The following is a 72,089-nucleotide window of genomic DNA, read 5'->3' on the forward strand; positions in this document are numbered from 1 at the left end:
TTCTCCTTCGCAACGGAACATTCTTTCTAACTCCGTCCGGTCAACCACATCTCTCACAACCTTCAAAAAATACTTAAAACCCATCTCTTCTGTGAATACTTGACAGACAAATGAGAGAGAAAAAAAACTAACTTCTCTCAACAGGTAGTGGTCTGGCTTTTGTTAAAACTAGTAACATATCGTATTATTGCTTTTTTATGACATATCGCTTATTGCTCCCCGAACTCTTTGTAATTCGTGTTGTGGAATTTTCTTATTCCTTAAAGTATTATAAGTATTTTATTGTCGTTTAATCTGCATCATAAGCAATGAGCATGGTGCAGAGAAAAGGCGCTCTTTCCTCCTGCACACAGAGTTTATATATGATTAAAACGTGACACCCCCCCACCTTTCCCCTCGAGCAAGAACCCTTCTGTGGTCCACACAATACACTAGGACCCCTTATCTTAAACAGAATGTCTTACATTTACATTTATTCATTTGGCAGACGCTTTTATCCAAAGCAACGTACAAGTAGTTTTTTTACAGTGTCACATTACTGCAGAGCAATCAGTGGTAAGGTGCCTTGCTCAAGGGCACTTCAGTCATGACCTGCTGGCACTGAGATTTGAACCTGCAACCTTGTGCTTTGCTCGAGGACAACGGCAGAGTGCAATGACGCGTATAGAGAAAAACATGATAACATTCCGAAAACATAGAACATAGACATATCAGGAAGCACATATCAATGGAACATTTCCGTTACAATCCCCCCTTTTATCATATATGATAACCAAAATCTTTATACTTTGACCTGTAAGATGAGCAACGCTCTTTCTCTTACAGGTTTCATTCTTCTATCTAAACAGTTCTTAAAACTGTGAATTAAACATGGTAACATAACATAATCATATCCAACAACAACCCTACAAGAATCTGCAACACCACCTGCTTGAGCCCCACTCCCCAACTTTGGCAATTCCACCACTTCAACAGGCTGTTTAGTCATATCATCCGGCTTCCTGAATGTAGAAACAACAACTGACCCGAGCATTTTGCACACACCGCTTTTCTCTGCGGTGAGCATATCTAAAACTAACCTACTCTGCAATCCTAATTCCCTACTTCCAAACCGTTCAAGTCTGTACTTTACTTACCACCTGGTTCTCTGCACTCTGTCTTTTCTTCGGCCTTGTTGGTGCTGTTTGCAACTGTCAACAGGGTTGTGACTTTGTCGGGTAATTGACCCTTCAGCCTCTTCCGGTCCTCTAATCTCAGAGGACTGACTGTCCATGCCTGCTCGAGTCGTAAAACCCCCAACAACTGTCATTCACTCCAACCTATTTCTTTTGCATCAGTGCCAATGCACATGCCTTATTGCCTTTGCATTGGTAAATTGACTTTGTCTACGTTTGTCTCTCCTGGGTCTATCCACGTTCTAGCCTCTTTTTCTGCCTACATTTTGGCCAGAAAATTCCTTGGCTGCCTTAATCACCACATCACCTGAGGTACACGTACATCTACATAAATACATATTTGTTCCCCAGTACCTAGCAGAATTACCATTTTATAAAACCTCGGAATACAGGGTTGCACAGAAACAAAATTCTATAATCTCTAATTTCTCGGGCTTCGATGCGTCCCGACTCGAACAGTTGATTCCCTTCGCGAGCTCCAGCAGCGCCCCTCCTGTCGCTTGCACAACCATTGCAAAGAGCCATGTGGATGCCATTGTGATGGACCTCTGGTTGGAGTTGCCACTCCTTGGATACCCCTTTTTGCAGTGGGAGGCGTGTCTTTTCCATGACTTGAAATCTTTGACTACATTTACATTTAGTCATTTAGCAGACGCTTTTATCCAAAGCGACTTACAGATGAGGAAATCTCATCTGACTACCACGAAGTCTCCTGGCTGGAAGCTGTGTAATGATTTGTCAGCTCCGTTTGCTACTCTCTTTTGACCTGCACAAATATTTTGAGAGCAAAAATACAAAAACACATTGCCTGTAACATCCCCCCTTTTGATGCGTGGTCTAGGCCTAAAAAATGTTTTGGCAAACAGGTGAGGCCATTTGGGCAAATTGTTTGCATCTCTGCAAGAGAAAGAGTTTTGTTAGTGATTTCTGGAGAAAATCTGTCTGAGTCTCTGATGTTGCTTGCTTTGCTGCAAGGTCAGCTCGTCGGTTTCCTGCAAAAAAATACAAAAGTGTGTGTACAGCACAGTCACACACAACAATGGCTGATGGGAGAAGAATAGCAGAGAGCATATCAGCAACCTGTGTGTGATTAAGAATGTTTTTACCATCAACTTTTAAAAAGTTTCTGTGTTTCCACAGTGTGCCAAAATCATGAGTTACACCAAATGCATTTCTACTGTCTGTGTGAATGTCTACCCTTTGCGAATTCGCATGCGCGTTTGAGTGCAATGAGCTCAGAGAAATGGTCCCTAAAAATGATATCAATTGCTGCTTTGCTTTTAGACGTGCGATGTCTGTAATTGCAGACACGCTTTGCGGACAGCTGTCTGCTGTGGTCAGTCATTTCGTGACCCAAAAATGAACAAATCGTTTTGCCAGCTGGACTTTGGAGACACTTACGTTGGTTCTTTTCTCTTATCTTTTTAACTGGAAACAAAGGCCTGCGCACTGGTAAATTTGGGCATGGCACAGCTATGCCTTTTTTGATGCCATTGAGGGCTTCTAGTTTGAGGGGGTATTACTGTTTGCATGGACGAAAATTACCCTTGGGCATTATCACAACAGGCTCACAGTTCCTATTCAACCCAACATCATATTTTCCTGTTACCCACAGTTGTACGGGCACCTTCCCAAAATTTCTGGTATGTCAATACTCATCAAAATCTGTTGATTGTCGAGTGCCAAATAAACAGAGATGGACAAGAAATGGTCCAAAAAAAAGGATTTGTGCCATTGAGAAATATAATTTTCTCTTTCACTTATGTTGTTATAAAAAAATATGACAGTTTCTCATAATTTTAATTGTGTGTTTTATTTTTATTTATAAATTTTTCGGGGGGGGGGGGATGCGCTCAAAGGCGGTCTCGCCCGGGGTGCATTTCAATGTAGAACCGCCACTGATAATGGTAGTTGCCAATGGCATAATTTATATAATGGAGATTCATATAGGTTTATTTCTTTAAGTTTTTTCTCAGTATTTCAAATTGAGCAATGAATCTTAAAAAATACTTTTTTTAACTCTTTATGTTAATGTGCTCCATAATTAAACAAAGAAAATCTGTATAAATGGAATAATGGCACTCCGTTAGACCTTAACAGGCATTTTTACAGTAATATACATTCTCAACATAGACAGATTGAAGTTATGTAGATTTTTCTATCCTGCTTTCTCTTATAGATCTCATGGAAATGGCCAGTGATGAGATTTAATCCCCCCAGTCCTAAAGCTGCGCACCTAAATGCATCATCCAGAATATCAGCGTCTGACATGGGAATCAGTCAGGAGGAGTGGGATAGACTACAGAAGGCTCTTGACTGGCCTGGTCCAGTTCACGAAATCACTCAACTGAATCTCAGCACAAGTCCAGTCTACACAACATTCTCTATTGTGAGAGTCAATGACACTTACAAAGTGGGAGATAAGATCCGTGTTATCATCACAGCCAGAGATCACATCAAGAACTTGAAAACATATGGAGGGGATTTTTTCCAAGCAAAGCTTTCCAATTCCGAATTTAAGGTGTACAAGTACACTTGAGTTTTAATACATTAATGATAGACTAGCGTATATCTTTTGAAGGTTATGTTGTTAATGTATTGACAAACTGAGGGAACTTTCATTTTAGTATGTTGGCTTCTGGCTCTTGCTTACAGAGTAGATGCATATGCAATTATAATTTACATTATTAACTCTATCTTTGTATTGAAGGCAAGCGTTTATGGGAAAGTTATAGATCATCGTAATGGGACGTACACTGTTGATCTTCTGTTACCATGGGAAGGACAAGCACAGGTGTTTGTGCGTCTAGTACACTCCAGTGAAGTTGTGTGGATTCTTAAAAAATACTGGGCATCTTCATTCGCACGCAGCCACTATTATGGATACTTTGTAGGACCAGGACCCGAAGGAACCAGGATAACTGAAAAAGTGGAATGTAATCTTAAATGGGGCTCTCGTGGAAGTTGGAGTAAAGGAAACTGCTGCTGCGAGTATAAGGATGTGAAAACAGAGACGATGTGGCAGTGTGACAGACCAAAACAACTTTCCTGTGACAACTGGGTGTATCATGAAATGGGAGCTTTGGAAAGCCCATTAAATGCATTTGAAAATACGGTTTTTACAAAGTAAGTTGAAAAGGATTCATAACAAATATCTTTCTAGAATTTCTTTTCTTTTATTGATTGCATTCCTTCATTCTCCATAGGGAATTAACAAATATTAATATACCAGGAGACAAAACAATCATAAATGTCTTTTCTAACACTGCAGGCATTGGTATGTCCATATGTGATAGCAAACACATCATGTAAATAAAGTATAGTTATAAATAATTTGTAAACATCCTGCACACGTAGGATTAATATGTTGTTTCTTTGCCTTAGTTAAAACGGAGAGATGCAGATCAGGTTTGATCACACCAGTTCCCGCAGGATTCTATTTTAAAGATGTCTGGAAGTCTTTAATCTGTAACAATCAGTTGCTCAATGCTTCACAAATGGTAAATTGTCTTAAAAACAAGATTGTTTACCTGTTTGGAGATTCTACCACAAGACAGTGGTTTGAGTATTTTGAAAGAAACGTACCAGGCAAGTCATTTTTATGGCAATTATGATTTGATAAACACCATTATTTGAAATCATTGTCATTTATTTGAAAACATGGTAGAATTAATGCAAACACCCATATCAACATGAGGGACAATACTCAATAGCCAATTAAACAAAAAATGGGTTAGAAAGATTAAATGGATTTTGAGTAAGGCCCAGCATATTTCTTTACAGATGCCTTATTCTACTTTCTTTTTTTCCATGCAATGCAGTACAATTCATACATTTAGGTGCTGTTACGTTTTTTTCAGGGATTAAAAGAATGAATCTGCACACTCCTAGCACTGGTGGACCTCTGATGGCTGTAGAATTAAACAATAATATCATCATTCATTGGAGCCCACACAGTGTTCCTTTACGATTTACTAAAATGCTGAAAACTGATCTGCATCATATCAGCAATGACATCGATGAAATAGCTGGTGGTTCTCATGCAGTCGTCGTCTTCACGTATTTTGCCCACCTGGTTTTTCATCCACTAACATTTTATGTCCATGAAGTGGCCAAAATACGACAGGCTGTTATCAGACTATTAAGCCGAGCACCAGACACTACTGTCATCATCAAGTCTGGAAACACTGCAGGTGTAAAGGTAAACTTGATCCATTGTATTCTATTTTATTTCTATAGCATTTCTTACTATGTGAGTTGCTGCAGAGCAGCTTTGCAGAAAACACATCAGGACATAGAAGTAAATACTTGGTTCAAGTGGGTTTCTGTAAAGAATTACATATTTTATAGACTTTTACAGAAAGAAAAGCATCTCGAAGATTTGGCTCAAAACTAAATTATTGGCTCAAAACTACCAATTGAAAAATATGTTATCAAAAAGGTTTTTCTATGAAAAGAGCTGTTAAAGAACCACTGGTTAGTGTCCATGTTTGTGCACATGCATGTGTATGTGAACATGGACCAGACCAGAGCTTTGCAATTTAGGTTACATTTCAGTAAAAAGAGTAAATTTTAATATTTTCATATATGATTTAAATATTCCTATATTATTGCTGTATCTCAAGCTAATTATTCTTCACTGATTCTTGTTGTTCCAGGACATTTTTCAAAGCGACTGGTTTGTGCTGCAGTTAAATACAGTATTGAGGGAGATGTTCAGTGATATTGATGGAGTGATGTACATGGATGTCTGGCAGATGACTTCATGTCACTATCTAAATGAAAACCTTCATCCAGAACCTGTTATTATTGCTAATGAAATGAACATGCTGCTCTCACATATCTGCCAGCCCTGATACATGTATGTTGAAAAAATAATTTAGGAGAACTTTTGATAGTTAAACTCTAAATAGCTCCAAATCTGTTTCATGTTGGGGTTCTGATTTATTTTAATTTATATTCCAATTCTGTCTCGGTAATTTTTCTATTACACATTAAGTTTTTGAGAAGTTTAAAGCAGTTTAAATATATAAAATAGTTCACTATAGTGGACTCAATTGAATTGGTTTCCCAAATGGAATAAGCTTCCTCTGAATTATGGTGACTATTTTTCTTAAAAAAAGAATGTTGTCTATTATAGGGATAGTTAACTGCACAATAAAATTATGTCATTAAATACTCAACACAAATTAAGACTTTTTGACCCTTGTAGACAGTAACACGTTGTACACTTAATAGTAATTTGTTACATTTATAAAGCGCTTTCCTGGGCACTCAAATGCTTTACATGAGGAATGAGGAAGCGCAATACGCTAGCACCACACACCACCCCTGGCGTCCCTCAAGGGGACAGACAAGGCAAAATTCCAACATGACAAGTTAGTACCTTGCCATGTTGGGTGTATTAAGCACAACGAAACAGCACAGGGCTGCATTTCCTGATAAAGTTTTCTCTTAGCACGCTAATGACTGTTACAGTGGTGCTGAATAGGTTGATATTGATACCTCGAGAATCGATTGTTTGCTCTACCTGGTGTTATAGAGTGGGTAAAGTATTGCAATAAAATGTTTATTATAAAGAAACGCTTTAGAAATAGTAGAAATTTAATTTATCAGGGCTCACTTTAATAGTAAAAACAAATAAAAAAATATATGTGTGTTTACGTATTTATAATTTTGCAAGTGTGCAATCCCACACCCTCAGGGCAATAAGTCTTCTGTGTTAACCAGCTATTAACTATCTGTTGGGTCTTGCTCGATAGCTTTTGTTAGCTCTCATAATTTTCCATAGTGTGTTAATGTTCTCCAACATCTGTGTTGATTAACCACCAGCTATATCACATATCATTTGTGTGATTGGATGACTTACCCAATAAATCTGCAAACATGTGAGACATACCAACAACCACTATGGCAGGGGTAAAGGATCCCCCAGTTTTACTTCTGCAGAAATGGCCATACTGCTGGATGAGGTGGGACACCGAAAAGTTTGACTTTTTCTAGTTTCAGGACAACTGTGTCAAACAAATACAAAACAGAAATCTCGAAAGGCATAGCCACTTTCCTGCCCACTGAGACAGTAGGACGTTGTAAAAAATGGCACTATTTTGCCAGCGCTGCCAAAGCGAGAGGCACTGCATTCCGGACAGACCGGAAAAGAACAGGCACAGGACCAAGCTCTGTCCCGGCACTGAGTCCAGACGAAGAAAAGGCCATGGTAATCCTTGAAGCAGCCTCATAGGGTATCTCAGGGGGGGATTGATCTGAAAGCATGTGTAGACACATGCTCTCAGAGCATGCCATCGTTACCCCCTCGCACCAACCTCTTACCCCGCCAGCAGCGACGACAATGCTTCTCCAGCACCGGCATCACCACACCTGTCCGCACCTTCACTAGCCTTGATTGAGGTCGCCCATCACCAGCAATCCAGTAAGAGCTCCAGAAGGCGTCCTTCTATCCGATGTGACTGCAGTGAAGAGCTGGTGAACCTTGAAAAAGAGAAGCTTGTAGTTCTGCGTAGAACGAGCAAGAGCAACAAGAGCCAAACAACCTCTCTCGGGACACACTGGAGGTGAAAAGGGCAAAACTTTAGACTATGGAGAAGCAGTATGCTTTGTCCGAAGCACAGTTCCAAAGGCCTTCAATTTCCATTCTAATAATACTGCCAGGTCAAAATTTCAGTGGTTTCTTCTCAAATAAAAAAACGATTAATCGCAAACCTGTTGTCAACAATATTGGCTCTGCACAGTGGTGGACAGTAAAGAAGTAAATGTAATTCGTTATTGTACTTAAGTAGTTTTTTTATGTATCTGTACTTCACTCAAGTATTTCAATTTTGGGAGACTTTTACTTTAACTCCACTACATTTTCAAAATCAGTCAAAATTTATTTTCAAAATTAAAAATAAATTTTCAAAATTTATTTGAGTCAATAAAAACTTAAGGGGTAAAATGCGCCACCAATCACAGTACATTGCGCGCTTTGTTTTGAACTTGTTTTGCCCCTGTTGTCGCCTTGGTAACGTTATCTGGTAAGCACAAATGGACTCGTGTGGTATGGTTAGTTTCATGTCTAACGGCTACGCCAACTCACCAATGTATAACTTGCGTTATCATAATCAGTAAACCTACTTAGATTTACCAAAACATAGCGTTAACATTACCTTTAACGTGCAACGGACGAAAACGCAGTATAACAACATAGCATGGCAACAGCAGACAACATGAAGTGTACATCATAAAGCAGACTAGACAACATTTGAAATTAAGAGAGCTTACCAAGTGGCTGCACTATTTGAATGAAACACGCCTCCTTTTATCGTAGTAAACAAAGGTCACATGTTCACAGCGCACACCCCCCTCTTAAAGAGGCACTACACTATTCGGCCACCGAACCTCAAATGCCTCTCCACAAGTTACATTTTGTTTTACTTACATTTCTAGCTCTAGTAAACATTCGATCAAACATGTAAATGGCAAAAAACCTTTACAAATGAAAGATATCTACAGAAACCACAACAATAACATTTTGACTGCCAATGTCTTTATGAGTTAAATCATGGAAGAAACGACCAAATCTAACTTGCCACAACACCCATGGCCTTTACGCGATTTTTTTTAATTGTTGAAAAGAAGAATGAGTCTTTTATTTTTAAGTGCCTTCTCTGAGTGAAAAGAATGAGAGAGGAGGAATAGACCTGTCTCATTTATCAGGAATGAAGATGGGCTAGATACTTACATAACCAACAGTCTGCTTTCAAGAATTCAAGTTGGAGAAATGTCTAATTACTTAGCAAGAATGTGCTGTAATACGATGCAGAGAATCCACTTAGATTAGTACATGTTTGTTTTTACAATCCTTTTGTTCCATTGCAAGTTTAAGTTTAAATAAAAACTTGGATTACTGTTACAAATAAATGTTTAACCTAAACTGCTCTAAAGTCCTGTTATTTAATTTTGTTCTAAAGGAAATTGTTTGGCTTCAAGGTTTTGGGCTTATGAAAATTTAAATAGACATCAGTGTCTGTCTGACTAATTCATTGGTGTGCAAAGAGTGACTTAAAGAGTCTTCACATAGACTGAGTTAAGCAAGAGACTTGTGACAAAAATGATAATAGGACATTATAGTAATCATAGTACTTGGATACTTGAGTACATTTGAAGGCAAATACTTTTGTACTTTTACTCAAGTGAAAGTTTAAAGGCTGCACTTATACTCAAGTACATGGTTTGTGTACTTCGTCCACCACTGGCTCTGCAGAACATCTTAATTAAAAAAAAAAAACTTTTGCAAGCCCGATGTCATGAAAGTGTGTGTCAGTGGAAAATTTTTGCATTGTTTTCATTTGGGGTATTTGCACGCAAAAGGCAATTTCTGAGTTTGACATATTTTTTCACATTCATATAATACGCCCTTACTCACATCATCAATTTTGACCAAGAGATTAACGCTGAGTATCATATATGCATGCAAAAAGTAACTTCTGAGTACAAATATCATGTCACACATACCATAGATCGGGTAGGTATTCAGAAAATACCTAAAAAACTTGAAAAATAAGGAAATGACTGGGGGGTGCCTCCATAACTTCGTGCCTGGCGAAAGGCATAGGTATATAATTTGTGGCCTGACGGAGCAGGCTGTTTGTTACTGCGTGAACGCACCACCACACCGAGGTCTTACTAAGCCTGTATACATCCCAAACCACCTCCAGAAAACTCCTCACGTCATAAAAAAAACGAAGAGCGGCGAGCAGCTGAATTTCGGGGCTGAGGGGGTAGCTTCGTTGAGTTTGTCTTGATGAAGTTGGACCAACAAGATCTAAGAGCTGCCGAATTTGCTCCCATTGCAGGCAAAATATTTCTGACATGGTAGCCAACCTTGGGATATAATCAGAAAGCTAACAAGGAAAAGTGTGTGGCAATTCACTTTAAAACACTTTAATAGCCTACACTGAGTGTACGTTAAATAGAAATGTAAATTAAATAATAAATAACATTTTATATTAGATTATTATAATACATTTTATATGTGAAATGAAACGTTTTAAGGTATAGCTAAATGGGCTCCAGACAAACCTTACGAAAGTATGACTTACAGCAGGTATACTTAACTAAGAAGGTTTCGGGAAACACGTATTAACGATAAGGTGCAGCCTAAGGTATGTATTTAGTGATGCCTTGGACAATTCATTTACATTACATTTACATTTATGCGTTTGTCAAATGCTATTATCCAAAATGACTTACATTGCATTATCCTATACACTTTGTTTCTAAGTATGTGCAGTCCCCTGGGATCGAACCCACGACCTTGGCATTGTTAATGTCATGCTCTTAAGCTATCTTAAGGGCACTTTTAGGGCAGATGTAAAATACAGATGAACAAATAATTGACTTAGATAATTCATTCGGAAAAACTTTTGAGTAAATATGATGCTCGTAGAGTTTTTTTACCTGACCAATCACAGTGCTTGTGGATCTGTGTAGAATCCACGTTGAGTTGACACGTTGTTACATTTTTGGAGAGGTGCAAAACAGCATACGCCATAGCTACGGCATAGGTCCTACGCACGACTATAAATTGGGCTTTCGTATTAGATTCTTAATATCAAGATTTCACTTTAGTGTATTATCAGTTCACAAGTTCAGACATCACAACATATGTATAGCACTGCTATTTCTTTTGACATCTTCCTGTATGGCAAGTTCAAGCATCAAAGATGAATTAAAAATGAATAATTATTTGGATAAAATTATGAGTGTTTATAGTATCATATGAGGTATAATTCCGTATGACACATTGTTCAATGTGTGTATTGCATTGTTGGCAAAGAAAATGGAGCCTTGTTAATGTTTAGTATTGAATTATGTTGGTGTTTGAATGAGTTTTAGATATGTTTGAGGTGTTAAGAGGTTTGACCAAATTTGAGCAGAAGAGCATTTGCTTAGGCTGTGAAAAAACTCTATGTCCATGGTGATGAAAAAATATATTATGGTCAGTTCTTCCAGTCCTACAGATGGCAGTTAAAGTTAGGTAGTTAATTTGAAAATGTATTAATTGTTATCTGGACATTTATTTAGCATGATTGTAACTGACTGGAGTCTTTGTGTTAATCCATGTGAAGGAAGTTTATTAACCAGGGCAAACAAATCCAATACAAAATCCAATACAAGGGTACTCAAAAAATACAGGCAAAATACAGAGCAACAGTCCAACCAGACAAAAGTGTAATCCAACAAACAATAAACAAACTGCAGACACAATCGTCAAATCAGTAGGCAATCAGTAGACAATTGAAACGTGAGGGGAGGGGATAACAATGTTCTGGGGGAAAGGAGTCCACCGATCCAGGCCAGGGGGAGAAAACGTCTGGGAGAGTGTAGGACGAGGGCGGGCAGTCTGAATTGGCCTGCCTGTGGGGACCTTGAACAGGTTATTAACGATTTCCGATCGTAAGATCGCCCACCCCAGTTCAGATTTTCACTTTTTTGTGTGCATATTAACAGTCCTTCTCCAGCCATCACAATTTACGGCCTCAGACTAGCAGCAAAAGGAAGGAGAGTTAGAGAATGAGTCCGATGTTCATAAGTTTGTAGAAAGGAACCTCTATGTTAAAGACGGCCTGAAGTCAGTGCCAACTGTATCAACTGCCTTCGATCTCCTCAAAAGGATGCGTAAGGTGCATGCTTACTCCAATCTGAAACTGCACAAAATTGCATCCAATTGTAAGGAGGTAATGAGTGCATTCCCACCAGAAGACCTGGACAGCAACTTGAGAAACATGGATCAGGACAAAGACCTGCCTTACTGTAGATCCAGCACAACCTAGGAGTTTGTTGGAATATCAAATCTGACGCTTTTACATTCTGACTGTCTAGTGACAGGAAACCCTTGACAAGTTACAGGCATTGCCGCAGTGGCCTATCTCAGGATCTCGGACTTTAGAGGGAATTGTGAGACTATTTTCTTCTGAGGCAAGGGCAAACTATCCCCTCGTCATGAGTTGACAATCCCACGTCTCAGGCTTTGCATTGCTGTGCTAGATGTTGAGGTGGCCAATCTTATAATGTCTGAAATGGATATGGAGTTTGATAGAGTTACCTTCAAGTAGCTCAACCAGTGTTACCTTCCGTAACAAGTCCAAAACCTGGCATTCTCCTTCTGGGACAGTTGGTGAAAACAATATCTCTTCACGCCGCAACCTAGGAAGAAGTGGCAACATGAGAGTCAAGACGTCACACAGGGCTGTATTGTGCCCTTGAAGGAAGGAATCAGTCCAAAAGGAATCAATGGCCTTAAGGGCGCATCACGGAAGTGTTTCCGAGTGGAGATGGCAAGGTACAAAAGCTTACGGTCAAGAATGAGAAAGAACCAAAGATCTATTTCTGAAGTGGTTGTGCTAATCTCTTCGAATTCATTCAGTGACTGTTTTTCCCTTTCCTGCTCGATTGTAGGTGGTGGTATCCATTGATACCAGATGGGGAGTGTGTTGCTATGCAATGTATTTAATGTGAAGTGGCTCCTTTTAAGAGTTTCGCTTGCAGATGACGTCATCAGCTATGGATTGAGTTTCCGGTAGTTGTTTATGTAAGCCTCTAGGCCCGCATGGTGGTGACTGCTATCTGAATCCATCTGCTACATTTCTTGTGTTGTAAGAGGATTGTTGGTATGTTCATGTGTATTTACATGTTTTCTGACGATATTTGAGAGTATTTCCTATCTTTGATAAGATTGCGCTATATTGTGTTCTGATCATGCCCAGTCATCGACTTGAAACAGTGTATCTTAATTTACCATTGTGTGTAACCCGTTTGGGAAAGCTGAATTAGGGTTTATTTACACTGTGGAAGCAGAGATGTTCAGATATTCACTTTTGGGTGTGAATATTTAACCCATATAAATATACAATCGATTTTATACGTCTACAGGCAAATGTCATCAAATGCTTACAGTTGTTGTATATTATTATTTTAGTTTTACCCTACTGGTCATCCATTAAACGACGTGATTTGGATATCTGCTTCAGCATGGTAATTGGTTGAGGAGTTATCTGTCTGTCAACGTATGCGTATGCAAGGTGCAGCGGGAACAGAACAAGGAACGTAATGGTGTTTATACAGTTTACTTTGTTAACAATACTAACAACAGGATTTAAATCAACTGCACCTATGAAAACACTGTTTTATATAAAACCCATAACAGTGAAGAGCTCGTGAAGTACAATACAAACTAAATAAATGTAGGTAAATATAAATATATACTTTTTTAAAGACATTACACTACTTATATAAAATAACATCAATCTGCGCAAAAAAAACAAATTTAGTACTTGTAAACCAAAACTAAACTTTGTGGCTTTTCTCAAGCAGTGTGTGATGTATTATACTGAAGTTGTCTAGTACAGCACAACTTTTTTTTAAAATACAAAGTAAACAATCAACAAATATACCAATAAAATTGCAGTACCTGGGCAAGAATAATATCTAAAGAAAATTTTGCAAAGTCACTGTGTGTAATCATGCTCCATCAGTGGAAGCTGCACATCAACAGGAGCAGAAACCTGTGCAAGCCAGTCTGTCCCTGAAGACCGCTCCATCAGGTGATGGTGTGTGGGGTCCAGCATGCCCAGCATCCTCCGGCTCAAGCGTATCACCATTGGTAAAACAGACATTATGTAGGAATGCACATGCTATTGTCATGATGGATGAACGGAATGAGACCCAAGTGCAGTGGTAAAGATATTTTTATTAGAATCCACAAAAAACCCAGAAGGGAGAGTTCACAGATAACCCCGAAGGGAGAAACTGCCGATGACCCCGATGGGAGAAACTGCCGATGACCCCGAAGGGAAACAGCTTTGACTCTGTAAGACTAGCAGGTAAATAAAAATAAGTACAAATCTTTTCCCCATCTGTGGTCATGCGGCTTTCATGTCCAGAAGAATCTGAATTAGATGGTTGACTGATTTTCTGGTCCGGGCGCATATTTCTTTTAGCATCAAAATAAATTTTTACCACAGGCATGGACTGATTTAATCCTGTGTACCGAAACAGTCGGCTGCACTTGCCTTGATGCACTTGTGACTTCAGACAAAGTAAATGTAGTACATATTTAAGTTAAGGTACCTCTTGCTCTGTGTATAGTATCAGCATTTGAATGAATGAAAAAAAAACTGCTGTATTTTGCGACGTCGGAGCACCAGATGACGATGATTTACAAGCACAAGGGTAAAAACAACTAACGATACAGGCAACATTTTTACTCCACTACAAATGCAAGACCTGTCTAAAACAACAACAAAATTACAACGACTCCACACCTCTTCCTATTTCCGGCATGACAATCAAGTCTGTCCCAAAATATGACTCCAGTGCGCCCTCGTGAATTCGTGCTTAGTGCCCTATAGTTCTCCACTCCCAGAAGTCACCAAGTTTGGACTCTTGTGTGCTTTTTGGTACAGGGCCAGAAAAGCATTGGTATTTATAAAGGAAGTGAACAATGAAGAAGTCCGTTTTAGTATTCGGGAGAGGGCTCCCTCTGACCATCGGATGAATTAGTGTTACAATGATAGATGACAGGTGTCAAACAACTTCCCATCAATGGTATAACCGGTTCCCTTTCTGTCTATCTCTCGATGTTGTGTCGAACCGAAAGATAGGGTTTGACTTGAGAACCTTTCATCTTCTGACTAGTTTTGAAAAGGCCAATGACATTGGCGAATTAAATTAGCAATTTGCTGCATTCATTCACCTTTTGTTCTTCAGAGCCTTGCGCATCTGATGACAACTGACAAATTGCTGATTATAGATGGGTAATATGGGGATTACCGTGAGCATTAATCCGTCAGCCACCGGCTCAGGGACCGTTCACGCCCCGTCTCGCTCGTCTGGCCGTTCCCCAAAAGGCGGTCCTATGCCGTCTTGCTCCTCAGCCAAGCATTTGGACACGATGCGTGATGATGAGATGTCTCATGAAGCATCGGCGGGCGACCTGCTGGCATCAGACCCTGACGATTCCTAGGAGCCCCCCCACCAAGGAAAACTGAGATTGATTCTTGAACCTGAATTCATGTTGTTAAACTGGATCCTCTGTGTATCTGTTTTCTAGAAATTAATGCAGCGCATCCAAAACCCAGAGTACTCCACCACTATGGATGTTGCTCCTGTCATTCTCGCTGCCCACAGGAACAATTATGAGATTCTGACCATGCTGTTAAAGCAAGACATCTCACTTCCCCGACCTCACGCTGTGGGCTGCGAGTGCACACTCTGTAATGCCAAGAACAAAAAGGACAGCCTTCGCCACTCAAGGCAACTACTTTTTAAACAAATCCTTTAGTGAATATTCGGTTTATTGCCTTATTATGACATTTTAAAAGTCGTATTTGAGAGTGGTTTGCACATAGATTTGTGGATTTGTATATTTAAAACTATAACTGTCAAGGCAGTTTTCGAATTTGGCAAAATTCATTAATCATGCCCCCTGAACTTAAATAAATCCTGCAGTAAGGATTTTTCGTACCATCTGAGCAATTAAATAACATATTTTCTACAAAGTATTTATAGTTATGTTTTTCATCCGTGTCTCCTGCAGGTTTCGTCTAGATATCTACCGATGCCTTGCCAGCCCATCTTTGCATGCTTACAGAGGAAGACCCCATACTCCGAGCATTTGAGCTCAGTGCTGACCTGAAAGAGCTTAGCCTGGTGGAAGTGGAGTTTCGGTAATGACAATGTGATGGTGATGAGAGTGATAGCAGAGATCTTTTTGTCTTTTATATTCCTGCATCGGAATGATGCTTTATCCACAGCATGCTTACAGTGTATTTTTATTGATTATAATAAATAAATAAAGTGAAGATACATTTATACACGTTATATAATAGATTTGTTTATTAGTATATAGCTTTTCGTATAATATATAAGTAGACTACATATCTAGATCCGAATTAAAGTTTTGTGCTGATCAAAAAAGTGTTTTCACGTAATGCTTCAACTTTAATCTCTACATTATTCTAACGTTGTACAATTTACCCAAAACATTGCAAAAGGTAAATATTACTCATTTTAATAGGACTATACTTTAAAAAAGTCCAGCAGTGTCATATAGACCAAGTTAAAAATTCTGGCTTCAATTAAAATTATTAAAAGAAAAGAAAAAGTTTAAGATACATTTTTGCTTTGGAAGATGGTAAGAGGCGTAGCATTTCTGTCACGCGATTGCAGTTTTCGACCAATCACTACGCACTGGTAAACTGGCCAAACACACCTAGCTTTTCGGAGTGATGAGCTACAGTATGTAAAGAATCCTTGCGTTTCAGAGAGGTGGGGCAAGCATGCATGGTATGTGGCCTATGCCTTAAATCGTCATACACGTTACATTACATCTAAAACAAACGATAATATTAGTTTAGCCGTGTCCTATGACTCCTTTAACGCTACACAAACGTGCAAACAAAATGCAACCCAAAAAAATATATCTTATTTGATTTAATTATAAATGTTGAAGAAAAAAAAACTGAATCTGGAGGTGCTGCTGGACCAGTGTTTACATTTTGTGAAGTGGTCTGTACTGTAGGCCTACATACTGTACAGGACTAGGGGTGCTCCGATCAGGATTTTTGGGGCCGATCACCGATCCCCGATTACTGGAAGCTGTATCACCCGATACCGATCACCGATTACAGGGTCTATTTGAAGCCTTCTATTTATTATATAGCATTATTTATTAAACGATATGTACATTACGTATTACAATTAAGAGAAGACAATTTATCATGGATTGACAACTGTGTATTTATTTACAAGAAACATGTTCAGCATATTAACTTAGCAGCCTGTGCTTGGTTATTGGGAACAGCTTAGGGCTTGACAAATACAACTTTCCTGTAGAATATAAAATAAAATAAAGACATCTAAGCATCTTTAAATTTAGCTTAAGACTTTAAACTAAAAACTATTGTTTTGAGTCAGTCAGCCATCAGTTTTTTCTAATACACTTGAAGGACCACAGGTGCACAGCAACAAAAAATACAAATAAGTAACAACTACGATATCTGTATCTATAACTTTGCTTTTTTTGTGGGCATTTATAGAGGGAATTTATGTCCGCCATTTCGCAATTAGACGGGACCCGCCTGGCAGAAGCCACTCCCATGACGCGAATTTCACGCACGAATGAAGCGAATTTCACACGCGAATGAAGCGAGTAAAATCCAAATGTTCAAGCGCCCAACTACTCACGAATAGCGCGTTTTATTCCCGCAAGTCGCGCTTGATGTGAACACACAGTTACTGTCCCAGCTGTAAGATTGCCGTCTTTGAAATGTCTCTGTTACCGACATTGCATGAGTTGCTGAACTGTTCCTTTACGTGACTAACCTTCAAATGTCTGATGAGGTTGGTGGTGTTGAAATGTTTTGCTGTCTTTCCGCCTCGTGGAATTTGCTTGGTACACAAATTGCAGATTGCTAATGTATTGTCTTTTCACACACCTTGTACAATTGCCAGACCGGTGAAGCCATTTTTAGCAGCGCGTAAAAAATTGTCTCGCGAGTTTTGCGTCATCTGATCGGCTTTTCTGGATCGGCCTTTATAGAGACCGCCGATCAATCATCCCAAAGCAATTATCGGTCGATTATGATCGGGGACCGATCAATCGGAGCACCCTTATACAGGACATTTGCTTTTAGTGCTCAAACTGGGTTTCGTTCTGTCTGTATTAAAGAAATGATTATGAAGAACTTGCCAAGCAGTGCAAGATGTTTGCCAAGGACCTGCTGACTCAGGCCTGAAACTCTCGTGAACTGGAGGTTATACTGAACCACACATCCAGCGAAGACCACATAAATAAGAGAGGCCTGATGGAGGAACGCATGAACCTCAGTCGACTCAAACTGGCCATCAAATACAACCAGAAGGAGGTTAGAGGTTTACCGTTTTTTCAATGCATGCAACACACAGGAGGATTAACTTGATCAACCTGCTTAACAAACACAGTTTTAATGTGAAACTGCATGACAGAAAGAGCAACACTGACTAATGCACCTTTGTGTAATGTTTGATGAGGTTTTCATCTGGGTAGAGTCTAATTTGTTGATTTTATTTGTAGCAATTATAGTCAACATATTCAAACAATCAATGAAATAAATGTTTGTTGATTTGATATAGGATCAATACCCAGTGCTCATTTTCAATAGTTAAAATAAAATAGATGACGGAAGAAGTTAGTCTTATGTTTTGTAATTTGTTTGTTATTATGTTCCATCCCGCACAGTTCGTGGCCCAGTCCAACTGCCAGCAGTTCCTGAACACAGTGTGGTTTGGAGAGATGGCAAGCTACCGTCGTAAGCACACATGCTTAAAGATCCTGTCTGTTTTGAGCGTGGCTCTACTGTGGCCGCTGCTGTCCTTCTTTTACCTGCTGGGACCTCAATCCCGTGTGGGTCAGGTCATCCACACACCCTTCGTGAAATTCATCATTCACAGTGCCTCTTACTTCACCTTTCACTGGTCTACAATGAGGACAAGAAGAATGCCATGGGTCCTGCTTTAGAACTGATTGACTTCCTTCTTATCCTCTGGATTTTTGGTGAGTATAGAATATTTTCTCCTGCTAGCAAGAAGAGACATACTCTTTAAAAAAGTTTGTTTTTAATCAGCATTATTGTGTTTTAAAATATCTAAGTAATCTAAAAAAAAAGAAAGAGATGAAGTCAAATAGTGGTTTTAAACCATTGCTATTCTAAAGCAAGGACTCAAGAGTCAATGGGGTTTAAAGAAAAAATAAATGAAAAAGCTAAGTTTGAAATAACACTTATAAACATAATAATTAAACATTGTTAATAACAACACATATAAATGTAAAATAATGTGTATATGCTGAGAAAACCTTTAAAATCCCTACAGATTTACTGTGTAAATATTAGGGCTGGGCAAGTTAATGCATTATTGATGCTTTAATGCATTCATTAATTAACGGCGACAACAATTTTATTTTGAAAGTCTGTTGCTCACTGGCTCTGAAACGTACGAACAAACCGTCACAGAAGGGGTGGGTTGTTGACCGGTACTGGCTTTTGGTGTTGGCCTAAGGCATTTAGAGTATTTTCCGCAAGCATATCCATCATTTTTATTTTATTTATTGAAATATAACAAAAGATACAGATTTACACAACGAACTGGCATACAATGTAAATCGAACAATTTCAGTTTATTTTTTAAGGTGTCCTGGTTCTGCCACGTCTTGTCAGGTGTTTCTAGTCTTGGGGCAGGATCATGACAGTACCATGTGTTTTGTGTGGAGAGAATATACTGTACTTGTCGGTCTCGACATACTGTACCTTCTCTCTGGTCTCGTCTTTGGCCCCGCCCCTCTCGTTCTCTCGTTAGCTTCCCTTTAATGTGTTGTGTGGAATTTTCTTATTGCTTAAACTAGTTGAGTCTGCCCAGACAAACGCAACGCACAGAGAGGCACGACAATATTTTATTGTCGTTTAATCTGCATCATAAGAAATGAGCATGGTGCAGAAAAAAGGCGCTATTTCCTCCTGCACACAGAGTTTATATATAATTTTCTGGTCTATGCCTTTGCCCCCAGCAAGAATGCCGAGCTGGTTTAAGATAAGTGATGCCTATTATTCCAAACAGAACATCTTGGCCCTTGCTCGAGGCCAAAGGCAGAGTGGTATGACGCGTATAGAGAATGAAGCAAGACTAGAAAATTTCAATTACAGTGTTATTCCCCACACCTGTCTTGTAAATTATCCTTTGTTAGTCTCCTATATATTGCTCTTGTGTTTGCTGTCCTGTGTGGAATTGTTTTGTATTACTTGCCTGTTTTCCTGTTGCATTGCGGGGTTATTTGAAGAGAGAAAGGGATGCGGCTCGCGTTTTCCGCAAAAGATTATCACAATGAATGGATCTAGCTAATCCGCCTCACAGTATATTAGATCCGTATATCTGTATAAAGTGCTCTTAAAGGGGCAGCAGCATAATAAAGATCTCTGTATATGATGCTCATCAAACAATTAAGAACGGGCCCAAAACACTCACTCATATTAAAGGAATTGTGTCCTCCTTATATGAATTGTTAAGATAAAGAAAAGAGTAGCATGCAATTATTTAGTCATTAAAGCTGTACTTTAAATACAGTACACTTTACATTTGTGTTGAAAAAGTGTTGAAAGAGAGTTTATGTAAAAGCAATAAAGTCAATATCAAAATAGACATAACTTTAATGCCCTGGCAGTGGCAGATAGCTTTGGTTTTATTTTTAATTTGGTTGAAGTTGAGGTTTACAAGAAATTTTTTAAGTTAAAATTGTTAATGCTACTGTTTAAAGGAAATACTGTTGTAAAAAAGGTACATGACTTGTTTAAAAGCCAAATCTTATTGCACATTTGTTCATATAGCAGTACATTTAAAATAAAAGTGCATAATGGTCTACTTTTAATTAATCACAGATAAGTCTTGCAAATATTGAGGCATGCATTAACATCTGTTCTTTTGGTTTGCTGTGCATACCGGGAACCTGTAAAACAGGTTGTAGTGAATGAAATATATAATTGTTTTAAGTAGTAAATATGATACACCGAATGTCAAAAGATGATTTATTACCCATAATTTTTGACACCCTGCCAGGTGTACGATTGTGACCCTTTTGATCGTGCATTCTGTGTACATTTGTGACCTCTTTGTTGTTCTTCATGAAAAATGCTTATCATTTCCAGACCTTTTGTAAAAGAGAGGGATTTTCTGTCAGAATGCTTAGTCTTTGACCATAATGTCTGTGAATGAAACGAGACAAAATGAGTTAAAGAAATAAGCAGCAGTAATGATAAATAAAATAGATAAATAGTAATTAAATGAAATAAGATAAAATTGTCAGGTTCAGTTTTTAAGATTTTAAAAGAACGTTCCTGGGTTGGTTTCAGAATCCTTGGTCTTTGACCATGATGTCTGTGAATGAAACGGTACATAATGAGTTCAAGAAAATAAGATGTACGGATGTAAAAAATGTATAAAAAGCGATAAAATAAGATAAAATAATCAGGTTCAGTTTTTACGTTTTTAAAGGAACTTTCCTGTGTTGAAGGGTGATGCATGCAGTCAGTTGTTGAAATGTAAAAGAAAGTTCCAGCTATGGGGGTGTCTGCCAGGCATGTAGCGCAAGTATATTACCGATTCACATTCTTAACAAAGGTCATCAATATGCTTTTGATTTAAGGCACATGCCCAACACGTCTCTCTGCCTGTGCGATGAAGGCAATCCAAATGTGTTTACACCTCTAAACTGTCAGTTTAGCACAATTTAAGGAGTTAAGTCAAGGATTCGAACATTTAACAATGTTACGGGTTCCATCCTGTCTGACTGGGAGGATGCCAGTGTGCCTACAAACCACGAGGTGTAAGAAATTCTAGCAACTTAAGGTTAAAATACACTATAAGACTTTTGCACAGGTTTTGGCCAGATTTTCGGTCGGAACTGTTGCAGAAAGTCTGTGCCAGTCTGCAGATTTGGTCATTTAGTGTCTTTCTATCTGAAACTTTCAAAAAGTCTGCAAGTTTTTTCTGCCCTTTTTACACAGAGATCCTGGAAAATACACAGAAAATGTGTCCAGGAAATTGTCCTGGGATTTTGTTCATTAACATTGCCAGTGATCCCATTAAGATCCTGTAAAGACACGTGGCATAATATACAGCAACGTAATGTCATGTGCTTTTTTGTTTTTGTTGTGAAAATCGGCCTAAATAATCTATCTTTTTTGTTTATTATTCTGTATGATATATTGTTGCCTTTTGCAAATGACTTGAACGTCAATTTTAAAACAATTTTAAAATAAAAATAAATTTTTATTTATATTTTTTATTGGTAAATGCAGAACAACGAAGAGGCACAAGAATGTAAGGTAGGCTATAGCCCAATGAGATTATGCTTAATATAAGATCAATATAAAATGTGATATGAAAACAAATAAAAACTATTTGTTCAGGCTTGTTCAGTGGTAATTTACACAAACTTAATGAAAAATATAACGGAATGCTGTGAAATACTGGTAAAATTAACCATTATTTTTGCAACATAGCCTAATGCAATTCAAAATGCACAGTATAATAATTATTTCATTAATATGATGTACAGAAATGTGAGTTTAAAAATTTGATTATCATTTTCTTAATACAAAGATTGAGAAAAGTCTATTAGCATGTAGATTCTGTGACAATTTCGGAATAAGATCACGCAGATCAAATGAAAATCCTGTTAATAGAGCCTAAAGCATATTGCACATGATGCTATAAAAACTAAGGTCGTAGGATTATCATGTATATATTTACAGTGTTTTTGTTGAGAAAAACAAGCACATAAATGTTGGGGTGAAAGTTTGGAGTTAGTCTGTTAATAGTATGCAGGTTTCCATCACTCTGGTTTTATCCATCAGTCTCTAATGAAATGATAATAAGGTTTGAATATGCAAAACAGACACAGATTTAACCAACCTGGTCTCATGGGTAAGACGTACCTCTGCACACTTTTTGCAGCGCCACTAATTACGTTCCAGCAGGTACATATTTCTACAGTTTTCAGACACGAAAGTCCACTTGGGGCACTAAAGGTTGACAGGGGTTCCGTCCAATCAGCCGTAACTACCCCGGTCACACAAAAGACCTACCTTTTCCGGTTTGACCAATTTGGCGTTGTGTTTTCTGACTTGTTATTTTGTTTCCGGAATTGTTGTTGTGCTTTATGGTTTGTTAATGTGTTTTCTGACTTGTTATTTTGTTTCCGGAATTGTTGTTGTGCTTTATGGTTTGTTAATGCGTTTTCAGATTTGTAATTGTGATTCAGGATTAGTTTTTTGGCTTTTAGTTTTGTTATTTGTTTTGCGATTTGTTGTTTTGTTTGGCACTTTACGGCTTCCGTACTTTTTTGACTCCTCCCCTTACTGCAGCCGCCTACTCTCGCCTACATTACAGGCGAGGCAAGGCGCATCTCAAACGAGCCTAATGATTCAAATGAGCCGTTCAGAGCGAGTCTTCATTGAACTGAATTCACGAGCGTGACAGGCGATCATGTGAGAGCGCGCGCGCGCAAAGTAAATTACTAATGTCCAGTTTTAGGATAATCTTTGTAACTGAAAATCACACTTAGGTCACAGCTCTCAGTTGTTGATGAAGTCTTAATTAGATTTTATTTACTAGAATAATTGGATTTATTATATAAAACACAATGTAGCGTGTTTTACCCTTTCTTGGGTTTTTGTTTTTCCCCTGTAAAGCTGCTTTGGAACAATGCAAATTGTGAAAAGCGCTATATAAATAAAATTGAATTGAATTGAATTGAATCTGCTGACATGCTTGAATGCGGTCACATCAAAGTAATGTGAAATGTTTGGGTGAAAAGACGAAACATTATAGTAACACAAGTTAAAAAGTAATTAAAACGCATGCATCATTCATCGTTCCCGTTGATGTAGCATTATAATGTTATGCATTTAGCCCTGCGTGACACTTGTTTTTAACTTGTTTGTCAACACATTACATGCCGAAATAACTTATTTATTTACTTATTTATAAACATTTATCTAACCTGAGAGACTACATGATGGAATAAGAAAGGACGTGATGTACATGCCTACTATCAGTGATGCCTGCTGGGGTCGTTTTACCCCTCAGACTAGGTTTTAATAAGTAATTATGGAAATATATTTTCCATAAAATGTACTCCCTAAATACAGTTTGTATTATTATGTCAAATGTAACTCAGATTTTCTGCAAAACATCAAGCTTCAAAACACTTTTCCATTAACCAATGAAAATGAGATAACTTATATTAAACGTTGACTTATCAGGTTAGTCTTTCCATGTAGCACCAACTTGTGCCAAAGCCATGCTTGCATATGAGTGCGTATTACTACATTTATTTATGTATTGTACATGCATTTTATGTAGCAGCCATACCTGCCACAGAATGAGTGGAGTTTGAGGCATTGATACCTGCCCATATGGCTAGTCTTTTTAAACTAGGTTGTTACTATAAAAAGTATATTTATGTTACGTTACAATTTGACCGATTTTTACTGGATCATATGGTACAAAACATGTTGTATTGCTTTTTTTCTTCTGTTTAGAGATGCCGGGAAACACAAATAAATTGTGCCCAGGCTGCAACACCCTGATAAGTGTTGCATTCAAGACATGCCCACTCTGCAAACAACTCCAGCCGTACAAAACAAAAGTTGCAATGAGGAGATGCATCTTTCAAAATAAGAAAGCTGAGTGCAACAACAGGACAGTTGTTCTTAATAGCTGCCATGTGATGGTAAGTTTAGGTCAGGGATAAGGATACAAATAGGGGGGGATTCATGAGTTCAACTCAGTAAGCGTAGTAAAGTTAAACGGTCAATTGTCATGTTTCCATGCAATTGTCAAGTGAACTTTTGATGTGTTTCCATCAACTGGTTTTGAGTGAATAAATTCCCGCAAAGGGAACCTCCCGCCATAAGGCCATCCCGTTCCTAAACTCTTTTAAACCTCGGTATACCTTGAAACCGGTATTCAGCCTATGCCTACATATAAGTGGCACCTTTTAAGAGGTTTTTTTCAATAAATATGACCATTAAACTGAAATGAAATGAGATGAAATGTATATTTAAGTCAAATTATTGTATTCTGTGCACGTTTTTAATATAAAGTTTTTATTTCAGCTTGACAAACTTGCTGCCCTTGATTTCTTTCCCATACTACTTTTGGGAGAAATTCAAGGGAAACTTGGTGGCCGATGCCATCCTTGGAGGGGATTACGCTTTGGATCCCGATTTGTTTCAGAGGGTTAAAATGATGTATGAAGCAGTGCTAAAGAGTACGTTTTTTTGTACTAATATTAAGGTCTGTAATCTGGAAACACTGATAACCCACATGTTTCATTCTCTTTATTTTTCATATAGATGCAAAGGGTGAGCATTACATTTAGCCATAATAGGATAAAGCAGCATGTGGTGGCTCTATTGCAAAATAATACTATTGCCTGAAGTCAACAAAATAGATAAACAGTATTTAGGCAGAATGTTTTGTGACATTAATTACAACTGATGGGAGAAGACATGTTTTAGGTCTTTGAATTGCCCCTGATTAATGTTAAAGTAAAAAATTATCTACCTATTCCTGACAGGGGCAGTATACTGTACATGTAGTTTATGCTTTCTGGCTCATAGCGTTTGGTATGAATTGAGCTTCCTGTGGAAACAATGTTTTGAAGCTAGCATTCTTTCAATTCTGACCATGGGACAGATCTTTGATAGCTCTATGGTCCTGGATGTAATGTCGTTATTGTTTCATTTATGTATCCATTTAATCACAGATTTTGCTCCATTTCCTTAAAACAATCAGTTTGAGACAGAAATGATACGAGGAACTTTTACCGTAGATGAAAAGAAAGATCTACTACATTTCCCTCTCCAAAACAGCTTTGAACAGTCTTCTTCTCATAAGTTGGTTAGGAAAACTTGAGCCTCCTTCACAAACACCAATGTTGTGTTGTGGGAGAAACAGAGAAAGTAATATTAATTTTAGTAAAAACTCTGGTTGACTATTTATCCTGTTGAGACCTCACCTTAAACATATTTGGAGAAATTTGGAACTAAAAAGTCATAGAAGCAGGAGAAAACATTTAATATTTTGGGGTGGATACCCCCTTTTTGTATACAACTAGTTGCAGCTTCTTTAGCATTATCCGCCTGTCATAATCATGAAAATATAGAACGCTCTGATCAAATGGTAAGATGCAGTATTGCCTTGATGACTAGATCTGTCAACATATCATCTTTGGGTTTTCAATAATTAGTCGTAGGCAAAGTGGGTTTAATTCTTCTTGATTTTGATCTTTGTCTTGTCTGCAAGTTCATTGTCAAAGACAGAAGAAGGTCACAAGTGAAACAGAAACTGCTGACCCTCCAGAAGCTACTACCACCAGTCCCCCAGAAGCTTCTGCCACCAGCCCTCCAGAAGCTTCTGCCACCAGCCCTCCAGAAGCTTCTGCCACCAGCCCTCCAGAAGCTACTGCCACCATCCCCAGAGAACCTACTGCCACCATCCCCCGACAAGCTTCTACCACCAGTCCCCCAGAAGCTTCTGCCACCAGCCCTCCAGAAGCTTCTGCCACCAGCCCTCCAGAAGCTACTGCCACCATCCCCCGAGAAGCTACTGCCTCCATCCCCCGACAAGCTACTACCACCAGTCCCCCAGAAGCTTCTTCCACCAGCCCTCCAGAAGCTTCTGCCACCAGCCCTCCAGAAGCTACTGCCACCATCCCCCGAGAAGCTACTGCCACCACCCCTCCAGAAGCCACTGCCACCAGCCCCCCAGAAGCTACTGCCACCAGCCCTCCAGAAGCTAATGCCACCATCCCCCGAGAAGCTAAGGCCACCAGCCCCCCAGAAACTACACTCACCAGCCCCCCAGAAGCTACTGCCACCAGCCCTCCAGAAGCCACTGCCACCAGCCCCCCAGAAGCTACTGCCACCAGCCCTCCAGAAGCCACTGCCACCAGCCCCCCAGAAGCTACTGCCACCAGCCCTCCAGAAGCCACTGCCACCAGCCCCCCAGAAGCTACTGCCACCACCCCTCCAGAAGCCACTGCCACCAGCCCCCCAGAAGCTACTGCCACCAGCCCTCCAGAAGCTAATGCCACCATCCCCCGAGAAGCTAAGGCCACCAGCCCCCCAGAAACTACACTCACCAGCCCCCCAGAAGCTACTGCCACCAGCCCTCCAGAAGCTACTGCCACCAGCCCTCCAGAAGCCCCTGCCACCAGCCCCCCAGAAGCCACTGCCACCAGCCCTCCAGAAGCCACTGCCACCAGCCCCCCAGAAGCCACTGCCACCAGCCCCCCAGAAGCCACTGCCACCAGCCCCACAGAAGCCACTGCCACCAGCCCCCCCAAAGCTACTGGCATTGATATCACATGCTCATCAGAAGCCATAAGACCCCATGGCCAGAAGGCCAAAAAAAGACCAAGAAGTGAAGTATACTGTATGTCCTTAATACTCATTAAGAATGTCAAGGGTTCAGACACACTTTACTAAGTAATAACTTACTGTATAATAAAGTGTGATATCTTGATACAGATCCAGTCCAACAGATGGAAGCCAGCAAGAAAAAAAAGTGTTAAGTACATTTTCTGTATTTACATTTACAACTGTAGCTTTCCTGTAGCTCAGTGGTAAGAGCATTGCATTGACAGCTTTGGATAAATCCATCTGCCAAATGCATAAATGTAAATGTACAATAATATGATTTATTAACTACACTGATTCTGCAGTCACTGTTTGGTTTTTATTTTTATTTAGCAATATACTTATTTCAAAATAATATTGCCTATCTTTCAGATGAGTCTCCTGAATGTTGTAGGAGAGTGAGCCAAAACAACTTTGACTACTCCAAGGTTTTGAAAAAAAGAGTGAGAGAGGTTTGTCTTTCTAAAGCCTTTTCACACAGTCTTGGTTTATATCGATGTACTTGCAGTCGTATACTTAAAAAATCAGCTTAAAATCCGTCCAAACATTGCTTAGCTTCAAATTGTAAAATGATGTAAAAATGATAACCAGATTAAAACAATTTCAGATTTCAGTATTTTTAGATTGGATTAACTTCAGGTTTTTTCTTTTGCTATAACAATTGTGATTCATAAACCAACAATGACAACTAGCAAAGAAAAACTATTATGTAAAAGTTAAGGGTGAATAGTCCAGTTAAAGCAAACACTGATCACCATAATGGTGACTAAATAAAATAAATTCACATGGAGCTTACATATTACTAACGTAATAACATAGTGACATAACTATAATCATCCCAGACCTTCATAGCCTTTATACCTTTTGCATGTATTAACATGAACCTTTAATACATTTTTACATTTAATTAATAATGGTCTTAAAATTGTCTCAAATATCTTACATTTTACTTGTTGAAACTTGCAGAAGCCCTGAAAACGTTACCACATAGATAAAAAAGTGTAACACTCTGAATATGCTGAATGTGAAGTTAACATGAATTGAAACTGAATCACTTTGAATTCTTTGTATTTAAATACTGAATTTAATTAAGCTGGACATTGCCACCCGTTTTTTAGAGCTGCTACCCAATTTGCATTGTAAAAAAGCACTATTTAAATAACGGTGACATGATGTTTTATGTCTTGACTTCATGTACTTTAACGCTTTGAAACACCATCTTGTAACAGTCTTACTTATTTATCTCGATAATCTGTGGTGCATTCATGACATGAAAACTGTACATATTACCATCATAATTGCAAGATTTTCTGCCAAGACACACGTGGCTGGATTTTGTGTTGTGGAAACTTGTGTTGTGATCATGTTTGTTTTGTGTTTGTTCTATAGGGAACAGAGGAGGTCCTCATTTGTTGGGTTCCATGCAAGACCTGGTACGCCTACTAATCTACAGTTTATTATATACACACCATATATACAACAGTTTAAATATTTGGGTAACTATAACAATGTCAATAGTTCACTGAAATGTTACAATATTTTTAATTGTTATATTCCATAAAGTGATATAACAATTTGCTTGCCAGACAGAGTTACTCAGCAAATGTAAATTTTTACTCAAAACGTTGTCTCTTACAGTGGGACCAAATGGAAGGACTCATGGGAGCCTTCTTCTTTTCTTGAAGAATGAATTAATATTTTTTTAATGAATTAAAAAAATGCTGCTTGTTGTTCATTGCCTAAAATGTATATACCTTCAGGAATAACCTAATAAAAATCAGTTGTCAGTTTTGTATGCATCATTATTAGACATGGTATGTCACTTACAGTATGTCTTGCAAATTTAATGTTGCATGTGTTGCCTTTAAAACTTCCAAAATGTTGCTGTTCAATATGAAATTGAGTCCATCTGCAAGAGCAATTTAGCTGTCCTGTCTGCACCCCAGCAATGCTTACAGTTTGGTTGAAGGAAACTGCAAAAATTACTGATAAAAGTGTATTGCAAGGTATTCAAGTGTACACATTCACACGTGAATGGCAAAATACACAACTATGTATTGTACACCAAGTTACCTTTATCCGTGTCAAATCTTAAATGTTAGTTCAATTTGTTCTTCACCTGCCCCTTAGTAATTATCCTGTGTTTGTTCCCCTATTTAATGCCCTCTTGTGCTCGTTCGTTGTACTTGTATGCCGTTCTTGTGCCTTGTACCCTTAAACCTTCAAAAGTCTAGTCTTAGTGTTTTGTATTAGTTAGTCTTTGTGAGTGTTAGTTCTAGTCTGTTTTAGTTAAGTCCTCCTTCGGTTCTTGTGTACTGTCTTTTTACCCCCTCGTGGGTTTTTGTTTTCTGTTCTGTATTTATTAAAGTCTTGTTAACCCCTTCAACCCCGTTTTGCTGCCTGCACTTGGGTTCTCCTTCGGTTTCATGACAGTTTTTCTTTACAATTCCTCTACAGGTTTGGGTGACTTGACAAAGGATGCTACATATGCAGTCAACTGTCTTCTCAATCGGTGGTCAACACCAACAGGCTGTAAATGCAAACAGCAGTATAGCCATTATGGAGGACATTAAGGACAACTATCAGGCGCTGAAGATGTGCACAAACTAGACTTTCCTTTATTTTAAACAGCCCTTTTTTTGAGGGGTTTTACAGTATATATGGCTCATTACAAACCCAACTCTTTGAAAATAGTGCAATTTTAAACTAAATCTACTAAGTGTTGTCACCCATAGCTTACAGATAATCAAGGCCAAAATATCTACAGGAATGTAATGACAGTATACATACTGGCCCTTTGCTAGATTGTTCAGATGATCTATTTATTGTTTTTCCGTGCCCAGCACATATAGAATGGCAATTCTAAGCTATTATTAAGATAAACTCAAAAATTTAAGAAGGAATTTGCAAATACTAAAATTTGACTATTCTTTTTAGCTTGGTTCTCCTTTTTTTGTGACAACAAAGCCTTCTCCAGAATGGCGTCACTAAATAGCAAGTTAATCATACTAATTTCTTAAGTAATTTAGCATTTTATTACAATGCATTATTTGTTTTTCACACACTTAAATTGTACAGATTTTAAGGGAAATTATTTTGTGTATTATTGTGTGTGTATGTATGTAGGCTATGCACTCAAAAAAATAAAACGTTGGATTTACTTAAAAAAACTTTGTCAAGTGGGTTCCACAGAGCTTTGTCAAGTAATCTCAACAAACAAAATGTAAGTTGTATTTACTAAAAAAGTTTGTGTAAAGTTGACAACATAATGTTATGTCGTATGAACTAAAGAAATCCTAGTAAAGTCACTATTACATATACATAATGTTAAGTTGTATGAACTATAGAAATCCTAGTAAAGTCACTATTACATATACATAATGTTAAGTTGTATGAACTAAAGAAATCCTAGTAAAGTCACTAGTACATATACATAATGTTATGTTGTATGAACTATAGAAATCCTAGTAAAGTCACTATTACATATACATAATGTTATGTTGTATGAACTATAGAAATCCTAGTAAAGTCACTATTACATATACATAATGTTAAGTTGTATGAACTAAAGAAATCCTAGTAAAGTCACTAGTACATATACATAATGTTATGTTGTATGAACTATAGAAATCCTAGTAAAGTCACTATTACATATACATAATGTTAAGTTGTATGAACTAAAGAAATCCTAGTAAAGTCACTAGTACATATACATAATGTTATGTTGTATGAACTATAGAAATCCTAGTAAAGTCACTATTACATATACATAATGTTAAGTTGTATGAACTAAAGAAATCCTAGTAAAGTCACTAGTACATATACATAATGTTATGTTGTATGAACTAAAGAAATCCTAGTAAAGTCACTAGTACATATACATAATGTTATGTTGTATGAACTAAAGAAATCCTAGTAAAGTCACTATTACATATACATAATGTTATGTTGTATGAACTAAACAAATCCTAGTAAAGTCACTATTACATATACATAATGTTATGTTGTATGAACTACAGAAATCCTAGTAAAGTCACTATTACATATACATAATGTTATGTTGTATGAACTAAAGAAATCCTAGTAAAGTCACTATTACATATACATAATGTTATGTTGTATGAACTAAAGAAATCCTAGTAAAGTCACTATTACATATACATAATGTTATGTTGTATGAACTAAAGAAATCCTAGTAAAGTCACTATTACATATACATAATGTTATGTTGTATGAACTAAAGAAATCCTAGTAAAGTCACTATTAAATATACATAATGTTAAGTTGTATGAACTAAAGAAATCCTAGTAAAGTCACTATTAAATATACTTAAAATTATGCTAAACATTTAGTGTGCAATAAACATTTAAGGATTTCAGTTGCTTTGTAAATAGAAGCCATACAAGTGTTCAAGAAAACCATTAAATAATCAGACTTACTATTTTTCAGAAACAAATAGCTTTTTATTTGCAATACAAAGAGGTCTTGCACTTCTTTTTTTCTTCAATAAATTATACAAGCATGACAATTCGTGTCTAACGCACCCCAAAGTGCTAAAGAACTTGACCCTCATAGAAAGGAATGAGGCATGTTTTTTTATACAAAAAAAAATAAACACAAAAACAATATTGTCTTTCAAACAGCAGTATTGTACTGGAATTAAACTAAACATCAGTTACTTATTCCATAAGTTTATTTTTAAGTACCTGCATTTTGTGTGAAAGTTTGCTTGCATCAAGTTCCAGTAACACCTTTTGAAGAAACTCAAAGGTGTACTTGAGATCACATGGATAGCTAAGATTCAAGGTATATATTACTCCCAAGAGGAGAGCACAAGCCTTGGTGACATCTCATAGATCCTGAAGCACTTTCACTCCTTCAACAATGATCCCAACATCCAATGGTGGTTGTTCAGGTCCTGCACCTTCAGCTCGGACAATGAAAATTCCAATGACTGTATTAGCCATGTCTCTCTCAGCTTTCTCCAAGTCATTGTCCTAAAACAAATAACAAAAGTTAATTAGTTTAAAAACATGAAACTTACTTTGACAACAACACGTCCTATATTAATATCATAATGAATAGAATAGGTTTAAAAATATGACTTCTTACACTGTATATGTGGCAAGCGTAATTTTTTTTATATGCGTTTTAGATCACATATATGCTCCCTCTTTTCTGTTGATTCTAACTACAGGAAACATGCGGAATATGCATGCACCCATACTGAATGGGTCCTTAATTTTACCTTGAACTAATTTAAGTGTGTAATTTAATGTTTTATTTTAATATTACTTTAAATAAAAATACAACTTAAAGTTTAGAATCAAACTGCCTTATGTTGTGTATGCAATTGTGCACTGAAAATTACCAAATAGCCCCACCTATTAACCCATAGAGTCCAACCAGCACCAATACAAGTATTACCGGTTTGAACTAAGGATAGCATTAGGGGTGTGCGATATCACTATTTTTGATCATGGGCGATTAAATTGTCTCCACGATGTGCTTTTGAATAAATATCGTAGTTTCATGCAACCATAAGTACATTTGTTCATTTAATAATCATTTGTAAATCTAATTTCTTTTTTGAATGCCATCTTCTTCAGACTGATGTTGGCACCCCCCACTCAATTAGCATACAGGCGCAGGGAAAAATAAATGTAGAAATGTGGAAATACAGAAATAAATAAATGTAGAAATGTGGAAATACAGAAATAAATAAATGTAGAAATGTGGAAATACAGAAATAAATAAATGTAGAAATGTGGAAATACAGAAATTAATAAATGTAGAAATGTGGAAATACAGAAATAAATAAATGTAGAAATAAAAAATGTAGAAATAAAAAATGTAGAAATAAATAAATGCATAAATACATAAATATAGAAATAAATGTAGAAATACATATAGAAATGCATAAATAAATTAATAAATACATGCAAAAATACAGAAATAGCCATTTATATTACCAAAATGTATTTATTTTCACTATTATTTATGCATTTATTTATTTATTTCTACTTTTATTTATTTATTTATTTATTTATTTTTCCTTCTGTCATTTTTAGTCCTCCATAATATGGATCCGATTGAGCTCAATCCGAGTGAACTTTCATTCGGATTGTAGCTAGGTGGTAGTGAAAAATGTTGTAAACCAATCGTTTTAAGAAAGTTTAAGCCATGTAAAATCACGTGATCGCTTGCTTTCTGAAACTGTAATGTTCTGCACGTTGCTTGTGTCAGGGTATGTGGAGGAAGAACCCAAGCGCAGGCAGCAGTGCATAAACGGAAACTTTAATAATAAAATAAAGCCCGCGATGGGGTAAAGCAGTAACAAAACTAACTATGAACAAGAACAAAAGACTTCCCACAATAGGGCTAAAACGAGAACACAGGATACACGATGGTGAGACCAAATAATAGTTTGCAAGGTATTACTACGACAAGGCAGAGCAACAGGATAACAAGACACGAATGTAATACAAAAACAATTCAGCACATGACAGCAAACACAAGGGCAATATATATGGAGACTAACAAGGATAATTAATACAAGGCAGGTGTGGAGACTGAAACACTAAAGGGAAGCTAATGAGAGAACGAGAGGGGCGGGGCAAAAGACGAGACCGAAGAGACGCACATTATGTCGCGACCGACATTAATGTGCTTCTCTTCACACAAAAGACGTGGTACTGTCAAGATCCTGCCCTAAGACTAGAAAAACCTGACACTCAATGGCAGAACCCTGGCAGCTTGCTTCTGACGGAGTAATGGTTTGTGCGGCCTATACGCACGTGAAAATATGAAAATATACATTTCAGTGTCATAAGCAACATAAACGCGCCCATCAATCTGATTAACTTAACGTTATTTTGCGTTCATGCAAACAGAAAATCATCTATCGGAATGAATTCATTTCGTTTAACCGCAGCTTATGACATAAACTGACATATTAAAGTAATACAATTACATAGTGTTTTATTGGGTATTATTTTTCAGGATGGCAAATGATTTAAACAAAATATTCATACCTCACAAAGTCGCCACTGTTGTCAGCTCCTCAAAGTTCGTCTGTCTTTGGCGCTGCTGCATTTACATACGGTGTGTGCAAAGGGACATCCTGTTTTTTTTTGTGCGTGTTTGTGCGTTTCACTGAACAATGATTTGTTGACTGAACAAAAACACCTAAAGTTAAAATGACAAGACACGGCCAATTATTTTTTTAAATATAAATAACTAGTTAAACATATTTTATCCACTGAAAGAAATGACAAAACAGTGTTTTTTTATAATTAAGTTAATTTTATGCACTGAAAGAAAAAGAAAACTCAACCTGCATTTCAAGACTCCGACAAAAACCCATAACGTAAAGTGCAAATACTATTTGGTCTTCTACATCAGTTAATTATTTTTGACAGCATTTTTCGAGATGTCAACTGATTTCAAAATATTAATACCTTACAAAGTTCCCAAAACATTCGATCTGGTTCGTCTGCCTTTCACAGCTCAGCTCATCTCATCTAAAATGAAAAACACGTATATTCTCTGACATAAACTGACATCTCGACGTAATAAAACTTTTATTGCCAGTATTTTTCAGGATGGAAAATGATTTAAGCAAAATATTCATACCTCACAAATTAAGTCGCCAATGTCGTCACCCCCTCTCAACGACAACGTTCGTCTGTCTTTGGCGCTGCTGCATTTGCATACGGTGTGTGCAAAGGGACATACCGTTTTGGTTTTGTTGTATTTGTGCGTTTCACTGAACAATGATTTGTTGACTGAACAAAAATGTCGAAAGTAAATATGACAAGACACGGTCTTTTGTTGAACTTACTAAGTTAAATTAATTCTATGCAGTTACTTGTGTTTTTTAAGTAAAGTGAACAATAAATTATTTAGTAAAACTGACACCAAGCAATTTCATTTTTTTGAGTGTGCATGCAATATTATGTGGAAATGTCTTCATTTGTCTTGATGCATACATGCTGTTTGTTGTTTAAGCATACTTGTTGATGAACACCATCAAATGGAATTTAAATCATAGAAGTTTTTCTGTAATGCTTTCCATATCGCATCATCTACGTGTACATCAATATAGACATAAATCAAATCCACATTCACTGACATCCTGTAAAACTGTACAGAGAAATGTATTCATTTGTCTTTATGCATATGTTCATTGCTGTAATAAACACAATAATAATGGCATTAATGTCTGTTGTGTGAACTTCCTATGAAAATACCATACCATTTGTTTGACTGTTTAGTCTACTGCAGATGCTCACAAGTTCATGACTCATGCATAAACACTTAAATTGTCTTGGGTGTGGTACATACATATGTTCACTACTTTAATAAACACATTGTTGATGGCATTGCCTATGAAGGGTGAGGTCGGGCCTCCAAAGGCTCCACTAAAACAATGCCTGGGACAGGGCAGTGTCCATAATTTATTTATATGACAGCTTATAATAAGACCAAACAAAATACATTGTCGTAAAGGTCTCGACCTGGAGAGTAACATGTCAGTATGATGATTGTAAATGGCTCCTGCTATGTACCTCATTGCATGTTGAAAGCCTTATCATTCATGAACAGAAGAAGCTACAGACATGGGATATTTAAATATTATCACACAGATGTGATTGCCAACCCCTTAAGTGTATACTTAATTCATTATTTATACCTTCCAATTTTAAGTAATATTTATTTAAAAGTGCGATTCCTTCTAGCAGTGCCATGTGGCTTGATACAAAGTGGCATCATTTTTGTAGTTCTTCTGGTTAGCAACGAATGGCTGTGAATACTCTGCAAAGATGTCCCTGTGAAGCCAATGTTGGCCTTTTGCGGGCACAGTGGGCTAGGGCCAGCCTACACCAAACCTAAACAGGCCCAGTGTTGGTTTCCGCAGGCGGGGCCCACAACCTTGGGCTCACTACACTAGCAGACCACCCACATAAATCCAATGATGGCCCAGTATGGGCCAAGGTGTTCAGGCCCAGGGCAACTTTTGTATGTTTAAGCCCATGCAGGTTTTGCGTAGGCAGCCCTGTAATACTACTAGGAAAATACAAACAAAATAGATTCTGGCTCAAACCAAAAGAGGGATTTTCAAAACCTGTTTCCTATAGACCAGTGATTCTCAAACCAGAGTTTAGCTGTAACCCAAATCAAACATACCTGAGCATGCTAATCAGTGTCTAAAGGATCATTAGAAAATCACAGGTAATTTTCTAATGATTTTCTAATGGAGCTAAACACTGCAGGAAATTGGAATGTTGAATGTTTTCTATGTTTTCTATTTTGTCTTTAATAAATCCATTGATTTGAAACCCCTTTGACCACTGTACATTTTTGTCAAAACAGATATTAGTTATGTGGTGACTGCATAAGGTCCTGATCATTGTGTATAAGGCCTTACATCACCAGGCTCCTGATTACATCAAAACTATGTTGAGCCCATACAAACCTTATCTCTCTTTGAGAGCAAATGATCATATGTTGTTGTCTGTTCCACGAACACGGTTGAGGAGGAGTGGAGATCGTGCTTTCTCCGTGGCAGCTTCTTTGCTATGGAACGGGCTACCGTTGTCTCTGAAATCGGCTCCCTCCTTGGATAGTTTTAAAGGACAACTAAAGACAACTTTTTTCTTAGGCATTTGCTGTATGACTGGTATGCTGTCCCGAGTTACTACCTCTGGTATTTCTGTACTTCTACTTTTAGCTTGATGTGCTTTATGATATTACTTTTTATGACTTATATAATGAACCTATGCTGGGTGGTTTCAACTCAAAATGTTGAGTTGTTTTAACCCATTGTTGGGTCAAATATAAACTTTTTGGGTTAATTTAACCCAACAATTGGGTTTGTCCATCATTTAGTGTTTATTAAAGACTTGTCTTTATTATTTGAAACGTATTAATAGGAACAAAATGTATTAAATACGAATGCGCATAAATGAAAGATAGGCCTAAATGCTATTACAATAATGTATTTAATATAATATGTTTACATATTTTAAATATATTTAATAATTTACGGTATATATTTTCTTGCCACAGGCCTACAGTAACACAAAATGTAATAGTCTTCCTATAAATTTAAGGTAAACTCTTCTCTCTGTAGGTATGGTGTGGTCGGATGTGAAGCGCCTGTGGTATGAAGGCTTAGAGGATTTCCTTGAGGAGTCCCGGAACCAGCTGAGTTTCATCATGAACTCACTTTATTTGGCCACATTCGCCTTAAAAGTCGTCGCTCACAGCAAGGTATCAACTTCAGAACATTTAATTATCAACACTTGTAGTCATTAAATGTAGACATTTGGCGCCCCCTGTATTTGAGCTGAAGACACAAATGTAATGAAGTTGTGCTACATATCTATAGTCTTAGATGTTAAATAATGGCAAGGATAATTCATGTTTATTTGATGACCTTCCTCTGTCCACTTCTTTAGTTTAAGAATGAAGAGACTGAAAGAAAAAACTGGGATGCTTTTCATCCCATCCTGGTTGCTGAGGGTCTCTTCGCGTTTGCCAATGTTCTGAGTTATCTGCATCTCTTCTTCATGTACACCACCAGCTCCATCTTGGGGCCCTTACAGGTAATAACCACGGTATCACAGTATCCGGCAACAAGTCTTTTTATCCGTTTACTGCCAGAGCCCTTGGAACTTTTGTTTCTAAGCTGAAGATGTTTTTCAAGTGATATCATAACACCCTGCATTTATCACACAAGTCCAGAGAAATATATAAATATACCATTCCTTTGTGAATGGCTCTCTATTTTCCTGCTGTGAGGCTAACATCAGTGTTTGGTTGTGATGTATGGAAAACTATTCATCTCAAGAATTGTGCTCAGAATGATGTACAGTACACACACACACACCCCAAACACACACACGCACGCACACAAACAGACTCTCAACTCATGTCCTGGAGTCCGTCGGGCATCAGGATTGGTTTGTGGTTTGACAAGTACTTCGTGCCTCGATTCTCCAGCAGACCGTTTCCTCGGTTTTTGCTCTTAAGGGTCGAGCTTACAAGTACATTTACATTTACATTTATTCATTTGGCAGACGCTTTTATCCAAAGCGACTTACAAGTAGTTTTATACAGTGGCACATTACTGCAGAGCAATCAGGGGTAAGGTGCCTTGCTCAAGGGCCCTTCAGTCATGACCTGCTGGCACTGAGATTAGAACCGGCAACCTTCTGATCGCAAGCCCAACGCTCTAACCATTAGGCCACAGCTGACCCGTAGAGCCTCCTCCCCCTCGGTCTGGCCCTCCCGCCTTGTGCCACGGAGGCTGCCCTCACTCCCCCCGGGAGCTGGTCGTGCGTATGCTAACTATCTTGACGACTGACCTATCTTGGCACTCGTGGGATCTGTGGCCTACGCACTGGGACAATGTGCCTAGCACCTCGACCGATTTGGCTTACGGGTCAACCTGGACAAGAGCATGCTCTCCCCTGCCGGAGCACCTCTTTTGTGGTATGGGACTAGACTCTGTAACCATACAGCATGCCTCATGAGAGCATGCCCAGCCAATGCTGTGCTGCCTGGCCCTTGTCAGGCAACAGTCAGTGGTCGCCCTGAAACACTCGGCAATCATGCCGTTCAGGTTGATGCATATGAGACCACTTCAGCATGGGTTTCAGAGTCGGGTTTTTACAATGGATTGTATCAGAATTATAAAGAACCACATTTGTAATGTTGGTAACTTTTTGTTAGAAAACTTGATGTGTGGTAAATGGTATACAGACGGACTGCTTTATGTGCCTTTTATCTTATCTTAATAAACATAATTTTTACTAATAAATAATACCTACTAATAAAATTATATTTTTAGAAGACATTTATGCGTGTGGGCTACACAAGAAAATTACAAATAAACAAAAGGATCTTTAAAGGTGGTAGCATGTAGCCTATGAGCAGCAGGCAACCCCCCAGGTGTGCAGAAATGGTTTGACCCAATTCTTAGGCAGCCAATGATATTGACCCGTTTAAACTGGAAACTGGCGTCTGAATCACGTGTTGTTTACGTGTATTCTATGGAAGGCCAAGAGGGTCTTTTTTATATAAAGTTGTGCTCTTTTGTCCATTCCGGATTAAATGAGGTATGACTTTTCAGCAAGTTACCGTTATGATGTGACGAATCCAGCACGTGGACTCCACTTCCACGTCGTGGAGGATTGTTTACATTTTTAACCAATGATATATCAGGTATTTATTTGACACCTCTTTCAGCCAATCATTTGTTTGACCAGAGATCTTACGGCGTCAGACGCTATGCTGCTGCGTCCCAATAAATGTTCTAAAGCGGGTTTTGTTTAGGCCGATTCAGCACAACTCCAAAAAGGAGTACAAATGAGTATCCGGTTTGAGGCTGCCCCGGACGCCCTAGACAACGTTGAGTCGTATCACCCGACAACCGTGACAATATCCTTTTAGGGCTGCTCATGCAGGCTCAGCTCAGGTGCCGGTCGTGTGGAGCGCTGCAGCCACGTAAACAGAGTTTGCCCTTCCCCTTCTGACTTCACTTTTGTTGCCCGAATATGGAAGTGAATGAGGCTTTGCGGTTTTTTATCCAGATGTATGTGAAATTCTGCATGCATTGTATTGTATTGTTTTCCACCTCGGAAGGGCAACATGAGTCGAGAAGGGCATATGGGCAGTTGCCCGGGCAACCTGAGCAACCCCCCTGTGCACGTCCCTGGGCTGAAGATAGACATATAGACTCGTTTGGCGCCGTGTCAGGGTCCATCAGATCCTTCGGAGGCGCAGTCCTTCATTGTTGTTTCAGAATATCAAAAAATAAATTTTAAATCACAATAGCAATAATAAATATTGATTATAAAGAATAAATGGTTATTCGTATTTCCACATCCGTGAACACTTCACTTAAAATTTGTTGCACTCGCTCAAATCCAATTTGTCCAGACCACACCCCAGCCGGGGCACGGATACACTCTTGACCTTATGCTTTACACACTAATCTTTCAACTGCATTAAACTCTTAGTTGGTTGGTCTGTGCACTTTGCTTTTGTGACTATGTGGAAAATAGTTCTACCGTCTTCCTCGTGAGTTACTGCACAATCACCTGGATTTTTTCTTTGTCGCTTCACTTTCTCCACTCCATACCTGTTTTTAAATGTCACTGCAATGCCCGCTCCATATGCACAGTCCTCACTCACACAATGTGCTAGAGGTTCACCCTGTGGGCTTGAAAAAAATGTCACCTTTTTTACACAGAATTTGTAATGGCCCTGTGGTCGATTCTGCTTCGCTGTTACCCTCCCTCTCTTGGACCTGAATCCTCAGGTCCACCGCGGTTTCAGCCAACGACCTGTTTGGTGGATCACAATTAACACAAGATGACAAATGATACCAGGTGTCGCCTTTCCTCAATAGGTGAACACAATGTGACGTCACTTTCTGTGACTTTCAGGGGTTCAGTCCAGCGTGGCTCATTCCACTTTCTGCAAAACTTCTTTAGGCGAACCCACTCTGACGGGGCCGAAATGGGCCCTTCGGCAATGTCAACTGGAGCCTGCTGGGAGAAATGTTTAATAAAAGCAGTTAGTTTGTCATAATAAACACAGTGTGAAATTGGTGCATAGGTTTCCGGCTTCAGCGGCGTCGATGGTCCTGGAAATGAGCGACCTGTAAGCAATTCAAAAGGTGTAAAGCCAGTGACTCTGTTAACAGACGAACGTACAGACATTAAAGCCAACGTAAGAGCTGCGAGCCATGTCAATTTGGTCTGTGCACAGATTTTAGCCAATTTAAGTTTTAGTGTTAAGTTCATTCGTTCGGCCTTCCCTTGGGACTCTGTCCACCATGTCCGTAAAGTCAATCACAATTTCCTCTCCTGGGCCTCGCAATGGCAAAAATGTGCCCTTTAACTGTTTTAAGATTGGTTTGATGTTATGTTTGGCGCCGTTAGACATTTGGACAGTTTTCTCTGCCTCATCGGTGAAAATGTAAATGATTCAGAGTTGACAAACGACATGACAGAGTGCGTGGTCAGGACCGTTAACTGATGACCCATCACAATGTGTGATGTCTTTTCAATGATCTTTGCCAATCCTGCAGTGAACCTGGCACAAGCCGGCTGGCGTTGTTCAATGGCGTCCATTAGGACACTGATATACATGAGCACACGTCTAGCACTAGACTGCTTCTGGAAAAGTACTCCATGTGGCTATTTCCTGTTTCAGAAACGTCCAGGAAAAATGCCTTGCTGTAATCAGGGCTATATAGATATGTTGCATGTGACAGCTCCCCTTTCAATTTAATGAACGCGGTTTCTGCTTCAGGGGTCCATGTTAACTTTGCCTGTACATTTCGCATGCCTTGTTCCTTGACCATGTCTCGTAATGGCTTGGTGACCGCTACATACATAGGGATATAATTTCTGCTGAAACCTGTCAATCCCAGAAAGGAAAGCATGTCCTTCACCTTGTGTGGCTTTGGGTGTGACAAAATGCCATCACGTTGGCGATCAGACAACGTTGTGCCTTGGCCTGTGATTAAACGGCCCATGAAAGTAACAGATGGCCTGCTGACCTACAGTTTGTTACAGAGGCCAACGTCCGTTGGACCTTGTGACCAGAGGTCGTCCGGCTGGCTGTTAATTAGCTGCTCAGCTCCTGGACCGTCTGTCAGTTCGCGACCATGGCTTCTTGTAATTTCGAGATGAGTCAATTGGCCCCTGTCGGCCGTTTTTTGTGGTACCCAATATGAATCTGTTATACGCGAATGCAAAACTCCAACAATGCCAGAGGGCTCCCAATCGGTCACCAAGCGCAACCTCTTTGTCATAGCTCCTAACTCTCGAGCTTCATGGCCTGGATGCAGTGCCATGGAAATATGAGGTGCTGCTGTATCTGTCATTTCATACCATTTCTGTTGTTTTTCAGTTAGTGCAACCTTGACTACCACCCCCTCTTTTCCCACATACAGCCCATCCCCGGTAAGTGTCCACATCTGTCCCTCAATATCCTGGAACATTTCCTGATATGTGACATTGTCATTCCGGTCATAAAATAAAGTACAATGTATGGGGTCAATGGGTGGTAAATAGACGGCCAAATCTTTGATCCAGGGCAAATTAGTCATATACATTGCTTTGGCCCCTGCTGGAGAGTCATGTAATTCAACCCAATATATATCAGCCATTTCCTTTAGAGGCCCTCCCAACAGGACCTGCTGGTGGCCGTGCCTACTCTGTGCCTGCGAACAGTCGACTCTGGCGCCGTCTGGGAACGTGACAGTAACACCCTCCGGTGAACATAAGATGTTTGCCCCCAATTCTATCAACAAATCTCTACCTAACAGGGGAACAGGTGCATTTGTGGAGTACAGAAATGAGTGTGAGAGGCACTGATTTGCCACTTTTGTGGTAAGGGGAAAAGTTAGAGGCCAGTGTTCGAACCCACCAGAGAACCCCATAACTCCGACAGTTTTATCACTTACGTCTTTGTCAGTGATTGTGCCCCTCGTTACTGTGGAGTATGTTGCTCCGGTATCCACCAGAGCTGTTAGTGGTCTGTTGTTAACCACGATTTTCCTGAGAGGCTCAGCTAAACCCCTCAATGTTTGTTCTCTGTGGGTGTTCCTTTCAACAATTCCCGCGTCTGCCCCCTGGTCCCGTGTTGGGTTCACGGGCACCTGAAACGAGTGGGGAGACGGGTGTTGCTGCCCCGGGTTTCGTGGGGTCTGTGGTCCCCTGGCACGACCACTGGCACCACCTCTATGAGGATCCCATCCCCCCGCAGGTGGTCCCGTAAACTGGCTATCCCCGAGCATTGGGCATTCTCTCATCCAGTGATCAGTCCCACCACACTGAAAACATGCACCCCTCTGGTGCACTTCTCCCCTGCTAGATCTTCCCCTACCCCATCCACTATTACCCCGTGGCCTATACCCTCCCCATGGTCTCATAGTCTCAGGGCCTGGTTGGAATGGCTGGACACTGCCCTGACCATAAGTTTGGAACTTGGGAATGGCTTGAAGCCCCTGCTGGGCCTGTGTACCAGTCTGCACGGCAGAGTCACTGTTCACAGGACGTTGTGGCATTTTTTTATTTATTTTTTTTTTTTTTTACTGGCCTTCGCCAATTCTAATTGTATTTTTAGCAATTGGTGTTTTGTTTTTTCTAACTCCTCCTCCTCTCGATCCTGTTTCTCTACTGCTTTGTCAATGTGGAAAACTAGATGTCTTTCCCACACTTCATTACTCGCTACAGGAATGTCAGGATTGTTTTCCATTGCCTGCTTAACACCATTGGGAGCCCCGGTCATTACTGCAGTTCTGAATATGTCACGAGTGATTGGATTGTTTAAACTATTTTCTTCGACCATCTGTTCCCATTCAGCTGCACATCTGAAATAATAACTTGCTCCAGTCTCACCAGGTTTAATGCGAAATTTAATATTTTGGTACACTGTTGGGGGAGTTGGAAACTTTGCCCATTGGGCCTTTGAGATTGATGTGCTGACGGTCACAAACAATGAGTCGTTTTTACATGTTTTTATATCCGCGTCGTTTTCAAAATCTGCCATCTGTGAGACAGTAAAAATTTGACCCAAAAGGCATCGTAAGTCCCCTACCGCCAAGGTGGTGCCATGACATAATGCCATCAATTTTGTAAGCCATCTACCTCCCCCTGATGTAATGGGGGGCAACTTTGCCAACACAGCTGTCATGTCAATGTCCTTTCATTCAGTACATCATCATCCTTTTTAGGTACTTCCTGTCTGCTCATTGCTTGTTCTACCTGTGCAGTCAATCTCTTAATTTGGCATTGCAAATCCTAAAGTTTTGGTATGTCTGCCTCTACCACTGACTCTCTCACATTAACTTGAATTTGTTGTGTTGCTGGTGCATAGGGCGGAGGCTGCAGTTTGCTCAGATCAGGATATAGGGGGGGGGGGGGCGGAGGCTACACGGTATGAGATACTGGCACTTTCACTTCCTGACTTCCTCATGAGTTCCTTTTCTGACTTTGCCGACTGCACACGGTCTGTGCTATTCTTGGGGGTACTCAGAGCAGTGGCTGTTAGCACAATGCGTGTTCACAATTGTAAATCTTCTCTTAGTTTTACCTCTTCAGTTTTATGTTTATTCTTTCCTAACCACTTCACATCTTTTATCTCTTCAACATGTCTAGTCAATTTATGACTCGCCGGTCAAAGGATTTTCTCCCAACAATAATTCTCTTCTTAATTATTGTGACGTGGACTCTAACCCTGTCTTTAAATGTAAAAAAAAAAAACACCAATAGTTCTCTTCTTAACTATTGTGACGTGGACTCTAACCACGTCTTCAAATGTAAAAAAAAAACAACAATAGTTCTCTACTTAACTATTGTGACGTGGACTCTAACCACGTCTTCAAATGTAAAAAAAAAAAAACAATAGTTCTCTTCTTAACTATTGTGACGTGGACTCTAACCACGTCTTCAAATGTAAAAAAAAAAACAACAATAGTTCTCTTCTTAACTATTGTGACGTGGACTCTAACCACGTCTTCAAATGTAAACAACAAAAAACAACAATAGTTCTCTTCTTAACTATTGTGACGTGGACTCTAACCACGTCTTCAAATGTAAAAAAAAATATCCTTTTATTCTGATCAACAAATATCAATGATTTTTAATTTCTAATCAATGGTACGGATATACTTCAAACTCAACACATAAATTTGGAATATTCAATCTGCAGAAGTTTGTTTAAACAGGTCTCTGCTCACCTTTGGTTATTCTGTCGACAGCGTGTTGAATTCAAAAGTTGTCTCGTTCCGATTTTCGGTCACTCCCCGAGTTTTACAATTCTCTTTAAATGCCTTTTTCTCCAATCACGTCCGGGGTCACCATCTGTTGGACATTTTTGCTATGTCCTGCGCGGTCAAAATTGGAGAGAGGCCAGTCAAAGTAAAATCTTGAAGTTTATTGATCAGAACATTCAAAAATACAGCTGGGTGGGTACCTTCCAAAGGACCAACAACCGTCTCATAGTTTAACAACATATTTATAGTATTTCACGACGTCACTGTGTAGCGACTATGAGTTTTGGGGAATAATTAACTCAAATGGATTGAATATTCATTAGTTTATGAATATAATTTGCTTGTCGTTAACAACAAATATCAATTTCCCGATAGGGGAATTGTTTAATTAAGTACAAGTAACCTTTATAGAATTGCTTTAAGTTATCTGACGACTTCGTTTGTCCTGCAAACTAAAGTTGTAGACTTCCAACTCACTTCTCAATAGAGGATTACTGCTTTACAAACGTTTAAGAAACATTAAATTTCTGATCAGGATAAAATAATATTTCCTATGTTCGTACAGTTTGTATTACTAAAATAGTAATACAATATACAGCTTAAATAACGTTTTAAATCTTATTTCATTGACTTCGAGTTATATGAGCAAATAACAGATTCAATTCAGGTGTACTTTTGGGATTTTATTGACTACGAGACAAAGGGGAAATAAACCAACTAACTAAACAATGATGAACAATTAGACAAACACACATGGAACGTAAAAGCAGTAAAGAATGAAAGTAATAGACAAAGTAGGAGTGGCAGTATTACATCAGCAATTCACATCTGCATAAACCATCAAGGACAATCTCCTTAAACTTATGTGCAGCTATTTATAAATAGACCAGATACTTGCATTGGCTTTTAGATGTGCTGGGACATGTTCTGGTCTGCGCTGATGGAAGTCCTGATGCGTTTAAAGCGAGCGGTGAGTCCGTTGGGTTCTCCCTGAGAACCGGATTGGCTGCCGAAGGAAGTACGAACTTAGCCGAAGCAAACTGCCGGAAAAGGGCTGTCTCCAGGTAGGAGACAGGTCTCGAGATATTGCAACGAACAGCAACGAGCGCATTTTCTTCCGTGTACAGATGTTTTAACCCCGAGGGCGTCACGCCCCTCCCGAGTGGGCGATCCAATGTAGTGAGCTGATTTTTGAGCGGGAAATGTTCCTTTGTCCGGCTCAACAGCTCATTTGCATTTATGGTCACCTGGAAGTTTTGGCACTGTAATATTCTTAGATGAAAATAAAACGAGTATGGTATACAATACATTACTGTGCTATACACCATCATCTAAAGAAGGAAAAGGGGAACCTTTATGTATGAAACATGATTGGGTTATTAGAACATTGACCCATAATTTGTACAAGAACACAATTATGAGCCTAGTTACGGTGTAACACCTATGCCTTTGATATTATGGTTAGGCTAGCATATCATGGGAACAAACATAAACGGTAGAAACAATTATTTACACTTTAAGCCTTTCTAAGGTGGCAAGAGGGGTGAAAGAGACATTCTTTGGTAGACTTTGAATCTCTCTCTGTTCCTGGTGCCACATGGCTTTTGTCACCTTAGGACGTATTCGGGACCCCCCCCCCGAGAATGCCTTTGAAGCTCAGGGAGAGTGTCGGAATGTCCCCTGGTCAGTCCAGATAGGTGATAGCTCCGCCATTTACATTTTACGATCCCATGTGTTGGCCTTTGGTCCGACCAGACGCTACAACTGTTCTGGGTGCTACACAGCCTGGAGTTCGTCCAATCAGCTCACACTCTGAGTTTCTGTAAAACATCATAAAAGCAAACCCATTCTCTAGAGATGCGCGGATGAGCTAAAATGTCATCCGCATCCGCTGCTTCAAATCAATTATCCACCCGCCATCCGCCCGCACGTATAATCTTCTACAATATAGATATCCGCACCCGACCCGCAACCGATCGTCACTTTAATTCATCTAATTATTTTCTTTAAGCATGATGTTATCAGATTCAGTGACGTTAGAACTAGTCTGTCAATATCCGATATTAAAATGAATCGTAAAATGCTTTTAAACGAACCTTTATTTGTATAACAAAAAGTTTGGCTTCGGCCACACAAACACAGCTCAAATAATTTGAAATATTATACTGGAACATTCCTAAAACAGATATTCAAAGTAACAATAAAGAACTTTTTTCTTTCCAGAAAACAGAACAAAGTCGGATAACAAAACGGTGCCAATTCAGCATTAGTTACTTGGCCTTTTCTTTTGCACTGTGCAAACACAGAATAGCATCTACTGTGCCTGCATGGATTCAGACGATTCCTAAATGAGCGTTCGCTTGTACAGCTTGTTGCAGGAATGCACAATATTCTCCTAGCAAGGCGCCGCAGTCGTGGGAATAAGCGATCTTGTTTGTCCCAGAATAACACATTTTCCTCTGAGGACTCATCTAACTGAAAGTTTCTCCCGGATCTGTTTCGCCTCCATTTCTGCATTAAGAAAAGGACCCCCCTCCACTGTCGACACCCGCGTATTTCTTTTACATGAGTGCAAAATTGCCGGTTGCCTGGTTGAAACTGCTATTAAAACACATTCGTATTTTAAAGAAATGTTGTTATAAATAATTGTTTTATTAACGAATGATCTCATCAACCCGCGACCCACCCGCAATTAATCAAAATATATTTTTTGTTACCCGACCCACCCGACCCGCGGATCATCCGCAGCGCCCGCGGATTTAACCGACATCCGCGCATCACTACCATTCTCCTATTCTAAGAACTTGTCTAAGAACTGAGATGTATGTGCGTACATGTGTGACATTTCACGCTCTGGCTTCAGATGAACGCCCACACACAAAAACCACTTCCTCTTGAAAAACATTTCATATCAGCGTCTTAAAGTTTATGGTTAATCTCAACTCACACGGGTTATATCTTCAAGCATTGCAAGCAAGTTTTAATAAGAAAATATATCAAATGTAATAGCACTTCTAGACATATTAAAATATTCCTCAAACATTAATAATGGTCATACCATCGACAAATAAATCGGATCCATCAGGTAAAGTAGCTGGGGGGTTTTATATGTGTGTCGTAAAGCAAGTTGAAATTATTTACAGAGATTTACAAGTATATTTCTGTTTATCATCAGTTTACAGGTTAGGACGTCTCTGTGTGTTTCTTCTGGCATGCTTTATTTGTACGTCAACATATCTGGTAAGTACATAAAAAAATATTTTAGCCGTTCGTAAGGGAATTTACTGGAAGAAATCAATATTGATGCCAACAATAGCCTACTTGGCAAAATAACGCTGTTTTTTACAATTATGATAATCTTGATAATTGTCTACATGTGCTCCCAAAAAATATGTTTTACCTGTGGTTTGTTTTTCTATTCAATTTTGAGACATATCATTTTAATTTTTCATTAATGCTAATGCTGCATTTCTAAGGTTGGTTAATTATGTTGGCTTGACAGAGCAAACATACTGTTCTTGTACTTAATATTATTATGTTGGCTTGACGTGTATGTTTGTTCTTTTGGTGGCGATTGTGGTTATGCTGCATTTGTCTAGTGGTCTGACTGTATATCCAAATGCAGTAGATTCCTCCTAATCATGTTGAGTAAAGAGGTGTTACCAACTACTTCAGTTCCATTTTATTTACTATAATGTCTAATGTTGAAGTAGGTCTACACACAGTGTGGTTTTATTAGAAATGATACTGTGTAGTTTAAATCGAAAATTATGCTACTTCAGTAATGAAACATTTTTTTTAGGCTAATAGAATAATCTAATGCATTGATTTCATCCTCCAAATTGTGTGGTATGATATATTTTAATTAGATTAGACAAGCGATGGATAAAAACACAGCATGAATGTATTTATTACTGACGTGTAGTGAGGCCAAACGGAACCGAGACAAATATTTTAGGCTAACATTCTGGGAACGTTCTCCTTACGTATTTTAAAGGTTTGTTTTTATTATTTTTACGGAAATAAATGTTAGTGTTACGATCTCAGTAGTCATTAAGGAGGTGGACAAGGTTGGCTGGACGGACACAGGCTTTTATTTTAAATACACAACAGAGGTAGCAAACAACTCAAAAACACAACATCAACAACAACTCAAAAACACAACAACAACAACAACAACTCAAAAACACAACAACAACAACTCAAAAACACAACAACAGCAACTCAAAAATACAACAACAACATCGCAACTCAAAAACACCACAACAACAACAACTCAAAAATACAACAACAACAACAACAACAACTCAAAAACACAACAACAACAACTCAAAAAGACATCAACAAGAACTCAAAAACACAACAACAACTCAAAAATACAACAACAACAACTCAAAAACACAACAACAACAACAACTCAAAAACACAACAACAACAACAACAACTCAAGAACAACAACAACTCAAAAACAAAACAACAACATCTCAAAAACACAGGTGGCTGTTTCTCCAGAAACGCTGCGAGTAGTCAGTTATGGTTCGAAGTCCGCGTAGAGCTTTCCAAGCTGATATAGTTCCTCACTGTAGAGCCCGTCGTCAGTCCGTCTCTCTCTCCCCGGTTGTGGGTCGCTTCACCCTTATATCCGGTCTCCCCGCGCCCTTACTGGAACGAGATACAGGTGTTGATTGTTTGCAGATGCCCCACTGACTCACTGCTTGTCTCCCTGCTCTCTCTCCCACTGCGGACCTCGCTAAACCACGCCCCCCTCGCCACAGTTAGTTTCATGGTTTCAATAACATTAGCGGAACGTTCCCTTAACCGTTATGGGAACCAGAAACTAACGTTCTTTTTCCGTAAAGAAAACTTTCCTGGAGAACCAAAAACGAACCTTAGAAAATAACGTTTTGGTAACCAAAAATGTTAGCTGGGATCCTTGCTGCCCGCTTTGCCACTCTCTTAAAATAAGAAAGTAATTTTATGTTAAACGCTATAATGAAATGAGATGGATAACCGCATAGTCTATAGATCGCTCCCTAAAATTTGCTCCATTGACTTCACTATTGACTTCCTGAGGTTTGTGGCAAACGTAAACTTGAGTAGTGTAGACAACTACAATATAACATAACTATGGATCTATGAGACCTCACTTGACCGCATTCCTCCGCTGGCCTTAGGGATAGAGCACCTGCTTCCTTTGCCAGACTCATCGTCTATGGTTTGTAATTTGAACCCACCTCTGTTTAGATTCAGATAGAACCGGTTATGTCGGCACAGGTAAAGCTTGCACAAACATCAGGGTCCGTTGATTTAAACACGCCAAATCCATCGAAAATCACTAAAATATGTGTTTACTCTCACATAAGTAAGGTATAAAGTGAAGAAAGAATATTAATAGACCGCTAAAGTAATATCAGGCAGTGAGAAACAAAAAGAAATGACTGTTAACAATTAAAATGATTTGCAGTACAGTGAAGGCACCTGCGTGCACATATCAGACGCACACTGTAAATAAAAAGTGTAGAGTCGGGTCGGACCAAAAGGTCAACACCTGGGATCGTAAAATGTCAGTTATCACCTTTCTGGTTTGATAAGGGCACATTCCGACACTCTCCCCGAGCTTCAAAGGCATTCTTGGGGAGGGGTCCCGAATGTGTCCTAAGGTGACAAAAGCCATGTGGCGCCAGGAACAGAGAGAGATTCAAATTCTACCAAAGAATGTCTCTTTCTCCCCTCAAGTGTTCTTGTACAAATTATAGGTCAATGTTCTAATAACGCTATAATGTTTCATATATAGATGTTCCTCTTTTCCTTCTTTAAATGATGGTGTATAGCACAGTAATGTATTGTATACCATACTCATTTTATCTTCGTCTAAGAATATTACAGCGCCAAAACTTCCAGGCGACCATAAATGCAAATGAGCTAATGAGCCGGACAAAGAAACATGTTTCCCGCTCAAAATCAGCTCACAACATTGGATCGCCCACTCTGGAGGCCGTCACGCCATCAGGGTTAAAACATCTGTGCACGGAAGAAACGTTGCTCGTTGCTGTTCCTTCAATCTCTCGAGACCTGTCTCCTCCCTGGAGACAGCCTTTATCCCTGCAGTTTGCTTCGGCTAAGTTCGCTCTTCCTTCGTCAGCCAATCCGGTTCTCAGGGAGAATCCAACGGACTCACCGCTCGCTTTAAACGCACCAGGACTTCCATCAGCGCTAACCAGAATATGTCCCAGCACATCTAAAAGCCAATGCAAGTATCTGATCTATTTATAAATAGCTGCGTAAGCTTTGACCCCCTTTTTAATAAGGAGATTGTCCTTGATGGTTTATGCAGATGTGAAATGCTAATGTAATACTGTAATCACTTTGTCTATTACTTTCATTCTTTACTGCCTTTACGTTCATGTGTGTTTTGTCTTAATGTTTATCATTGTTTAGTTAGTTGGTTTGTTTCCCCTTTTATGTAGTCAATAAACCCCAATTTGTATGCCACGCTAGAATTTTTTCTGTTTATTGATCACATCTTAACGTCCCTTGAAACTGCTTGATTTCGTTACAAATCTGAAGTGGTACTGTATTACAGTAAGAGTATTGTTTTCCAAGGCCAGGAAGGTGATATTTCTTAGTTAATAGACGGTTTGCTGATCACCCGCTGGACGAGTGTTGTCGCTATTATTGATTCTGCTGCATCAGGTAAAGTGTAAAAGATAGGTATGGTTAATCACCGTTAATTATACATATCTTACTGTGGTTAACTTCATAGTTTCCCGAGATGCACTACAAAAGAAACACAGTTTTAATTGTGGTATTGAATTAAACTCCTGTTAAACTGCTGTCAGAAGTCAGATTTATAGTATGCGTCTTGACATAATAAAATATTTTACTCTGATCATACATTTTTACATAAAATAATATAATAAATAGAAATGACCAGATTTATTAATCAAATGACCAATGTCCAGGTTATCGTAAGACCAGAATCTACATCACATCTAGGTTATCTTAAAACCAGTACATCACGTCATCATTCACCATGGGATAAATTCACAACATTATTTGAGGACGTGGCTAGGACGTTTCTGGAACATAAACTAAAACTCTAAGAGATGGAACAGTGCCAAGACTTCCTCAGACCAGCTTTAATAAATGATAAATGCAAATAAAAAATTATACACCCACGATGGGGGAAAACTGAACTGAGGTACGATACAAAAAAAGAAAACAAAGACTTCCCACTAGGGGGCATAAAACAAAAGACAAATACTTAACACTAACAACTAAGACACGACTTACTATACATACATCTAACAAAGGGCAAGGTAAAAAATCCACACTGCAAGACACAGCACGACTGAGGAACACAACATGGGTACAGGTACAAGTGTAACGAACAAGCACAAGACAATAGACATGAGGGCATTAAATAGGGAAACTAACAAAGGATAATTAACAATGGACAGGTGTGGGTAATGAAACACTCAGGGGAAGCTAATAAGGAAACGAGAGGGGCGGGGCCAGAGACGAGACCGGAGAGAACACATTATGTCATAACTGACAATAATATGTTTCTCTCCACACAAAACACGTGGACCTGTCATGGTCCTGCCACTAGACTAGGAAATCAAGACATGAGAAGGCAGGATCATGACAACCGTGGCCACAAAGTAATGTCACGGTGACCAAATGAAGTCGAACTGGCCACGTCATACTGTTTTAGCTTGTTAGTTACCCTGCTGAAAGAAAACAATAAAAAAAGTTACCGAAATTCTAATTGTTTCCATTAACAAAAGCTACAAAAATGCTTTTGTAATGGGTTTTGGGCATTTTTTCGAATAGGAATAACTGTTGTGAAATTGTTTCCCAACTGCCAGATTACATTACATCAATAGCCAGTGCAGGGACGTGCACAGGGGGGTTGCTCAGGTTGCCCGGGCAACTGCCCATATGCCCTTCTCGACTCACGTTGCCCTTCCGAGGTGGAAAATAAATAAATAAATCATACAATGGATGCAGAATTTCACATACGTCTAGATAAAAAAAAACGCAAAGCCTCATTCACTTCCATTTTCGGGCAACAAAAGTGAAGTCAGAAGGGGAAGGGCAAACTGTTTACGTGGCTGCACGCGCCCGGCACCTGAGCTGAGCCTGCATGAGCAGCCCTAAAAGGAGATTGTCGCGGTTGTCGGGTGATACGACTCAACGTTGTCTAGGGCGTCCGGGGCAGCCTCAAACCGGATACTCATTTGTCCTCCTTTTTGGAGTTGATTATACCTGATATATCATTGGTTAAAAATTTAAACAATCCTCCATGACGTGGAAGTGGAGTCCACGTGCTGGATTCGTCACATCATAACGGTAACTTGCTGAAACGTTATACCTCATTTAATCCGGAATGGACAAAAGAGCACAACTTTATATAAAAAAGCAGTAGAGACACTTTTCATGGATGTCGCTGTGAAGTGGACGTTTGTAGTCAAGGGACATGCCAGCACAGAAAAACAAAAGTAATCTTCCCTTAGGCTTAGGTCAAATATTTTTTCAAAACATTGTCTGGCAATGAATAGAGTAGGCTGTTTCAGAATCACTGTATCATGATACCATCGATATGATGCACAAAATTGTATTGTAGTTGCGAGTACACCAGAGTCCTATGCAATTATTCTTGCCTCACTAAATGCTGCAGTGTCCTCCTTTTTGGTGTTATTGAAATGGCCACCATTACGTTGTCAGAAAAGGTGAGTTTGTGATGTATAATCATCATGTGATCATCATCATCATCAAGTTTTATGAAATTAATTAAAATCTTCATAAATCCAGGCTGAGTTTTCCACGTTTAGCCTAAGTAATAAGACAGATAGCTAGCAGACAAGCAGCCTAGGCTACAAATTATTTTGGTAGGCATTAGGCAAACTAAGCTGTAATACGCTGTCCTGGTTTCCCTGGCTGTTTTCCTTCGGTGCTGAATCTTGGAGCAGTTCTAATATGTCACAGTCTGTCTGTGTTGAGCTTGGTGGGCAGGGCTCGGCTGAGATGGTGTCCATGAATTGAGTGGTGTTATCATTGTGTGGCGTGTCAGCCGCATGTCCAACCAGGTGCTGAGGTGAAGACATGTGGTCATTCATACTGTGTTCGGGTGTGTGTATGCCATTCTGGTTGAGTGGATTGGCAGAAGGATGACTGAGGGAGAAGTAGATATTGTCCTTAAGCACTCTTGAACCCAGTTTGTTTGGCTGGTGGCCATTCTGTTGAAACAGTTGCCTCTGACTCAAGAAAATATTGAAGTTGTCAATAAAGTTCACTCCTTTTATATTGCAGGTTTTTTGCAGCCATGTATTAAGCCCAAGCAAACGTGAAAACCTGTTTGTTCCTCTTGCTGGGATTTGTCCACTGATGAATGTTTGAACATTCAGTCTTTTTAGTGTTTCAAAGAGTTCATTGAAATCCTTCTTAAGAAGTTCTGACTGTTCTTTATGAATATAATTTTTCCCCACATGAATGATGAGTCTATTTGCGGTCTTATGTTTCATCAGAATGTTCTGAAGTTCCCTGTTTACATCAGAAGTTGTTGCTTGTGGAAGGCAGCACGTAGTTGTATCCCTGCTACTAATGTTTCTGATTATGGAGTCACCCACTATCAGAGTCCTGGGCTCAGCTGCGCTTTGAGCTGAGTGCCGCTGTCTGTTTGACCTTGAGCGCCTGTTAAAATCAGAGTTAGCTGCTGGCTGATTTTGTCTGTGTTCGGACACATTCATCAAATTTGGGGATTCCTCATTGAATGATACTTCAAATCTGTTCTCAAGATGTATAGGTGGTGTTCGGAGACCAGTGTTTGCAATCCTTGTAGCCGTATTTGGGGTAGAGGATGCTGCTGCGGCAATATGTGATACTCTTGACAGTCCGATGTCTCGAGTGCCTGTAGGTCTCGCTCCCTGTTTATGCAATCTATTTGTAAGTCGATCGGCTTGTTTCTCTACACTGAGAATGGCCGGTTGAGGAGTACTAAATTTATGGGACTCACCGGCTGTGTGCTGAGGGCGTCCATGACGGAGCTCTGATTTGTGTTCCGTCTGGTTTGGTGGTCCCACAAGTAACTTTGTTTCAAGAACTGCAATCCTTTGTAAAAGTTTGTGGCAGTTTATGCAGCAAGTAGATTCCAGAGAAGGCATTTTCTCTTATCCTTATGAATGTAGACAGTTGCATTTTCTCTTCCCCGGAATGTAAGCTTTCAGTGGGAGGCTGGTCAAATAAGATAATTCAGATTTTTGTAGTAATACAAGCGTTTGAGCACAGTGCTGATTTGCTGAAGTTAAAATTAGGTGATAAAAGGAGATCAAATGTAAAAGTATAAAAGCGACAGAGTAAAGCGCAGAGAAGTAAGCAGGAGCGTCCGACTGCGACTTGACTCCTTCTCAGTAAAGCAATTTTATGCTTCATTATTTATGCTTCATTATTGTTATTATTACTAGGCCTAATAGTAGGCATCATCTAATTTTTTTACAGAAGCTTGCAGGTAGGTGATGTTAATGTGAGACCTGAGCCTGCTTTGCCTTGCAAAGATCCTCAATTCTTGGCTCAATGTTTGATAAACATAGTCTCAAATCATCCTCGATTTGTGCACGATTGCAGTATTTTGTTTTAAGTGCAGTCATTTTTGAGAATCCTGCCTCACACAAATATGTCGACGCGAAAGGAAGGAGAATCTTCAAGGCGACGTCACAGAGTTCAGGATATTCCTGCGTCGATGCTGCCCAGAATGACGAAAGAGGGCGTCATTCTGGAGCTGAAGAGTTCCTTCAGTCTACTGTCACTCTTCAGCTCAATAAGCTGTTCCTGCATATCAATGGATAGCTCGTTTGCTGTGTACACAAACGGATCTCGAACACACGCAAAAGAGCGATAATCCTCTTTAAATTACTTCGCAAATTGTTTTCTCATTGCTGACAGGTGCTCAGACGCTGATTGAAATAGGGAGGAGAAATCGTGTGACGTGCCTGCATCAGTGATGAAGTCTGCAAGGCTGGGGAACATGTCGTAGTTCCCTCGACTGATGCGGCCATGCCAGAGGTCTAGTTTTTGTGTGAAGGCGTGCACTTTGTCTGCAAGGAGCAAAATATGAGTTTCGCGGCCTTGCAAAGACATATTGAGGCCATTCAAGCGGTCAAATATATCGACCAAATAGGACAGAGACGCAAGGCACATAGTGTCATCCAGATGCTTCGCCAGATCTGATTTGATTTCTGTCAAAAAACACTTCACTTCCACTCGCAGCTCATACAACCGGTGCAACGCCCGTCACCCTGGAGAGCCAGCGAACTTCAGTGTGCAGAAGCAGCTGTTCGTGCCCTGACCCCATCTCCTGGCAGAGGACCCCAAACAAGCGAGAGTTTAGCGGCCGTGATTTGATGAGATTTATCATTTTCATGGATTGGTTCAGCACGGAGTCAAAGAGAACCGGCATTTTTTTAGAAGCTAGTGCTTCGCGATGGACCATGCAATGTGTCCATTTCACAAGTGGAGCTACTTTTTACGAACTCTATCAGTTGCTCTCTGATATCATTGGACATGTCTACAATTCTCCTAGCAACTGTGTCATTGGACAGTGGTACTGCACCGAGTTTGGCTGCTGCACTATCGCCTATCATTATTCTGCACATGTCTTGCGCTGCAGGCAAAATTTGAGTCTCTGCGATTGTATGCGGTTTACCCAGTTTACTGAATCTTTTGGCCACTACATACGATGCCTCCAAACACTGTTTAGACACAGTCCTGAGCACTGAAATGGTTGCCTGTTGCTGATGAAGGCCATCAAGCTTTCTTTTAAAATATTTAGCCGGTTTATTTTTAATGCCAGCATGCTTTGTTTCAAGGTGCCATTTTAATTTGCAGGGCTTCATACTGTCGTTTGCCAGCACCTCGGCACACACAACACACTGAGGTCTCAGATCAGCCGTAACTGTAAACACAAACTGCAGGTATGCTTCATCATACCTTCGAACCTTTTTTGCAGCCGGTGGTGTGTCGGTTGGCTTGTTGGTCCTCACAAGAAATTTCTCCATTTTTGTTATGTGTTTTCAATAAAGTTTAGGCAATATGTAACTGTGTGTGTGGCTGTTGAGAGACGTATCAGGGGCTAATCAGTCGGGACTTAGGCACGATCTTTAATTAAACAAACAAAATCATTATTTTGCAGACAATTCAGATTTTATTTTAATACTTGTAGTCCTTGTCTGTGTGTGTGTGTGTGTGTGTGTGTGTGTGTGTGTGTGCGCGTGTGTGCGCATGCTAGTCGCGTGGGTAGTTTTAGCTAAGTGTAGCTACTGCCTAGCAGTTAGAAAAAATTACTGGCTAGGGCTGATATTTGATCTATTCTTTAACAAGAATGTTTGTGGGTTTAGTCTTTAAAAAGACTGTTGGGATTTTGTAGTAAAGGCTCGTATGTAAATCGAAATTGATAACAGACTAGCGAGAGCTGGCACAAGCGAACTTTGCAAGAGACTAGACTAGAGTGAATTGAGACCCAGGTAGCAAACAGACGTTGGGCCAACGTCAATATTGGTTGGTTACGTTGGCCCAACCTATCTGACAGAAATACAACGTTGGGCCAACGTTGGTATGGTCAGCTGCAATTGCCCACCACTTCCCTCAAATTATATATATACCCAGGTAGCAAACAGACGTTGGCCCAACGTTGGCCCAACGTTTGTTGTTGTGTTGGGCCAACGTTGGGTGCTGACGTTGGCCCAACGTAATTTTGTCCGTTGGGCCAACCATGTTATTGGACGGCCAGCAGACCTTCTGCCAACCTAAAAAATACCTTGCCAACCTTCTGCCAACTTAAAAACCACTAAAACAACATTGGGCCAACGTTGGGCCAACGTCAGCACCCAACGTTGGCCCAACACACCATTTTAAGATTGTGATATGGCCTATTCATTGTTGAATTGCATTAAAAAAGAACAACAGACAAACTGAATTGGTTATAAAAATGAAATTTATTGGTAACAAAAAAACAGCAGAAAAAATGCAAAGCAAAGCAAAGTAAAACAAAGTCAAAGAAATCAACAAGGAACCAAATATATATATATATATATATATATATATATATATATATATAATTATTAAAATAAGTATAATTATTAAATTATTAAATTAACCATTGGTTGTTATTATCTTAGCAGATAATTTTCTTTTGATGTTTATTGTTGTTGTTAAATAAAAAACCATAGTAGCTACACTTTTACTATAATAAAACCATTTTTATAATTTTTATAAAGGTCTGTCCATTTAGAACAAAATGTGCATTTATGTAAAAAAAAATTGAACACACCCCCGGATGAAGATCTAAAACGCTATGCTTTAAAAGCACAATATTTCTGTTTATTTTAATACAATTTAATGTTAAACAAGTTCTACCATCTTTATTGTTTTTAACATGTTGTCTTTTGTTATGTGTTATTAGTCATGTTCGACTTCATGATGACGTCAACGTATCGCGAGAGCGAGTCGAGAACTTACGCGTAGAGATCTAATTTCGAATCGCTCTCGCGATACATTGACGTCATCATCCTGTCAGTGCCGCATGAAGCCACACACGTATTTGTGGGCGCGTGCGCGCCTCCGTCCTCGTGAGTTCAGAGTCAGATGTTTACCTCAGACGAGTTTCCGTTTCTGTTGTAAATTCTGAGGTAAGTTTTCATTAATTCCTGGTTAAGTTCACAGTAATGTTCATTTTGTTGTTAGTAATTCGATATGACTAAAATATTATAAACTTTAATGTTGACTGTTAGTGTAATCTGGCGGTTTGACTGAGCTTGTGACGCAACTGAGCTAATGTAGTTCATATCTTTTATTTGTCTTTATTTTCTTGACAGATGTTGACATTAGGCATTCTTGACAGATGTAATGTTCATTTTGTTGTTAGTAATTCGATAAGACTAAAATATAAACTTTAATGTTCACAGTAATGTTCATTTTGTTGTTAGTAATTCGATGACTAAAATATTATAAACAGAGGTGCACTTCATCTTTACACTGCATTAAGACGTATAAAACATTTGCTACCCCAATATGGTGAATTTCTTGCAAAAAACCTTTGGGTTGTGTAATTTAAATAGAACGACACATCTTAAATGTTCTAAAAAGTTGTTTGTATGTTTGTTGTTTTTACAGGAGTATATGCTGCTGCTTCTCCTCCTCCGCTCCGTCTTCATCATCAAATAGCTTCAAATCTGCAAAGTTTTTTTGGCCTTCTTCCGCATTTTCTTTGCCGCCTTTTCTGTCACTTTGGTTCCTTGTTGATTTCTTTGACTTTGTTTTACTTTGCTTTGCATTTTTTCTGCTGTTTTTTGTTAACAATAAATTTCATTTTTATAACCAATTCAGTTTGTCTGTTGTTCTTTTTTAATGCAATTCAACAATGAATAGGCCATATCACAATCTTAAAATGGTGTGTTGGGCCAACGTTGGGTGCTGACGTTGGTCCAACGTAATTTTGTCCATTGGCCCAACGTTGGCCCAATGTTGTTTTAGTGGTTTTTAAGTTGGCAGAAGGTTGGCAAGGTATTTTTTAGGTTGGCAGAAGGTCTGCTGGCCGTCCAATAACATGGTTGGCCCAACGTTGGCCCAACGGACAAAATTACGTTGGGCCAACGTCAGCACCCAACGTTGGCCCAACACAACAACAAACGTTGGGCCAACGTTGGGCCAACGTTTGTTTGCTACCTGGGGAGTTATGTCGCGAGTCAATTTAAATTCAGTGATTTATTTTTGTGTGAGAGTAGGTGAACATTTACACACCACTCTGTAAGACAGGGTGGGAACGGCGGCGGCCATGCGCATGCGCGATTCATTTGCAGCCTGGACGCGGAGGGGTGTGTGTCTTCTCTCTGCTCTGACTTCAGGCTGGGACTGCTGTGCGAGGCTACTGAGAGACTGGAGAGGGGCTCACGGCAGCACCCACTGCTCGTTGAGCACAGTAGGCCTAACAGCAGAGTGATTCGTTCTTTCGAGTCTCCAAACACCACAAAAGTCTCCAAAAACATGACTAAAAGTCGCTGGATTTGTCGGATGATTTGTTTGTATTATAATCAGTGCTTGAAGTGGGGGGAACGGTGGCGGTACTCTCTTTGCATTGGCAAATCATGACATTTTTACAGTGAAAAACAAAACTAAAGTCTATGAGCGCAGAACACACAAATAAACTAAATTGACATACTGCAGTTAAATTTCAAAATGTGTTTTTATATTTATAACATTTGAATACAGTCCAGCAACATACATCACACGACCTGACGACCAAGAGAGCTGACAATTGACCATCACTTAATTTACCTTGATTGAAAATGTGACACTGATTTCATATGACAATTCAACAAACAAGTTAATAATATTAAGTCACTTAAATTTTAGATGAAATAATGTCTTGTTTTTTAAGCAGCGAAAATAGATCCGATGAATCCAAACAAAGATCACAGCAGCGCATCTCACAGCAACACTCAATCGTGTTTTGAATGATTCAGTGTTTTGAAAGAATCTGTTGAATCAAAGATTCAGGGACCCATTCTCAAACATCTGTCTCATTCTTGATGAATCGGCTTCAGAACGAATCGTTTGAATGAACGACTCTGTGACTCGCTTAAAAAAACCGCTTATCACCTGCATTTGCGCTCACTATCTCACTATACTATTTTGTTAAATCTGTCCAAACACATTTAAATTTTTATTCAGGAGTTATGTATATACAAAACTATAACTTTTTATGACAGTAGTTTAGTGATTAAATTTTTTTAAAAGATTAAAAAGTTATTTTCAGTATTTTTCGTTCCCTCCTGTAGCCTGATCCTGCCCCCCCGGGAGATTGTCTGTGTTCTTATCAATGTATCCCAAATGAAGTTTATGTGTGTGTGTTTTTATGACTTGGTAATCAAAGTTTAGTTTTGTTCTGGTTTTATGACCTGCCTATCTAGCCCCCAAACCACCTGGCAAAGGCGAGGTCAAGAAAAAAATTGTTGTCTTGGTAATGTCAATAAGTTGTCATGTTTATGTCTCTCCTATTATGTTAGGGGTCAATTTGACTGGCTATAGAAGTATTTGTGCTATAGAATATACATTTTTCTGGGGGTCGAGAGATGGCGCTCAAAGGTGGTCTCGCCCAGGGTGCAATTCAATGTAGAACCAACACTGCCAGCCGGACTCTCTTTCTCCCCATCCTTACCCTTACCCTTAAAGTACTCTTAAGGTAACTAATGTCACAAACCTCTACATAACATTACGGATATTTTAAAAATGTTTTATTTTGGTTATGAAAGTGTTGGAGTTGAATGTTCTTTATATGACTTTAGGGGGACGTTACATTTTGGTTATTTTATGGTCACATTAGAACGTTACCAAGAGGACATTTGTGACCATAACAGAACGTTCTCACATTAACCTACTTTGAGTCATATAATGACGTTCCCGATATGGCTTTAAGAGGACGTACTATATTGGTTATTCTATGGTCACATTGGAACATTACAAAGAGGACATTTGTGACCATAACAGAACGTTCTCACATGGTCCTCTTTCAGTCATATAATAACATTCCCGATAAGGCTTTAAGAGGACGTTCTATATTGGTTATTTTATGGTCACATTAGAATGTTACAAAGAGGACATTTGTGACCATAACAGAACGTTCTCACATGGTCCTCTTTCAGTCATATAATAACTTTAAGAGGACGTTTTGTATTCGTTATTCTATGGTCACATAGCAACAAGGAGAACAACAGAATGTTCACAAACAGTCCTCTGTTGTTCAGTTTCGTTCCCAAATGACCTCACGTCTATGGTAACAGGCGAAATCTTCCATTAAATAATGATAAAAATAAATTATAAACAAACAGTAAATCCTTAAATCTCATAATCCTATATTTCTGGACCACTGGATACTTGGCGTTTTAAACCAATTATAAAGGTCCTTGGCGTTATACGCCCCAATAGCGAGAGCAGATGGGAGGGACATCCACCTATCCCTGCATCCGCAGATCCAGACTGAATTTCCGGCATTTTTCTGTCAAGCAGCAACAACTTCTACAGTGAGTAACGTCTACTAATTTGATTATCTCTCAAGTTATTTAAACACTTCTTGTGTTAGGTAGTTTACTTAACGTTACTTAATATTATGATAACATTTCGGTTTGTTCTGTGATGTCTGCCACCAACTTATTTGGAAGAATACACAATTGTACAAACTTTAAATGAATAACATTGAATACTATCCAACATGCTGTGGCTGACATCAACAAAATAAAAAAGTAAGATATACCAAAACCCAAACTAATACATAAGTAATCAATATTATTTGTGCGCTGTAATCCGAATCTTTACTGTGTGTTCACACCGAGCGCGAATGAGGTGTCAAGCGCGAGTGATTTACATGTTAAGTCAATGCAAAGACGCGATAGACGCGCTTGCGACACGTATTGCGCGAAACGCGCGAATTGAGCGTTCGCCGCGCGAGTTGAGAAATCTGAACTTTGGCGAAAATTCGCGCCGCGAATCAGTGAGGTGATTAAACGACGTAGCGAGCGGAGGCAGAAATTCAAAATGGAGGAGAAAATAATTATTGCCGTTTGTGGACACCCGGAGCTGTATGATTCTGGTTCCTATTTTTACAGAAACAGGAATAAAAAGGATCTTGCTTGGAAGAAAGTGAGTGAGGAGGTTGGAGAATCTGGTAAGTTGTAAAAACACATGTCCGCCATTTCGGAATAAACGGGAGCCGCTTGCCAGAAGCCCCTCCCATGACGCGAATTTGATGCGCGAATGAAGCAAGTAAACACAAAATGTTCAAGCGTCCAACTACTCGCGAATAGCGCGTTTTTGACGCCTCATTCGCGCTCTATGTGAACACACAGTTAGAATCCATGCGACTTCAAACTCGCAGCGACAGCATGAAGACCCGCGCTGACGCGCTCATTGCAAATTCAAAAAGTGATTCCCTCTTTAGGAAGATAAAGTGTTATTTGTGATCCGTTAATTTAAAACTTGAAATGTTTACGGCAGGAATATGCCGAATGGGGCGTTGCTTTTTTTTGTCTCTGAGTGCGTAAGTAAGATTTTGGACGATCGGTACTGGGTTCCTGAAAATTAAAATGCCCATTGTAATGTGTTAAAGCGTTGACACAAATGTATATAACTCACAATGTTATTTTATTTCCCTCTGCACATGAACAAATTAACAGCACACAGTTAATTCTCAATCACTCTGGTTTTCTACTGCTGCCCCGTAACCTAGCAACCACAAGGTTCAGCGTTAACAGCCAATCACATACACTTATCGCCACACCCATATAGCTCCGTGCAGCACATTTTGCGGAGGATAGCTAGTATTTAAAGTTTTAAAGTAAGCTTCTTACTGTTTTTTGTGCCCATTTTGTCCTTTGATTAGCAGTAAACATTAAATTTGTACTTAAATAAATTCAATGTTTTCATACAATTTATTTTTCTGTGCTTTTTAGATCCTTTCTTGAACTCTGGCCTGCTCACACAGGTTGTGATGTCGTCTCAAAAGGTAAGCTTATCTTACTAAATGATTACAGCAGCATACTGCTGACAGTCCAAAAAAATGGGATCAATTTCACATTTTAATGTAATTTTTTCCTTAAGATGTTTTTCACCTTATAAAACATTTTTTTCATGTTATAGTAATATTTTTACATTACAAAATATATCGCTTTATATATTGTGTAAGGATTAGTTCACCCCAGAAATACAATTTTATGAATATTTCCTCACCATATAGTGCACTTCAGGGAGGCTAATGAGTTAAAAGTCCAAAATTGCAGTTTCAATGCAGCTTCAAAAAAGGCTCAACATGATTTCAGCCAAGGAAAAATTAAGAGGAATCAGCCATATGTATCTTTGTATACATCGTAAGGTCACACATGACAAATGTTTCCCTCAAAAATCATAATTTCTTTTTGAGGAAAGAAAGAAAGATATGAACATCTTTAATGTCATGGGGTTGAGTAAATTATCAGGAAATTTTTAATTCTGCAGTGAACTAATACTTTACAATTTATTTACAAATCCTGGTCAATTTTGTCCAATGAATATTAAAAGCAATGAAAACAATAGTCAAAGAAGGCAATGTTCCCCATTACGTGCCTGTAGTAGATATATCAGCATCAGCGTTTATGATGCAGATATGCCACCGATATACATTTAATTTTTTTACAGAACACAATGCGTGTAATGATCAAATGCATGTAAATTATGTAACTACCTAGCAGAGTGCACTCCGTTGTTTGCGACTGGGGACCAAGGTCACCAGTGACAGCAGCTGATCTCTGCATACACATAAACATTCTAGAATGCATGTAGATATACCATATCTAGGGCCCTATAATTTCTGTGTTCACGGAATCGCGGACGGAATCGCAGAAACCCCCCCTCCCTTCAAAACACTGAAACCATGGCGAAGCGGCTCTCCACGGCTCTGCTTTCGTCAGCAAAAAAAATTATAAATTTGACGCTGAGTATACAAAGATACAAGCTGAGCAGTTCCCACATGACTTTTATGTGACCGGAGATCAGGGAGGAGCCCTACTTGAAAATGTAAGCAGCCTTCACCAACTTTTTACGACTAAAATAACAGTAAAGGGTAAAAAAAATATTGCCAAAAATTAAACGGAAAAAACTGAATTTGCAAAAATTAAAACAGACAAAATGGAATTTGGGAAAAAATAAAACGGATTGTATAGGGCCCTACATATCACTTATGTCAAGTACAAACACGATATACCGCATGGCCCTAGTTATTACAATACAATTTTTACTTTGTAAAATAATACAAATGCTTTTTTTCTGGTGTGTCAGAAATTTGCTTGCATACAAAATTAACAATCTTAAGGTTGGCTACAAAAAGTAAACATCATTATACCCATTGGCAGAGAAGAAAACACAGAGCTGTGTCACACAGCTGGATGCCTGCAGAAGACAGGAAAAGAGAATACAAACGGCTATGGCAAAGGGTTCAAAGGAAAATGAAAAATGTGCACAGCAAAAACGCTGGTCCTAGTACTTTGCTAGACATTGGAGCACAGAATCCCAGAGACACTATGCCAGTCCAGGACTCAGGCCTAGAAAATGGAATGACTGGAGTATTTGATAGTGACAATGAGGAAATTAGGTTTTTCAAGTGAAAGTGAAAGTGACCTATTTGTCAGTTATGGAGAACCATACCTGAAATTTGCCCTCTGCATTTAACCCATCCAGAGAGTAGTGAACACACGCACAGCAAGTGGTGAACACACGTACACCCGGAGCAGTGGGCAGCTATCACTGCAGCGCCCGGGGAGCAAGTAGGGGTAAGGTGCCTTGCTCAAGGGCACCTCAGTCGTTACCTGCCGGCCCTGAGGATCGAACTGGCAACCTTCTGGTCATGAGTCCGACTCTCTAACCATTAGCCCACGACTGCCCCACAATACTGCCCCACAATACTGCCCCACAATACTGGCATCAATGCACTCAATGGTCACACACCGCTACAACATACAATGGCTGTAGACACAGATAATATGGATAGAGAATCTTCTGGTAGCGACATTGATGAAGTGTTTTTCGAGAAGACTGTAAACGTTAATATGCCCACTGAACGTTTTTCTGAGGAGTTAAGGAAATGGATCATTGACTATAACATCAAGCACAATGCTGCAGATGCACTGCTTAAAATTCTTAGGAATCAAGGTCATAAAAACCTTCCATTCACTGCTAAAACACTGTTAAAAACTGATCCGGTTGAAAGCCAAATGGTATCTGGAGTAGAATTTGTTAAATTTGGAGTGACTGAACAATTTATCTTGTGCTTGAATCGGTATACCTACAATTATGCAAGAGACATCTCTGAGCTTGAGATTTCCCTCAATATAGATGGACTGCCCCTCTTTAAGAGCACTAGTAAGTCTTTCTGGCCTGTACTCTGCACTGTACATCTAAAACCAGCAAGCACATTTCCTTTGGCCATCGCCCTTACTGAGGCCAAGCCTAAATCACTGGACTTCATTAAAGTCATAGCAAATGAGCTAAGCATTGTTCTAATGAATGGCTTTTCATGGAGAGAAAAAAGAGTCAACGTGAGATTGAGATGTATAACATGTGATGCACCAGCAAAAGCCATGCTGAAGTGCATCAAACAATTTTCGGGTTACTATGGCTGTGACAAATGCACCCAAAAAGGAAACTGGGTGGGGCACATAACGTATCAACAGGTGCATGACCTTATTTTGAGAGATGATGTCTCATTCAGAGAGCAACACCAGCCAGAACACCATCAGGAAAATACTGCATCCCCTTTCAGCAATCTCCCAATTGACATGGTCAAGTCTTTTCCTGCTGACTACATGCACCAATGCTGCCTGGGAGTGATGAGAAAAATGCTCCTACTGTGGTCACGGGGCAAGTCAGGGCATCGGCTATCGCCAGCTCAGCTGAGGGAGGTCAATCAGAGGCTAAGGAATTTGAGATGTGACATACCCCATGTATTTGCCAGGAAGCCACGCAGCTTGGATGAATTAGAGAGGTGGAAGGCCACTGAATTCAGACAGTTCATGCTCTACACAGGCAAAGTTGTTCTTCGGGGAGTCCTACCAGAAACACTTTACAGTCATTTCATGGTCTTTAGTGTGGCAATGTGTATACTAGTGTCTCCACATTTAACACAAACATTCAACATGTATGCCCATGAACTCCTCACATATTTTGTCGAACAAGGCCGTCACATATATGGCGAGGAATTTTTAGTGTACAATGTGCACTCACTGCTTCACCTCACTGCTGATGCCACCACATATGGATCATTAGACAGATGGAGTGCTTTTTCTTTTGAAAGCTACCTGCACCAGCTGAAAAAGATGGTTAGATCAGGAAACCATGTTCTAATCCAAGCAGCAAAACGGCTCCAAGAACGTTCACAGATTCCAATAGAAACAGGTGAAGAAAGACCAATTCAAATGAAACATCATAACAATGTTTACATTGTTAGCCCAACATCCTGCTGTGAAGTTCTAGAAAGCACTAACTCTGGAAAGCTCCTATGTAGAGTATTCTTGCACTTGACATCATACCTTTGCGAGCCATGTGATTCAAGGATCTATGGAGCCTTTGTTTTTTTAGGTTCTAACTTGCTACTGGCCCCGTAGAAATGCAGATGCCATGTCAAAGGCCTGTCACAGGCCAGATAAGGAGCTCTGGAAACGATATAAAATAAGAATTCTCTCAGAGACTGGTGAGAAAACTTAATAAAAATAAATTAATATGGAGGGTACACTGCCTTTACATACATAAAAATTGATTACCAAAATTATAAAACATAAATTTACTGTGTCCTTAGACAACTACAAGACAGCTAGAGAGCGAGCCAAAAAAGCTGTTGAAACATCTTATGTGGAAAGTGAGGACGATGTGGAAAACATGCGTAAGTTAGATACTGGACAGATAGTGAAGGTAAAGTTACTGTTTTTTCATTCATTATATTACTGTAAATAGTATTATGTTGTTATCAGTTAAAAAAGTTTGAAAACGCTGTAATCAGAACAAACTGCTTTATAAATTATTGTGTTTTTGAGAAAACAGTGTTTATGCATGCTTGGTGAAAAACTAAAAATGTTAAATTATTGAGAAGACGTGCATAATGAGCTTTGAAGTACAGAATGTTGCGGAGATGGAACAGCTAAAATGAGAGATTAAAAAAATTTGGAATTAAAAAGTATGTGTTGACTAAAGAAATATATATATTTCGTTTGTAGTTTATTCAGAATATAGTCATTAAAATGGACACACTCACTGTTTTATCCTGAATTAATAGGAGAAAATGAGATGCCTCCGAAACAAAGGAAAAAAACATCCATGTCTTCTCAAAACCCACCACCTAGTGTCCCTAAACCCCCAAGCTGTAAGTAACAGATTTAACTTTTGTAGGAATTTCTTGTTGATTTGATGATGTGTTGTCTGGTGTGGGTGTCAACTAGTTAACATGCAAAAAAAGCTAAGTATCAGCTTTATATCTTTTCTCAGACAAACCACCTACTGATATCACAGTCACTGCCCATCCATCTGATGAAGATGTGCCATACCTTTTTTCGAATGATCTTTTTCATGGTATGTGCATTTGATGTCTAGTTTTTTAATCTACTATATCTGTGTGTGTGTGTGTGTGTGTGTTTTTAATATACCTGTTCATTTAATGTTTTAAAAGAAGTTTATTATGCTTTTCAAAAATACAGAATAATATTATAACATGAAATATTATAACAATGTAAATGTTTTTTTACATTAATAAACATAAACATTTTATTTATATCTGTAATTAAAATCATTAACTGTTAATCCAGTCTTCAGTGTCATATGATCCTCAGAAATCATTCTAATATGATGATTCTTTATCATTTCTGGAAATAGTTGTGCTGGTTAATAGTTTTATATTTTAGCTTTAATAATTTTTTTGATCAATAAAAGGTTAAAAAGGAACAACAATTATTTTAAATGTATGTTTTCTAACAATATACACTACTGTTCAAAAGTACTGTACTTTTATTTACCAAGGATGTTTTAAATTAATAAAAAGTCATAGCACAGATTTAAATTGTTAGAAAATACTTGGATAAATGCTGTTCTTTTTAACTTGTTATTTGTCAAAGAATCCTGGAAAAAATCATAGGTTCTAAAATATATATAAATGAATCATTCTAATAATAAATCGGCATATTAGAATGATTTCTGAAGGATTACGTGACACTTAAGATTGGAGTAACAGCTGATGAGAATTTAGCTTTGAATTACATTTTGCAATGTTATTATTTTTATCTGTATTTTTGATCCAAAAAATGCAGCCTTGGTGAGTATAAGAGACTTCTTTAAAAACATCAAATGAGAGGGTGTGTATATTTTTATATATTTTTATAGCTTGTTTTAAAATTTTATTCAGGTTTTAGACCTAAATATGACTTATGCATAAGTCTAAGTAAAACATGTGGTGAAATGTATAAAGTTTGGGAATATGAGAAAATAACCATAACACAGAAAATTTTTCAATTACAGAAAATACCCATGACATCCAAGAAACCAGTCATTCAGAGGGTGCAGTAAATGCAGGTAATTGTATCTTTACACTTTTTAATTACAATATATTACTATCGACATTAGGCCAAAGCACTGCATCTGGTAACACCTTCATGCCAATGTCTATAATTTATTACCACTACTATGTACTTACATCAAACAAATAAGTACTCTTTTTTTACCCATCCCTCTTCTTCGCCTTGATCTGTCAATCCTCTTGCCTGCTGTGGCTGCAGCTCGGGCTGACAGGCGTGCTCAAACTTTTATTTACAGAGCAAATGATAAACCATTGTCCAAGTGAAGTATCTTTTATTTTTATAAAAATGCAAAAAGAAGTTATTTTGGTAGCCAAGTAATGTAATATGTGGATAGCCATTGCGTTTTTAAAATGATTTTGCATTGAGTCTGCTTTATTTGTTTTGCGCATAACTCGCACGCATGTGCATGACCTTGCTTCAAGTTTAGTCGAGTAAATAATTATCCACAATCAATCGATCCTCAATTAATCATTAACATCCCTAATATGTACATAAATTGTCCATTGTATCAAATTACATTAGTAAGTGCATACTAATTTAGGCCACCTAATATAGAGTGGGACCTATTTTTAAGTACCACGCATATGATAAAACAGAGTAAATAATTGAATGTCAAAATGCCTTTTTTTCTATCTTTATTTGTCAGATCTCCAGCAACTTATTAGGCAATCTGAGCAGCGGGTGCTGCTAGCTATAGAAAGAATGCAGACAGACGTTGCAAATTCTATTGAGCGCCTAGTTCAGGCCATTCAGCAGAACCGTCCTGTCCCTGCATCCACCTCAAAACCACCACAGGAGAACATTGAGGGGCCCTGCAAAACAATGCAGGAGCTGCAAGTGTTGCTTTTAAAACTGGAGGGCACAGAGGAAAAAAGAAAGATGGTATGTCAAAGTGATACTTCACCCCAAAATAAACATTTTGCCATTAATGTCATTTCAAACCCATAAAAGCTTTGTCTTTGGAACACAATTTAAGATATTTTTATGCATTCTGAGTGGAGGATCAGACCGAACCACTGAAAAAGCTATCCAGGCACATGACCTCAAGCACTTTTGAGTTCCGAGTAGACTTTTTTCCAACTTCATGCGTTCAGCGTAGCAATTTTTTTTTTAAATTGTAGTTTAAGGTCGAACCACTGATGTCAAGGATTATTTTACCAATCTCCTTACTTATTTGGACGTTGATTATGTTAATTATATTGCTGTCTATGGGAGGGCCATAGAGTTGTCAGAATGCATAAAAAATATCCTAATTTGTGTTTCGAAGATGAACTTTTACAGATTTGGAACGACACTGGGATAAGTGTTAAATGACAACAACTTAATTTTGGGGTGGAATAAAATGTACTTTAAGACCCATTGTGCTTTTGAAGATAATGTTTTAAATTGCAACACTAACAATTGCTTTTAAATATTTTTCTTTATATGTTACATAGATCCAGTTTTTGAGCATGGTCTGAGGCAGCAGCATCAGGGACGTTGTGAGAAGAATTCTCCGTAAAATCGCTTTGAATGAGGTCTGGTCCAATTACAGCCTGAAAGGCAGAAAAGGAAAGCTGGCCGTCATGGGAACATCCCTCCACCACATTGTTTTAAGTAAGTGTGGCGGGATGGTAAGGCGGAGAGCAAGACAACTAAAATAAACTCACTGTAGCCAACTACGCCACCTAAGGACTTTCACCCCAGGATATACTAGTGTTCAGAGGAAATCTAAACCCCAGGTTCGTTCTTTCCAGAGAGGACTGAGCCAGTTCTGCCAATTAAAACAAATGTTTATTTTATTAAAATACAATTCCTATGACAGTGACTAAAAGGTACCTTCCAATACAGTTACCAACACGGGCCAAGAAAAGGTACGTAAAAGAACAAACAATGTAAACACTACGGGCAGCCTTGGATCGTAAAAAGGCACAAACAAGGAAAAAGAATATTGCCCCACCTAAAACAGTAATCACTCACTACAACCAACCACACACACTGGTGTTGCCCCCTGAACAACAGGGAATGAGAAACTCCCTCGTGTTAAACACTGCACCCCAACAAGAGGTGGGTAAAATACCCTTTCTACGAGTGGCCACAGGAGCCCCGGGCACTTACAATAAGTACAGTTAACCACAAACAAAAATGAATAAATAGTTACTGGTTCTTCAGTGAACTTCCTCAATGGGAAGCACTTAGTCTACAAACACAGATGGGGTAAGCCAAGGACGAAAACCAAAACACCCAAATTATAGCAATCACTGAGAGAAATTGTCACAAAACGAAAACATTAATGAAAATAAAGCATTCAGAATAGAAACAAAACATTAAAAATTGAAACAAAACAGCAGCGTAATCCGGGGCAGTGCGTCTTGCCATTAAAGATACGTTTGCACTGCACAGAACTGGACGCAAGCCTGTTATACACTTCCCTCCGACAGCGTTCACGATCCATCTAGCTGCACATGAAAGGTGTAATGACTGCAGGACACAAACCTTACATTACACACTAATATTATAAAATCAGATTCTACATATCACTAATTATAAGATCACATTCCACACTGATTCAGATACCTGATCAAACAATGAATGGGAAGATATGCTTACACGGCTCAGCTGGACGCAAGCCTGTTATGCATGTCCCTCCGACTGCGTTCTCAACCAGTCTAACACATCTGTACAGGTTCTAGCTGCACTAGCACGGTGTAATGACTGCCTGAAACAAACTTTAAATTATACACTAATATATGAAAACAAACCACATAGCACTCACATACCTGATGAACCAATACCCAGACTAAATGCCCCGAACCACAGGACTCCGCTAGGAACAGGCGACCAGGATGCAAAAAAATAACGCATACCCAGCCCTTTGAATACGGCCTTTTTATTTAGAGCGCAATCATGGTAATAAGTCACCAGCCGGTTACCTGACACCACTAAATCTACTGGGTAGATACTGCCAGTTCCCTATCAAAAG

At 38.9% G+C, this 72,089-nt stretch overlaps 2 protein-coding genes and 1 pseudogene across 4 annotated transcripts in view; all 3 read left to right on the forward strand.

Annotated features, from left to right (window-relative positions):
• Positions 1-6,031, forward strand: part of LOC306912108 (NXPE family member 3-like) — a gene marked incomplete at its 3' end in the record, with an annotated part of 9,353 nt that extends 3,322 nt beyond the window's left edge. The window contains exons 3-8 of the mRNA XM_079487975.1: positions 3,355-3,696; positions 3,886-4,301; positions 4,382-4,452; positions 4,560-4,763; positions 5,036-5,376; positions 5,834-6,031. Coding sequence (XP_079344101.1) covers positions 3,355-3,696; positions 3,886-4,301; positions 4,382-4,452; positions 4,560-4,763; positions 5,036-5,376; positions 5,834-6,031 — 1,572 coding nt within the window. The remainder of the gene's footprint in view (positions 1-3,354; positions 3,697-3,885; positions 4,302-4,381; positions 4,453-4,559; positions 4,764-5,035; positions 5,377-5,833) is intronic.
• A 5,883-nt stretch (positions 6,032-11,914) lies between these two features.
• LOC306912109 (short transient receptor potential channel 1-like) lies at positions 11,915-42,991 on the forward strand (annotated as a pseudogene). Its single transcript has 9 exons — positions 11,915-11,987; positions 13,709-13,836; positions 15,286-15,488; positions 15,772-15,901; positions 17,905-18,100; positions 18,454-18,768; positions 37,326-37,465; positions 37,654-37,800; positions 42,779-42,991. The product of its transcript is annotated as a short transient receptor potential channel 1-like (transcript).
• Positions 42,992-64,967: 21,976 nt separating this feature from the next.
• Positions 64,968-72,089, forward strand: part of LOC306912160 (uncharacterized protein) — an 11,700-nt gene continuing 4,578 nt past the window's right edge. The window contains exons 1-8 of one of the 2 annotated variants that reach the window (XM_079488056.1): positions 64,968-67,257; positions 67,363-67,475; positions 67,837-67,923; positions 68,046-68,129; positions 69,069-69,122; positions 69,774-70,009; positions 70,564-70,848; positions 70,958-72,089. The exon at positions 70,958-72,089 is cut by the window's right edge and continues 824 nt beyond it. In XM_079488056.1, the coding sequence (XP_079344182.1) occupies positions 67,848-67,923; positions 68,046-68,129; positions 69,069-69,122; positions 69,774-70,009; positions 70,564-70,587 (474 nt within the window). In that variant the 5' untranslated portion in view covers positions 64,968-67,257; positions 67,363-67,475; positions 67,837-67,847 and the 3' untranslated portion in view covers positions 70,588-70,848; positions 70,958-72,089. The remainder of the gene's footprint in view (positions 67,258-67,362; positions 67,476-67,836; positions 67,924-68,045; positions 68,130-69,068; positions 69,123-69,773; positions 70,010-70,563; positions 70,849-70,957) is intronic. The other variant, XM_079488055.1, reaches the window with a different exon arrangement.

Source organism: Barbatula barbatula (genome assembly GCF_947034865.1).
Source record: "Barbatula barbatula genome assembly, chromosome: 23".
NCBI classification, from domain to species: domain Eukaryota; kingdom Metazoa; phylum Chordata; class Actinopteri; order Cypriniformes; family Nemacheilidae; genus Barbatula; species Barbatula barbatula.